The sequence below is a fragment of the Ipomoea nil genome, unplaced genomic scaffold (genome assembly GCF_001879475.1).
Source record: "Ipomoea nil cultivar Tokyo-kokei standard unplaced genomic scaffold, Asagao_1.1 scaffold2690, whole genome shotgun sequence".
Lineage (NCBI taxonomy): Eukaryota > Viridiplantae > Streptophyta > Magnoliopsida > Solanales > Convolvulaceae > Ipomoea > Ipomoea nil.
Window position 1 is genome coordinate 1 of NW_017619118.1, and position 72,089 is coordinate 72,089.

Sequence of the window (72,089 nt, forward strand, 5' to 3'; positions counted from 1 at the left end):
GCTTCCAGCGTTGGTCGAAGTTGACTCGCAAGCTCTTGCTCACTTAGTGTCCTCTATTGCGGCAGCTGTTCCATGGAGGATGAGAGACGCAGTTTACTATGCTCGTGCTTGCATCTCTTCGTGGAACTCTTCGATTCGGCACGTCTATAGGGAGGCTAATCAAGTTGCCGATGCTCTCGCGGCTGTTGGTCTCAATGCTCAATCATCAACAATTTATTATTCAATTAGCTCTTTACCTGTAAATGCCAAGGTGGCTCTTATGTACGATTCTCGGGGGTTTGCTACCCATCAGAGTGTTCGCCGTCAATAAAATTTCTCTTTTATTAAAAAAAAAAAAAATGAGGCTGGAAAAAAATTTCTTGTGATCAAGTATTGAAAGCTATTGAGAAAAATTACTACATTGCAAAATCTAGTCTTCTAAGCTCAAAGAAAAATCTCTTTGATTCTTTAAAAGTTCAACTAACACTCTAACAAACATCATCTTTCCAGGTTGAGGAACTTTTGAGAGATCATCCTAGCAAGGCGACTTGATATAATTGACCATTAGCTTGCTCTGATCAGGCACTGAAAGATAAGTCGATAAGGAGTTTGTGACTATCTCCAGGATGACCCTCAGAAAGTGGCTACAGGCTTCTAATTCACTTGTAACCCAAAATACATAGTGATAATCTCCTTGAGTTTAAGGGTTAGAGTGGAGTGGAAGTTTTTCTGAACCACTATAAATATTCTTTACACTTTACATTTCATTTCTATTATTTATTCTATGCAACTAATCTCATACTCTACACACACACACTTACATGTTAATCTCATCAAACTTATCTACACTTATTTTGTTGGAAAGCTCTAAGACTTCAGTTGTAAGAGAACTTGTTTTCCTTTTTGATAAAGTATTTAAAAGTCTATTCAACCCCTTGGCTCCTTAGACTTTTAGCTTGCTTGGACCAACAAGTGACATTAGAGCAGCAGTTGTTCTAAATGATCATCTCACTTGGTCATCTTGAGCAAATCTCAACAAAATCATTTTTCAAAACCTCGCATTAAGAGTATGGATCTTATTTCTAATTACTCTCAAATGTGGGACGTTGGGGAGAACAGATCAGACCAATCAAGATTGAGAAGATCAACATTGTGCATCTAGCCATATGTTTCGGACCATTAAGTACAAGATGACAAGAGGAGTTTGAGGATGAGCAAAGTCAAGAAGAAGCACCACCTCCACCAACAAGACTAGTTAAGGTTCCAAAACCCTATGATGAATGGATAAAAGAGGATCATATTCTAACAAAGCTCCACAATGATGCCAAAATAAGATCATGAAGACCCTTGAATTGATAAATTAAAGTTATCTTTGGAAAAGTGAATGGGCACACGGCAACAACGAAGCAACTTTGGGACAAACTAATATAACTCTCCACAAGAAATGAAGAACATATTAGGGAGAATAAACTAAATATTGTTATTTCAAAAAAAAAAAAAAAAAAAAAAAAAAAACTAAATATTGTTGTGCAAAAATTTGATTCATTTGAAATGTTACCAGGCGAATCCAGCCATTGACCAAATGGAAACCAGTTATACTAATACTTTTGAGTGAATTGTCTGTGTTACAAAAGCATTATACACCACGAGAGATCAACTCCGATCCAAAAGCTTGAGAGCACTACCCAATATAATGAATACTATCCAAAGTCACAATCATAAAAAGTAGTAAGGAGTTTTCCACCATTAATACTAAAGTCTTATTTTGGGATCTCAAAGACCATGAATACGAGATGGTGAGACTAGACATAAGAAAGAGGCTGACAGAGTGATCTGATGCTCAAATGATGATATGAATATAGTACTCGCATGAACAGCTCAACTGGTCATAGAGGTAAAACTTTGGAAGAATGACCAGGGATCGAGTCTCACTAGTCCACAGTGTGGGAGCCGAATGACCAGGGATCGAGTCTCACTAGTCCACAGTGTGGGAGCAACCTCTAAAACTAAGGGGGGTTCCTTGTGCGCATGTGACGCTTTGGAAGAATGACCAGGGATCGAGTCTCACTAGTGACAGTGTGGGAGCAACCTTTCAAAGTAAGGCGGGTTCCTTGTGCGCATGTGACACTTTGGAAGAATGACCACTAGTGACAGTGTGGGAGCAACCTTTCAAAGTAAGGGGGGTTCCTTGTGCGCATGTGACACTTTGGAAGAATGACCAGGGATCGAGTCTCACTAGTGACAGTGTGGGAGCAACCTTTCAAAGTAAGGGGGGTTCCTTGTCCGCGGTGAGCAAAGGTCTAATCTCTGTGGTTCCTATTTCATTTCCTGTAGGTAGTTCTTTTATGGCTAAATTAAATTTCATAAATCACTTGAAAAACTAATAAAGATTGACTCAACATATCAATACATTAATAAATTTTAATGCACAATAGTACCTGAGTGTTAATTATACATGCATCTTATCAATAATGTTCAAATCGTAATATACAAATGTATGTTCATATAAACTATGTTACTTAAAATGATATTTGTTCCAAGAACAATGAATTAATGTTCTAATGGTTAAAATGACATTAATTACTATATCAACCTCTGAACAAAGGTAGAGGCCGCATTGTCAACATCGTGGGAAGGCGGCCTTTGTCAACCTCCGAGATCCAAATCTGAACCTCTCAAGCGATATTCAAAGTTAAACCTTGAGATCCATAGCTGTCTTCGTGACAACTAGAGCTATCATTAAAAAACAGTCAACGCCTATCCAACATCGATTGCAGTTGGTGACTATCCAATTATTGGTTGTTTTTTATTGTTTATTTTTTTTAAATTAGGGACTTAATTAATTGCTCTATATATTATCTCGACTTAGGGGTTTATTTGACAAAATTTCCTACAAAATATGTTACTTAAAATGATATTTGTTTCCATAATAATAAACTAATATTCAAATAGTTAAAATAATATGAATTACTATGGGACCTCAGTAGAGGCATAATAGCTTGTATATGTGGATATCCCCTTCTCTTGTAATAAAAAAAAAATGACATGAATTACTGTATTTATATATGAAACATCAAAATATCTTTATCTGGATATAATTGATATGATGCACATAGCTACATCCTACATGAGTCATGACCTAATTAAGGTGTGATTATCTTCAGTTTTATGGGATTTATAACCTTCAACGAAACTTGAATTTCCTTAAGATCGAGTGAGATCTCAGCTCTCAAGCTCAATAGCTTGCAAAATTTTCCAATATATTTACAAAGAATTATCACTACTACAGAAAACGGTTTTAACGTCGGTTAAAATACTCCATTTAACGTCGGTTATCTTTCGACGTCGTCTTAAGAGACGTCGTAAGTAAATGATACGACGTCGGTTGAACAACCGATGTCGTATGTAATATACGGCTTCGGCTTTTACCTAAAAGCCGAAGCCGTATATATATATATATATATATATATATATATATATATATATATATATATATATATATTTTAAATAATTTACATACGACGTCGGTTTTTAGGTAAACGCCGAAGCCGTATATATTTATTATTTTTAAAAAATAAAAAATAATTAGCCTACGGCGTCGGTTTTTAGGTAAAAACCGACGCCATATATATATATATTTAAAAAAAATAATAAATATATACGGCTTCGCCTTTTACCTAAAACCCGAAGCCGTATATATTTATTATTTTTAAAAAAAATAATAATTAACCTACGGCGTCGGTTTTTAGGTAAAAACCGACGCCGTATGTTCTTTTTTTTTTTTTTTATTTATATGCGTTTTATGTTTTCTACCCCACCTGTATCAATTTTCAAACCCTGCGCAGCTAGCAATTTAACATTCAGCATTCAACATCAACTAATTTATTAAACTAATTCAAGCTACTAAACATAAAACTAATATAAGTACCACAATTCAACAAAACTACTAAACATTAAGCCAATAAACATAAACTAATTTTAAACGTAAAGTATCAAACTATTAAACATGAAACTAATATAAAGAACACAATTCATTAAGCTAATTCAAGCTACTAAACATAAAACTAATATAAGTACCACAATTCAACAAAACTACTAAACATTAAGCCAATAAACATAAACTAATTTTAAACGTAAAGTATCAACTAAGAAGCGTTTTATTAACCCATTCATCAATAAGAAGCTTAGACCATTTGTCTCTAACTTCATCAATCTCTTTTTTGTTGTAGGGCAATCTTCCTTGTCTTTCCAAAGCCTACAAAGTTTAAAAGAAATAAAATTAATAAATAAGCAAGTATTTTTAAACATTTGAAGCCAAAAGATATATTAAGAAATTACTTGCCTTATCCATTCCTTTGCTTAGATTGTTGGAAACAATTTCCAACATGAACTTCATCACATAATAACCACATTCGGTGGTTCCCTTTTGTATAGCACACTACATTGAATTACAATAAAAATAAAATAAATTAATAAAAAAAAAAACAATAAGTTTGCATGTTTTACAAAGTGAATGAAGTACTTACCGAACATATAGTCCATTTTGGTGAACGATTTTGTTTCTTTCCACTCATCATGTTTGTTGCAGTCATACACCTATTAATATAAGACATAGAATATATATAAATACTTGGCATCACTAGTTTAATGATAACTATTAATTAATTATATAAATTTACATACGTTTCCATTATATGTTTAATGTCTTCACGCGGCCCATGACCAAGTGAATCAAACCAAAAAATTTCATTTAGTCGAGGACAAATCGCCATCAACATCCAATGCTCACTACAAATAAATAATTTATTAGTTTTAAGTGAATATAATATATAATAAAAATATATTATATATAAGTACTTTTATTTAAAACGTAATTAATACTTACTTGAGAACATATGGGGCTAAGTATACCAATTTCTTCCCCGACTGCATGGTGGCATTTATATATGATTTCCTGTCTTCCATATTATTCATTTGTGGTTGAATCCAATATGGATCTAGGAAGCCATACGTGTCTTTTGATGCCAACTCAAAACTAATGTAAATACCCCTATTCACAAACACAACCAATTATATATAGATTACCAACTATATAAATATAAAACTATTATGAATAAATAATACTAAAGAACTTATTACCTCATAAAGAACTGAATTACAGAAACATCGATGGTCTCCATATTTAAGAAACGCATTATCTCATCACTTAGAAGGTGCAAGTCATAGTCAATGTTGCCCATAATACCACGAGCCACATGGACCACAAGAGGGTGTTCAAAACTGCGAGCTATTGAAAAGGCCTTTTTGCATCCATCAGTCAAAGAATCATCATCAGGTATAATGAATTGTTGATGAACGGATTGCACACCCGAATGAAAAGTCAATTTGGTCTTTTCTTTTGACTGTGAATTATAATACAAGTAAGAATTATTATTTTAAAAAGTAAATTACTTTTTTAAAATAGAAATATTTTCAGTATACATACCACATCAACTTTAGTACATAACTCTACCAGCTTCTTTGGCCAAGCAATAAAGTGTTGAATTGCATCACCTACAAGCTGAACCTCACTGGTGGGGATTGGTACATGTGCACTTGGATCACTAACTTCATTTACGCTCACCTTCACATGATTTATATCCAGTACAACCCCATGAACCTGTCCACCACTGTAAGCTGTCCCATATGCTACTGGACGTCTAATTGGATCTTCTAAGAACAGTTGACATCGTGCCCCTAACTACAATAATTTTTAATTAAAAATCATATAAAATTTTATTGATAAATAATAATAAGATAACTTTAAACGAATACTTACAGCCGGTAAATTACTAAAAGGGTCTGGGGAACTAGCTTTGTCACTTGGAGGTAGTGACACAACATCCACACATACGTCATCCACCTGCTTTGCTTGTAAAGGAGTCTGCATAGCACTAAATTTCAACATCATACTAGCTATTTTTGCCTCAAATTGCTCAGTTAATCGTTGACCAAATTCCTCCCGTTCAGAAATATTTTGCTGCTTTTGTTTCTCTAGCGCTACTGCAACGGCATCATCAACCATTTGTTGAACATCTTCAGGAGGCTTTTCGCGACGTTTTGCATGGCCAAATACACTTTTGAAGCCATGTCCTCTTCCCATGGCTCTAACACGTCCAGAATGCTCATCAGTACCCAATGCAACAGTCAATGAATCTTGTCTTCCTTTCTCAACAAATTCTCCTTGAGAAATTTGGATCTCAAGAGCATCCTAACATATATAAAAATTATTCAATAATAATTACTATTACTTTAGTAAATGACAACATATTTACTTACAATTTTTTCCGCCACCAATCTTGTTGATTCAGTGCGATAATTTCCTGACTTGTCAATTCTTGCTTTCTTCCACTTTTCGGCTCTACGTGGAGGACTTGGAGGACTCATTGTATACGTCGGATCTGCATCAGCCAACGCTTGTTTTTCTTTCAACTTCTCATCCATCATCATCTTCTCCAACCTTTTATAACCTCCTCGAGCTAAAAGATGTGGATGAATATTCTTAGCTTGTATGTCTTGATATTTTTTTCTTTTTGCCTATATAAATACAAAATATTAATCAAACTCTTTACATGTCCCTCATAATAATGATAGAGTTTATGTTGGAAATATTGATAGAATAATAACGATACCTCATATACTGAACCTGTATGCGACTTTACAAACTCATCCCATGTCTCTTGTTCAATGAAGTTGTATTTTATACATGGGCTCATACCTGCAAAACTACCGTATATATGCTTGCTCACCAATTTCGCTTTAAAATCTTTCCACCGATCACCCACATATCTTAACCATACTCTCCTCATATCAGTTGTGTCGGGAATATCATAAGTATTCTGCAAAACAAAATTATTTATTAGTTAGAAATGTAATTATAGAAACTTTATGAATAAATCAAAATCTTACAAAATTAAAAGTTACCAGGATTTGTTTCCAAATAGTACTCTTAATATTTTCTGGGACATTCGGCCATTCATCTATGGTGATAGGAGTATGTATTCGTCCCACTAATGCAACATAACTTTTAAATGCACTGCCTTCTGGCCCGTAGACAGGCTCCAATCCATCAAGCTCAATGTGGTGCTTCCCTTCAGTAGAACGCTGCAGAATGAGTTTTTGCATACGAGTGGCGCCCCTCGTCTTAGAAGTAGTATTACTACTTTGAGTAGTATGAGTATCTTGTGCAGTACCATCCTCTGTAGTACCATCACCATTTGCTGAATCCATACGCCTGTTTAGAAACAAAAATTATTAGAATATATAAAAGTACTACAATAAGAAAACTAAAAAACAAAATAAATAGCAGGCATTACATGTAATAATCAATTCTCCCATATCCCTTCATGATGATCATCTCGTGATGCATGTACTTCATCTATCTCATTATCAATAATAGTGGGCAATAAACTTGAAGAAAATGGTGGTATTTCCTCAATATCAAAACTAACATCTTCATTCTCATCTCTAGTAATTTGTCTCTTTCCATGAAGAACAATTGACCATTTTTTGTCACAAGGATCACTAATATAAAAGACTTGTTTTGCTTGGGATGCCATTATGAACTGCTCATTTTTGTGCCCTTCACGATTAAAATCAGCAAGTGTAAATCCCAACTCATCAACTTTTACACCATGTTTATTATCTACCCATCTACATCGAAACACCGGCACCCTAAACAAAACATAATCAACTTCCCATATTTCTTCAATCACACCATAATATGACAACTTTGCGAACACAGGATTTGTATCTTTCGAACTACTGAAATGCATGGAATTTGCAACCAAAGTAACTCCACTGTTTTGCATAGTGCTCTTTTCATCTTGAGCTTTTGTATAAAAAGAAAACCCATTAATGTCATATCCATTATAGCATAGGACATCCAAACCAGGACCATGTGCTAACCATGAAACAGTTTCAGACATATTATTCTCTTCAATAACTTTATTTTTGAACCAACGAATAAAAGTTAGATTATGTTCGCCCACAATCCACATGTCTGTCCTTCTTGGATTTTGCTCTCTAATCAATGCCTTGTGTTCATCTAAATACGGCTCGACTTCACTTGTATTATGCAAGATGTACAAGTGTGCCTCCTCAACATCTTCACGAGGCATAGTCTTCACTTTGACTCCTCGAGTACCCTTCCCAGCAATTCTTCCTTCATGTCGATTAGTAGAAACACCAATAGCCTCTACCCCTGCCAAATATTCTGTACAAAACTCAGTAACCTCCTCTGCAACATAGCTTTCAACTATAGATGCTTCCGGCCTATATCGGTTCCTAACATAACCTTTTAATACTTTCATGTACCGTTCAAATGGGTACATCCACCTCAAATAAGCTGGACCACAATGTTTGATCTCTCTCACCAAATGCACAAGCAAATGAACCATGATATCAAAAAATGAAGGTGGAAAGTGCATCTCTAGCTGACACAGTGTAACAATAATGTCATTTTGCAATTCATCTAATTTGTCTGGATCAACAACTTTCCCACATATTGCATTGAAAAAGAAACAAAGTCTTATGATGGTATATCTCAACTTTTTAGGTAATATGCCTCTAACAGCCACTGGCAATAGTTGTTGCATTAAGACATGACAATCATGAGACTTCAACCCCACCAACTTTAAATCTTGCATATTAACAAGTTTACTGATATTTGATGAATACCATTGTGGTACCTTTACTCCACGTAAACACTCACAAAAACTTATTTTCTCCTTTCTTGATAAAGTATGAGCAGCTGGAGGCAAATATGTTCTCTTATCCCCGCAACGTGGAGCTAATGTAGGTCGTATACACATTTCAACCAAATCCAATCTAGCATTGAGTCCATCTTTAGTCTTACCTTTAATGTCTAAAAGAGTTCCAACAAGACTATCACATACATTTTTCTCCACATGCATCACATCAATACTATGTCTCACATCTAGTGTCTTCCAATATGGAAGATCAAAAAATATAGATTTCTTTTTCCACGGACTCTTCTCATTTGTAGGTATCTCTTTTGACCTCTTACCTCTTTGAGATTGAAGCTTTTGAGTCTTACCAAAAGTAACATTGATGCATTCAACTCGTTCATAAACTTGATTCCCTGTTAATGGTTGTGGAACATCTGTATAGTCTTGAACGCCATTGAATGCCTTTTTTAATTTTCTATAAGGGTGAAATTTATCAAGAAATCTCCGATGCCCCATGTATACAGTCTTTCTACCATGAACCAGTTGATGATAACAGGTATTATTTTCACATATGGGGCATGCCTTATGACCTTTGACACTATATCCAGACAAGTTACCATAAGCTGGAAAGTCATTGATTGTGCAAAAAAACATTGCATGCAACTTAAAAGTCTCCTTCCGGTATGCGTCAAACACTAACACACCTTCATCCCATAATTGCTTCAAGTCATCAATCAAAGGCGCCAAAAAAACATCTATATCATTGCCTGGTTGTTTTGGCCCAGAAATCATCAAGCTTAATAATATGTATTTGCGTTTCATACACAACCATGGGGGTAGATTATAAATTATCAACATAACTGGCCACGAGCTATGCTTGCTACTTAGGTTCCCGTGAGGGTTAATACCATCAGTACAAAGTCCAAGTCTAAGATTTCTCGACTCGTGGCCAAATTCAGGAAATGCATTATCAAATGTTATCCATTGAGAAGAATCAGCCGGGTGTCGAAGCTTGCCATCGGAAATTCTTTCATCTGCATGCCATGATAAGTTCTTCGCATAGCTTGGATTTGCAAACATGCGCTTAAATCTTGGAAGATTTGGGAGATACCACAAAACTTTAGCTGGTGGACTTTTCAAACGTACTTTACCACTCTCTCTTGTTTTATAACGAGATGCCCCGCATATTGGACATGCATGCAAGTCTTTGTAATCATTCCTAAACAATATGCAATCGTTAGGGCAAGCATGTATTTTTTTGTATCCCATACCCATGGGACACAACATCTTTTTGGCATCATATGTACTCTTGGGAAGTTCATTACCATCTGGAAGCATATCATTGACTATTTTAAGTAAAGCAGTAAAGCTCTTGTCGCTCCACCCATTCCCAGCTTTCAAGTTGAATAATTTTAATACAGCAGATAATCTGGTATATTTACTACACCCTGGCCATAAAGGTTGTTTTGAATCATTCAATAATTCATCCAACTCATTTGACCGATTGGTAAACTCTTCTCCAACATCGCGAAACATTTCATCCAACCGATATTCAGACTCATCATCTTCATTGTCAACATACATGTTAGATGTTGTAGCCACATCGCTTTCACCGTGCCAAATCCATTGTGTATAATATGGATTAATCCCATTAACAATTAGATCATCATATATGTCTTCTTCACCTAACCTTTTCTGATTACAACATTTCGTACAAGGACAGAAGAACCTCTTATTACTATTCGGAAGGTTATTATTTGCAAACTGTAAAAAATTTCTAACTCCATCTTCATATTCCTGACTAAGTCGATTAGCTTTCATCCAACTTTTATCCATCACAAGCCAATCTAAAATAATAATAACCTAGTTAAACATTTCTTAACAACATTTTAACAAATTTATATAATTATAACTACTACAACAACTACACTATATTCATTTCGGCCAATTAGTATTACATTTTTCTCACAACATTTTAAGTTAAATTATTTGGTAAGTTATATACTTGAAAAAGGCAAATTATGGACCAAGATTCACCTAGCATGGTGGGCCTTGGTCCAAAACAACATCATTTTATATTAAGTATCAACTAGTGCAATATATTCAATATATAACATCATCATGTATTATACACTTAGCTTGTTCACTTAAATTATTTGGTAAGTTATATACTTGAAAAGGCAAATTATGGACCAAGATTCACCTAGCATGGTGGGCCTTGGTCCAAAACAACATCATTTTATATTAAGTATCAACTAGTGCAATATATTCAATATATAACATCATCATGTATTATACACTTAGCTTGTTCACTTAAATTATTTGGTAAGTTATATACTTGAAAAGGCAAATTATGGACCAAGATTCACCTAGCATGGTGGGCCTTGGTCCAAAACAACATCATTTTATATTAAGTATCAACTAGTGCAATATATTCAATATATAACATCATCATGTATTATACACTTAGCTTGTTCACTTAAATTATTTGGTAAGTTATATACTTGAAAAGGCAAATTATGGACCAGGATTCACCTAGCATGGTGGGTCTTGGTCCAAAACAACATCATTTTATATTAAGTATCAACTAGTGCAATATATTCAATATATAACATCATCATGTATTATACACTTAGCTTGTTCACTTAAATTATTTGATAAGTTATATACTTGAAAAGGCAAATTATGGACCAAGATTCACCTAGAATGGTGGGCCTTGGTCCAAAACAACATCATTTTATATACACAATAATAATATTTCAAGATATACACAATAATATATAAACAAAATTTCATAAAATTCCACATATACACACAACAATTCATAATTGACCCACTAACTTATAAAATTAAATATATACACAATTATTCCTAAAATTTCGAAAATATACACAATAATAATATATAAAATTCAAAATTCAAAAAATATATATACATAACCATTTTTAATTTATAAAATATATATATATATATATATATATATATATATATATATATATATATATATATATATATATATATATATATATACGTACGTACCTTGCGACGATGTTGTTGGCGACCGGCGACGACGTTGGGCGATGGCGAGGACGGCGGCTTAGGGCGACGGCGAGGACGACGGCGAGCGAGGCCGAGGCCGAAGACGACGGCACTGTTGCAAGCGAGGCCGAGGACGACGTCGATGTGCGGAGAGCGAGGCCGACGGCAGTGGACGACGGCTTAGGCGGCGGTGGAGAGCATCGTTGGCGTAGGGCGTTCGGCGGCGGTGGCGTACGGCGGATGGAGCAATGAGCTGAGGAGTGAGCCGTGAGCTAGGGCGTTTGGAGCAGTACGTGAGCTGGAGCTAGCTTCATAAATTTTTTTTGGAGTAAGTATGTACCTAGCTCGCTTCATAAATTTTTTTTTTTAATTTATGTATACGGCGTTGGCGTTATACGACGCCGACGCCGTATACCATTTAAATATTTTTTTTTTTAATTATAGTAAATACGGCGTCGGAGATTAATTCTCCGACGCCGTATCTACTATTTATTTTTTATTTTTTTTAAAAAATTCGAGTATACGGCGTCGGCGATATACGTCGCCGACGCCGTATACCATTTTATTTTTTTTTTTAATTATACGATACGGCGTCGGAGATTTAACTCCGACGCCGTATCTCCTATTTATTATTATTATTTTTTTTTTAATTTGAGTATACGGCGTCGGCGTTATACGTCGCCGACGCCGTATACCATTTTTATTTTTATTTTTTAATTATTAGAGATACGGCGTCGGAGATTAATTCTCCGACGCCGTATCTACTATTTATTTTTTTTTTTTTAAATTCAAGTATACGGCGTCGGCGATATACGTCGCCGACGCCGTATACTATATATATATATATATATATATATATATATATATATATATATATATATATATATATATATATATATATATATATATATATATATATATATATATATATATATATATATATATATTTTATTTGAGATACGGCGTCGGCAACGTATAACGCCGACGTCGTATCTCGTATTTATTTTTTATTTATTTTTTATTTAATATACGGCATCGGCCATACCAAATAACCGACGTCATATGTATTTTTTAAAAAAATAAAAAATAATTTTAAATATTTAACGTCGGATTTTCAAAAAACCGACGTTATAATGTAGACGTTAAATCCGTTTTCTGTAGTAGTGTATATATAGTTTATTCGAAAGCTACCGCCTGTTACGTACTGAAATTTAGTACGCAACTAAAGAAATCTTTCGAGCAGGCTTCTGGTTCCTAACCGCATTCGAGTCATGGCAAACTCCAATGGACCTATAGAAGAATAGTTAAAATAGAAGAATCACAATATATTTCTCTGAGTGGTTCCCAATATTCATATACAATGGACCTATTTATACTAAATTACTAATACCTATAATAATTAAGTTACTACAATTATTCTAACTATACAAGGAAATAATATATTCTAATATACATAAGTTCCTTATACTAATATTTAGTCAATATCCTCTAATTACATATAGACCCTTCACTAATTAAACTACCAATTATTTCTTTACTTTGATGCGTATCACAGCACCAGTAGACATTACAACATCATGAACTCCCTTTTTTATATCCACGTACAACAGGTCCAGTTTGTCGGCCATGTTTAAGTTGTGCAATCAGAAATGTTTGATCACAGATTTGAAGTTTATGAATTCAAGATTTGGGTATGGAGGGTGATAGACATTGACCTCAAAAGTAACATTCAACCGAGCCAGCTGGCCTCACAACATTTTTCCATACAGGCAGCAGGCTTCATATATGTAACTTGTGCCTTTACACATCAAATATGAGAAAAGTAAAGTTTTGATGGATGGTGGTGATAAATGCAAGTTATCCTGGTGGGACTTAAACTCGTGATCTGGCTCTTATACCGCTTATTAATTAGATAATCAAGCATTTATCATTATGGCAAAAGCTATAGGTAATAGAGTAATAACGAAGGCGCAACATAACTTTATTTCCTTATACCGTACTGCCACACATTTTCAAGATGTGAGTGTTGGGATTTGACCCTTTAAGCTCTTTATCCCAGAGATAAGCATTCAAACATACATCTGCTCCTTCAAAACATGTGAGCAGCATGTGGGAAGTTTCCCTTGCCCATTACAAAGAATCAAAGATTTGGTTTCATGAAGATGAGATTGTAGTAGGTTACATGAGAAAGCACTATATATGCCACCAAAAAGGTTGCACTTATAACAATACACATGCAACTTATCAGCATAAAGATTAAAGGCTGACTCAACATATCATTATTATATCTCCAGTCTCCTCCTACTTATTTAGACTAAAATTTTGACTCAGGGAACAATATAATATGATTTAAAAATTTACAACTAAAATGCTATCATCTTATCATACCTTTAATTTCTAAAAGGATTTAGAATGTCATCTTGTAATCTTTTTGGCTCATGATGACCTAAATCTGACTCACCCCCCATACTCAAACTTAAAATCCACCAACTACCTAACTTCCCTATAAATATACATGGATATTTGCATAACAATCAGTTGAAATACAAGCAAGCAAGCAGCTCATTCCAATCTACTCACCCTTACTTTACCAAAGATAATTTCTTGCTGATAGAAAGAAGAAAAAAGTGAAGAGATGAAATCAAGAATCGGAGAGGAATTGGTTGCTATATACTACTGGGCAATTTTATTGAATCAGAGATCAAGAAAATGGGCTCTTCCTCATTCTGCCACCCAATGCCATAATCTCTCTCCTTCTTCAAAACTAAGAAATGGTAAAGGAAATTCTGCAGTTATTAGCAAGATGAACAAAAGTGGAGAAAGGGTGGACTCTTTTGCAAAAGGCATCAGAGAACATGGTTAGTATATATATATATATATATATATTCAATCAAACTAACTTAACACTCTAGCTGCAAGAAACTATATATTATAAATTATTAATAATTAGTTCATTTCTATTATCCAGTGAGACTAAGGCCTAAGATAACAGACACTGTGAAGGACAAGTTGATCCTTGGGGCAAAACTTCTCAAAGCAGGTGGCGTCGAAAAGGTGTTCAAGAAGAACTTCAGTCCTGTTAGAGACGGTGAAAAGCTTTTGAAGGCATCTCAATGTTATTTATCAACAACATCTGGTCCAATGCCTGGCCTACTCTTTGTTTCTACTCACAAACTTGCCTTCCTTAGTGAGAGATCAATCAAAATCCCTTCTTCAACCGGAAAGTCCAAGAGAATGCATTATAAGGTATCAATCCCAATTGCAAAAATTAAGAGAGCAAATGAAAGTGAGAATTTGAAGAATCCATTAGAAAAGTACATACAAGTAGTCACAGAAGACCATTTTGAGTTCTGGTTTATGGGGTTCCTATATCATCAAAGAACCTTGATACATCTCCAGGATGCAATTTCTCAAGCTCAGTAGCCTTAGAATATTTATTATTATCAGGAGAAAGTTATTATTCTTTCATTATAGAATGTAAACAAAGTTGTAGATCCCAAAAATCTGTATATATGATTGAGTAATTGCTTAAACTGTTCAGGAAATTTGTTGAACATCCTCATTAAAACGTACTGACCAATTCTGTGACCTGAAAACAAAAGTACCATATGATATGAGAGAATATAATAATACTGCCTAGTCAAAGCTTAACTATAACTGCTGCAGTTTTGTAAGCATAGGCAAATGGGACCAATTTCAAGCTAAGATCTTTTCATTTGTGCTCCTGCACAAAGCACTTTGTCAAAACATCTAATAAGAAATAAATCAACATCTTTTCATGCAGGACCAAACACTTACCTTGGGATGGATTAACGGTTAGTGCTTGCAAATAAAAATGAAATACTCGTCTACATTGAACTCTAAGCTTAATGTCTCTTTAGACGAGAGTTACGTTGAGCTTTCTTTCATTTGTTATTTACTCAATTGGCTTATGTCCCATCCCTTGTGATGTCCTATATACCATGTCACTTAGTATCAATTTAGTAAATGGATCTGCCAAACTAAACCGGGACCTTACAAAGTAAAGTGCTACAGCACCATATTTGATAAGTAGTCCCCGCACATTACCGTGTCTTACACCAATATGCCTTGACTTACAATTATAGACTTGGCTATAAATAAGTCTTAGCCATAGTAGTAGCACTATCACTATGTACTAATATAAGAGTCATCGTTTTAGGCCAAACCGGGATTTCAAATAACAAATCCCTTAACCACCCAGCTTCTTTACATGCTGATGCAAGTGCAATAAATTCCGAAGCTATTGATGAACCTGTGGTACAAGTTTGCTTCTTAGAAGCCCAGGAGATTGCACCACCTCCTAACAAAAACACCCAACCACTTGTTGAAGAATAATTGTTAGTGTTTATGATTGTAAACCCTATTTATATAATTGGCTATATTGTGGCAAGACAGATAGGTGTAGGTTAGTGCTACTGATGGAGTCTCTGACGGACTAGTTCCTACACCAGTACGTGAAGATTTGGAAACTTGTTGAACATCTTCACCGACTTACCTTCAGAACCGGTAGAGAAGATTTCCTTATTCATGCTTTTGGAAACCAAAGTTTAAGAAGTTAGAATTTTTCCTAGGAAGAAGTATGGAAAGTGATCTTCGTCTATGTAGAAAACTAAAATGGAAGAAGTTGTGGATACTAACCTCGTTTCCCTGTTTCTCTGTTTATTGTGTGTGTTCTTTGACTGCTTACAACTCAGATATATATACTATAACAATGGACAGTTTCACAGACTTTTCACCTCCTAGCCTATTTATTGTTATGCCTTTCATCTTCTATAACTGCTTATTTCTAACACTCCCCCTCAAGCTGGAGCATAGATATTAAGCATGCCCAGCTTGTTACAAATATATTCAACCCTGTCCCTACTGAGCCCTTTAGTGAACAAATCAGCTAGTTGATCGCCACTACGAACATAAGCCATAGAAATTAAGCCTTGTTGAATCTTTTCACGCACAAAATGACAATCTACCTCAATATGCTTGGTACGCTCATGGAACACTGGATTATTTGAAATGTGTATAGCCGCTTGATTATCACACCACAAACGTATAGGCTTTACCACTTCCACACCAACTTCCTTCAACATATTGTGCACCCAAGTTATCTCACATGTCACATGAGCCATTGCCCTATACTCAGATTCCGCACTGGACCGAGCCACAACAGTTTGTTTCTTGCTTTTCCAAGAAACCAAATTACCTCCCACGAACACACAATATCCTGTTGTAGACTTCCTGTCGCTCAACGAACCTGCCCAATCAGCATCTGAAAAAGCCTCAATTCTCATATGTCCATGATCAGCATATAGAATGCCTTTACCGGGCGCATTCTTGAGATACTTTACAATTCGAACTGCTGCTTCCCAATGAGCTCGTGTAGGTGCTTGCATGAATTGACTTACCACGCTGACTGGAAAAGCAATGTCTGGACGCGTAATGGTGAGATAGTTCAACTTTCCCACCAACTTCCTATATCTTTCTGGAGAGTCAAAAGCCTCCCCCTCACCAGCCACAAGTCTAACGCCCTGCTCCATAGGGGTCTCGCATGGTTTTGATCCCAACAGCCCAGTATCATCAAGCAAATCTAACACATATTTCCTTTGGGAAAGAAATATTCCTCTCCGAGAGCGAGCAACTTCAATCCCTAGAAAATACTTCAATACTCCCAAATCTTTCGTGTGAAACTTTTCTTTGAGAAAAGATTTAAGAGCTTCAATTCCCACTGCATCACTACCTGTGATTACTATATCATCAACATAAACAATCAAGAGAATGCACCCAACATTAGTGTGCTTGAAAAAGACAGTATGATCACACATACTCCTTTGCATACTAAACTCAATAATCACGCTACTAAACCTCCCAAACCAAGCTCGTGGTGATTGCTTCAAGCCATATAGAGACTTCTTCAATTTACACACTCTCCCAGACTCCCCCTGAGCAACAAACCCAGGAGGTTGCTCCATGTAGACTTCCTCATCCAACTTACCATGCAAAAAGGCATTTTTGACATCTAGCTGATACAGAGGCCAATGTTTAGACGCAGCTAAGGAAATAAAAATACGTACTGAAGCGATCTTAGCGACAGGGGAGAATGTTTCTGTATAATCAACACCATAAGTCTGTGTATATCCCTTTGCCACTAAACGAGCTTTAAGTCTAGCCACAGACCCATCAGGATTCATTTTCACAACATAAACCCATTTGCAACCAACTGCCGTCTTACCAGCCGGGAGGGGTACCAAATCCCAAGTATGATTGTCTTCAAGAGCAACCATCTCTTCCTCCATTGCGTGTCTCCACCCATCATGAGCTATTGCTTGACTCAAAGTGTTTGGAACTGACACAGAATCTAAACGTGATACGAAGGTGCGAGATGATAGTGGCAAATGATCATAAGACACAAGAGAGGAAATAGGGTTTTGACAACGACGTTTACCTTTACGAAGGGCAATGGGAAGATCCAGGTCATTTGACGAAGATTCTGGTAAGGGGGAAGTATCCACTTGCGGTTCAGGCGGTGCCACTGCATCTCTCGGCCGTCGAGTATAAACCTGTGTAATGGGGGGCCTAGAAACAGACTCGACTGGTATGGTAATAGTATACGTAAGGAAATCATTATCTGGAGTAGACCCATACCCAGACGATCCCACATCCCCAGAGAACACCATGTTTTCAAAGAAGGTAACATCAGCTGACACTAAATACCGCCCCAAGTGAGGTGAATAACACCTATAACCCTTTTGAGTACGCGAGTACCCCAGGAATATACACTTAAGTGATTTAGGATCAAGTTTCCTGCGTTGAGGACGAACATCCTGGACAAAACAAGTGCATCCAAATATTTTTGGTGGGAGATGAAAGAGAGGTTCTGTTAGATACACCAAAGAATAAGGAATTTGTCCTTTAAGGACAGATGAAGGCATCCTGTTGATCAAAAAACACGCAGTATGAACAGCATCAGACCAAAAAACCTTAGGCACCTTCATCTGAAACAAAAGTGCCCGAGCGACTTCTAACACATGACGGTTCTTTCTTTCTGCCACTCCATTTTGCTGAGGGGTATACGCACACGAGGACTGATGAACCATCCCATTTTGGCTCATATAAGTGGAAAAAGGTTTAGAGAAATACTCTTGTGCATTGTCACTTCGCACACACTTAATACTTTTATTAAACTGGGTTTTGATCTCAGCACAAAAATTACAAAAAATTGTAAACAACTCATCTCTAGATTTCATAAGATATAACCACGTACACCTAGAGAAGTCGTCTACAAATGTTACGAAATATCTAAACCCGTTCGTCCCTGTGACATGACAAGGACCCCAGACATCAGAATGAACAAGATCAAATATAGATTGCACTCTGTTATTGACACGAGGAGGATAGGAACCCCGACAATGCTTAGCAAACTCACACGACTCACACTGCAAAGTAGACAATGACTCTAAACCAGGAAACAACTTCTTTAGGATCGACAGTGATGGATGACCATACCGACAGTGTAGTTGAAGAGGAGAGGTATCACTCAACATGGCCTTGGACGGAGATACAGACTGTTCCAAAACATATAGTCCTCCGATTTCCTTCCCCTTACCAATAATCTTCTTCGTCAAAAGATCCTGAAATAAACAATAACCCGGAAAAAAGGAGACAAAACAATTCAAAGTCCGTGTGATTTGGCTAATGGAAAGCAAATTAAAGGGAAACTTTGGAAGATATAATATAGATGACAAAGGTAATGAGGAGGTTGCAACAGCACTGCCTCGACCTAAAACTGGAACAGATGACCCATCTGCCAGAGTAACCATGGCCCCAGGGTTTGATGAAGAATATGAGGAAAAAATTTTAGAATTACCTGTCATATGGTCACTAGCTCCGGAGTCAATGACCCATTGTGTAGATGAAGAAGACACACATGCAACAGGATTACCTGTTTGGACAAAGGTGGCAGAAGAAGTCGATTGATTGGATGGAAACTGGGGTGGAGACTGCACAAGAGAAGACCCCTTCAGTTGATTGAATACTGCTAACTCCTCATTTGTCATAACCACCATATGTCCTTCAGGCCCAGAGGTTGTGTTAGCAAATCTTTGCTGTCTTGGTGGTTTAGGACATTGATTCTTGAAATGTCCTGGTTCTCCACAATTGAAACATACCCTTGGTCCTCCACGACCTCCTCCGCGGCCCCTTCCTCCACGTCCTCGATGACGACCACCTCCACCGTGACTATTGTACCCTTCATTAGTATACCTCCCTTGCGACACAAACGTACTTCCTTCGTTATTGCTGCCTTGTGATATAAAAACGTTCTTCTCGGGGGGTTCATCAGTACTTACTGATGCATTCTGTATCTGGGAGAATACTTGATCCAATGATCCTAACTCTTTGTTTCCCAGCAATTGTGACCTAAGAACCTCATACTCTTTGTCAAGTCCAGAAATCCAGCTAAAGGCAATTAATTGATCACGTTGAGCTTTCATTGTTTTTACATCAGTTGTAATAGGCATCGCAGTACATAAAGCTTCACTTAAACTTTTGAAATCATAATAGTAATCTCGTAGATCTCGACCCTTTTGATTAGGACGATAAACATCCTGGGACAACTGATACAGTTTCCTCAAATTACTTGACCCACTAAACCATTCAGACACTAGATCCCACACTGCTTTAACCGTGGTACAATGTTGCATTGATAAGATCACTTTCCTATCAATACAATTAATTACCCGCGATAACAAAGCTTTATCATCTGCCTCCCACTCCTTATTATCTGGAGGGCAATCTGTATCTAAATGGTCACCTTTACCCATTCCATCCAAATTAATTTTGACCAAAAATTTCCATTCAGCAAAATTAGACCCATCAGCAGCCAGAACTACATCAATTAATTTAGACGGAGTAGACACAACAGTAATATTTTTGTTTTCTGCCATATTATATACGTGCCCAGTAAAAAAAAACACAGCAATACTCCAAATTAAAGCTGGATATGAAATTACCGCAGTACTGAACCACAATACTGAACTTCCATTATCCAATATTCAACAACACTCCAGAAGGCACAAAGAAAGGCACACACTACTCCAAAAGGCAAAAACAAACAATATTACCGCACAGCAGGTTTGTCTTCTCTCTCGCGAACGATATGAAGTTGCTCGAAACCTCTTTCTCTCCACTCATACGGACTCTACACTTTACGGCGAGCCCACCGGTGTATTCGCCGTCGAAGATGGTCGCCGGAAAACTCCTTCACGCGCCGGCGCGTGAGTCGGCGAGCAGTCTGTGACGGTGGCGCGTGGCTGCTCCGGTGACGTCGCGACTCGAGCTCCGGCGTCGTCCTCCCGTTCCGAGCAAAGCCCACTACTTCACTCTCACCGGCTCTGATACCATGTAGAAAACTAAAATGGAAGAAGTTGTGGATACTAACCTCGTTTCCCTGTTTCTCTGTTTATTGTGTGTGTTCTTTGACTGCTTACAACTCAGATATATATACTATAACAATGGACAGTTTCACAGACTTTTCACCTCCTAGCCTATTTATTGTTATGCCTTTCATCTTCTATAACTGCTTATTTCTAACAGTCTACATGGTAACCCTAAGAGATTACTTGTCATCAAAGATTCGAATACCTCTTATATATTTGAAGAAGTTTGCAGCCTTGAGACATTACACACGAGAGAATATCTTATACTTGAGAGGCTTCTTCTTCCCGTGCGAATTACAGTTCATTCTTCGAATCACCACCTTCTCAATATCATCATGGTCAGAGCTAAATCGTTCTATTGAGAAGACAATCTCCATTGTGTTGATTTGTAGACCGTACTCTATACAACTGTGGTGTAGTACGTGGTGAGTGTTGATACAGAAATAAGTCAGTCTTTCAAACAGAATATATTATTGAAATTAAAATCTTAATACGAATACAGAAATTTCAAATATTCAATACTCAATAAAACCAAAATATTATTTGAATAATTGGTACTCTGAAATATTAAATTAACTACTTAACAATATCCAATAGACAAATTTTTCAAGAACTTAAAAAATCATTCGATCACATATACAGGCTTTGGTCACATTTTACAAGTATATTATTATACAGAAATATTTCTAAGAATACTGAGCCTGAGAAATTGCATTTTGGAGATATTTCAAGGTTCTTTGATGATGTAACAACCACATAAACCAGAACTCAAAATGATCTTCCGTGACTACTTGAATGTACTTCTCTGATGGATTCTTCAAATTCTCACTTTCATTTGCTCTCTTAATTTTTGCAATTGGGATTGATACCTTATAGGCTTAAAGTGCATTCTCATTGACTTTCCAGTTGAAGAAGGGATTTTGATTGATCTCTCACTAAGGAAGGCAAGTTTACGAGTAGAACAAAGAGTAAGCCAGGCATTGGACCAGATGTTGTTGATAAATAACATTGAGATGCCTTCAACAGCTTTTCGCCGTCTCTAACAGTAATGAAGTTCTTGTTGAACACCTTTTGGACGCCACCTGCTTGGAGAAGTTTTGCCCCAAGAATCAGCTTGCCCTTCACAGTGTCTGTTATCTTTGGCCTTAATCTCACTCCACCATTTCTTAGTTTTGAACTGGAAGACAGATGGCATTGGGTGGCGGCAGAATGAGGAAGTGCCTGTTTTGTTGAGCTCTGATTCAATAAAACTGCCCAGTAGTTTTTGTTTTTTGGTATTTGGAAGGACCGAAGGATAACAAGAAATTATTTTTGCTAAAGCCTAAAGGGCAATCGTTATACCCTACACCATGGCACGCATAGCACTGTGCGCCGCGCGCCTCCCAAAACGACGTAGTTTTGGGGTCGTTTTGGGAGGCGCGGTAGGAAGTTGCTGTGATTATGTATATTTGTTCACACAATTATGTATATTTGTTCATACAGTTATGTACATTTTTTTTACAATTATGTACATTCTTTTTATACAATTATGTACATCCGAATCAGAAAATTTGTGTGTATTATGTTAAGAGTTGATGTGTATTATGTTAAAAGTTTATGTTTATTATGTATTATGCTAGATTATGTGTATTATCTTTTAAAAAGAGTATGTATATTTTGTTATATAATTATGTACATTCATGTATACAATTATGTGTATTATAGTATAACATTATGTACATTTTTGAACATGGAATTTAAAAAAAAAAAAAAAAAAAATTAACTGCCATACACTGGGGCGTGAAATTTCAAAAAAAAAAAATTAAATTAAATTAAAACGACGTCGTTTTGCATCTGGGTGCACAGTGCAACGCGTGTCATGGTGTAGGATATAAATTGCCCCTAAAGGGTGAGTAGACTCGAATGAACTGATTCTTCCATAAATAATGTGTATATATATAGGTTAAGTAGTGGGCAGTTGGACGAGTCACATATTGATCATTATGACCCAAAACGGTTACAAGATGAGATGAGATTTATATGTTTAAAAGATTATTGTGAATTAAAAAAAGTATGTGATGATATGATGACTCATCTTTGATTCATGTAATGGGCAATCTAGCCAGGGAAACTTCCCACATGCTACTCACAATGCAAGAACCTGGTATTTGAATGCCCATATGCAATTCTTACTTTTATCATGTTTGATGTGTAAAGGCACAAAATTTGACCACCTTTCCAAATCACATCAACCTTAGTTTGTCTATAAAAAGACTTGAGGCCGCCAGCCGACTCAGTTGTTTGATTTGGACCTTAAATTTTGTGGATATAGGATCGAGCACTTCTTAATCTACTCAAGCTTTTGGAGCTCATTTTGACATTTGACCTTACACCTCTCACCTCTGCATATGAGAATGCCTTCATCCATGTTACAAATTCAAATTGTATATATTGTTGAGAATAATTGTTGTATAGATTTTGATGATGTTATTAGATGTATTTTAGGAACTTAGATTCCAGAAATATTTTTCTTTGTAACCGCCAATGTTGAAATTATTGTATTGTTCTCAAGTAGGCCGGAGTCAATATTTCGGCAGACCTTAGTCGTAGGTGGGTACACCGGAAGATGTACAAGGCAGCAAAAGGATGGTTGACTGCACGCGCTCACTATTGGCAGGCCTTATTCGTCAAACGCCTCAATCATTTTGGTTAGGTAATGGCAGACCCCAAGATTTATGTGTATGTCTTCCCGTAGATGTCGCTATGTTGGGCAAACCTAGTTAAAAGGTTAGCTGAAAGTTGAAACTTTAGCTGAAAAGATATAACCTAGAAGCTGAAAACTAAAGTGTTAAAAACTAAAACTATTAGCAAAATCATGATATAACATCTCATAATGAAGTAGCAATATTGTTGTGAATCTCCTTAATTTCAATAGAGATTTCAATTAAATTTTCGTTGATGGAGATATATTATTATTTGAATCTTGAAGTTCATCGGGCAGTATGTAATCTGGATGCTGCTCAAGCACATTAAACATTATGTCATCTTGCGAATTCTTCCGAATATAATTATGTAGTGCAAATGTAGTCATAATAACATCAATTAGGCCGGGTCTGCATACTAAACTATTGCATTTTAGAAGTATCATCCATTTCTTCTTCAATACTCCAAACTACCTCTCAATACAACTTCGAAGACAAGTCAAATGTGCATGATTGAATACTTTTTGAGCATTAGTGGTGGCTCTTGTTCAAATAGAGATTGATGATACCTTATTCATGAATACAATACCAAATATCCTTGTCTATCACGATATCCTCCATCCACCAAATAATATCTTTTTTAAAAAAATATATATAACATTGAAAATAAGGAATAAAGGAGTTTTTTTCCCAAAATGATCCCCCTACTATTGCTCATTCTCAATTTTGCATTTTAACTTCCAATTGCACCAAATGTGGTCTATCGACTTTCAAAAACTCACCCAATTTAGTCTTCCGTTTGGTTTTTCATATACTCAATGTTAAAATGGAGGGTATTTTCTTCCGCTTACCTATCGCCTAATATACACTGAGAAATAGTCAAGGGACCATTTTGGGAAAAACTTTTTTTTTTATCTCATTTTTGTTTATTTTTATATTTTAGACTCTATCAGATTTGAATTTCTATCATTTTTCTTCGTATAAATATAATAGATAAAATTTCACAATCCAATCTCAACATTTGAACGTTCTCCACAATTTTTTTTCCTATGTCTAAACATGCAAAGTTTTCTTCTATCACTATCAAGTTTTACAATAAGTTTCGTAATTTTATACTTTATATATATATATATATATATATATATATATATATATATATATATATATATATATATATATATATGGAAGGGTTCAGGTGCGGGTATAGCTTCCCGTGCGGTTGTGCGGTTAAATATGAGCAGTTGATCAAATTTAGATCAACGACTCAAATCAATGGAAATTTAAAAAAAAAAAACGCTTGCCAAAGCCCAGTGTGCGAATACCAGGAAGGCGAGGAGGAGACTCATTCAACTCATCAACTCATCAACTCATCAATTCTATACTTTGAATTTGGATTTCTCCTTTTATCTTGCTTAGGAGTAGCGCAGCTTTGCTTGAGGGTTTTGCCAAAGCCCAGGGCAAGTCGGAGGCTTAGTGCACCTTAAGTGTTAGATCTTAATCACAAACTCACGCACTTTAAGTACAAAACCCACACACATTAAGCACAACCTCACGCACATTAAGTACAAAACTCACGCACTTTAAATATTAACTCACAAACTTTAAGTTTCAACAACCAAGTACAAAACTCACGCACATTAAGTACAAAACCCACGCACATTAAGCACAAACATGACGCACATTAAGCACAAAACTCACGCACTTTAAGTATTCACTCACAGACTTTAACTTTTAACAACTATTCACGTTAAGCATATCCCCACGTACATTAAGCACAAATCGCACGCACATTAAGCACAAAACAAACGCACATTAAGCACAAAACTCACGCACATTAATCACAGATCCGCTCACCTTAATTTTGACCTAGATGCAAAAATTACAAAATTGCCACCGCGTTTTTTTTTTAACTTTGATAATCCTGGACGTTGATTAAAGCGAGATGGATGGCTCAGATTAAACCGCACAACCGCACCTGAAGCCCTCACCCGCACGAGAACCTAAATCTCTCTCTCTCTCTCTCTCTCTCTCTCTCTCTATATATATATATATATATATATATATATATATATATATATATATATATATATATATATATAGGGAAGGGATCAGGTGCATTTGTTGCTTCTCGTGCGGATGTTCGGTGGATTAATGTGCGTGAGGTTTATACTTAATGTGCGTTAGATTTATACTCAATGTGCCTGAGATTTGTACTTAATGTGCGTCATGTTAATATGCGTGAGTTTTGTATTTAATGTGCCTGAGTATTCTGTTTAATGTGCGTGAGATTTGTGCTTAATGTGCGTGCGAATTTCAGAATTACAAGCTCAGAAGGAAGCAGAACAGAAACTCATGCACATTAACGCCTAAGCTTCTTGTTACTTCTTCCTTCAATTTGGCCATGGATTCTGGATTATCAGCTACCTTCAATGCAGTTGAATGTTTATATAAATGACGCACGCACTGCACAGTAAAATTTGCACAGCAGCTAAGTGTGGATTTCTGTTGTATTATTCTCATAATTTTTAACCACCATAGCTCGCCTCCGCATCATCATCATCAGGGAGGGGGCAAATGGCTACTTGGGATGGGGAAGAAGCTAACATCAATATTTTCTGCTGCATTTTACACATTATTCATGCACATTAAGTACAAATCTCAGTCACATTAAGCACAACACTCACGCACATTGAATACAAATCTCACTCATATATATATATATATATATATATATATATATATATATATATATATATATATATATATATATATATATATATATATATATATATATATATACTAAAAAGTTCAATAGACAATCAATCACTATGTATCACATTAAATATTATTTTTATCATTGAAAATAACATTATTATTTTTTCGAGTTTAGACACCCAAAGAGTGTAAAATGTAGGAAAAATGTTGGACGGGAGGTAAGTTTTTCCGGTAAACTTCTTGGCTAAGCCGAAAAGTAAACTCTTACATGTAACCGGAAGGTTAGTTTACTTCTCGGTCACACGATTGATGGCGCACTTCTTAGTTAGAGAGGTGCTTCTAGCACTTCTAAGAAGTACGCTTCACTTCTCGATTAATGACAAAATGTTGAAAATAATTTTGAAAAGTCGTCTTAACTTAGCTTGCAAGGCCAAATGCAAAAATAATTAGCACAAAACATACAATCCTAAACCTAAAGCCTCATCATTTACCAAAATTACATGTTCTTGTTGTTTTGATATTTGTTTGTATTTTATATATATATATATATATATATATATATATATATATATATATATATATATATATATATATATATATATATATATATATATATATATATATATATGAATATTAATAAACTTAAATTAGAAAGCAAAACTTTTTTATCATGGTATGTAAAAAAATAAAAATGTTATTTTCAACGATAAAAATAATATTTAATGTGATACATAATGATTGATTGTCTATTGAACATTAAAAGATAAAAATAAAAGCTATATGAGTATTTATATATGAGAGTTAAGAAACTTATTGTAAAACTTTTGTAGAGATAGATGAAAACTTTGTATGTTTAGATCGAGCAAAAAAAAAATTGTAGAGAAAGTTTAAAATTTTGTGGTTGGGTTATATGTTTAGACAGAGGAAAAAATTTGTAGAGAAAGTTTAAAATTTTGAGGTTGTTCTGTGGGATTTTATCTATTATATTTGTACAAAAAAAATCTATAGAAATTCTAATTTGATAGAGTCTAAAATATAAATGGTCCCTCAACTATTTCTCAGCGTATATTAGGCGTATAAAAGGTAAACGGACAAAAATGTCCTCCATTTTAACACTGAGTAGACGAAAAACCTAACAGAGGACTAAATTGGGTGAGTTTTTAAAAATCGAGGGATTGCATTTGGTGCAATTGAAAGTCGAAATGTAAAATTTTGAATGAGAGAAAATTTCAATTTTGGTCCACTAACTATTGGAGTAGTGTTAATTGCAACACTTGACTTTCAAAAATGTTAATTTAGTACATTGACTATACAATTTCTATCAATTTTGGTCACGCCGGTCAAATTGCCGATCAAATCTTACCGGAAAAATTTAATTGGTCAAATAATAAGGGTAGTTTAGTCCTTTTACTCAATCTTTTCTTTCAGCTTGATGATTTCTTCGTCGTTGCTTCACCCCACCGTCCATGGCGACCTGCGTCACCATCTGAAGCTTGTGCTTCGCAGCTTCCGAAGGAAAGTTCAGGATTGCTTTCCTTCCTCGTAGTCTGAACGACGCCAGATCGTAGGCTTTCACGGCCTCGATTGCAGTGTTGAACATGTCGAGCCAAACTCTACTCCCGCGCCGCTTTGGATCTCGGATCTTCGCCGTGAACTTCCCCCATGGCCGCCGTCGGACCCCTCTGTGCCTTCTCTCGTTCTTCTCGCGCACTGGACTCGAGCTTCTGAGCACAATCCATTCAAATTTCTTCTTCGCAGGTACGTCAATACTCATCGACGGCTTTCTCTCTTTACACAAACTAGCTTTAAAATTTGAATCTCGTGCTTCCAAACTAGCTTTAAAATTTGAATCTCATGCTTACGGTGAAGTAAGGTCAATAATCTGGTTGCAATTAGTTGCTTCAAATTTGAAACATTTGGTATCACTGCCAAAACACATGACCCCTCTATCTCTCAACGGAAATAATACTGGGCCGCAGGGCAGATTCAGGAAATTGAGAGAAGCTCGGAGAAGAAATCGACGCCGCCGGAAATGGAGAGAAGTTCATCAGAGAAGAAATAAAAGATGAGTGAAATGACTAAATTATCCTCCTAATTTAACTTATTAAATTTTTCTGGTGAGATTTGGCTGACGTGACCAAAATTGATAGAAATTGCATAGTCAAGGTATTAAATTAACATTTTTGAAAGTCAAATGTTGCAATTAACACAACTCCAATAGTCAGTGGACCAAAATTGAAATTTTTTCTTGTGAATGTGCAATAGTCGATGGACCATTTTGGGAAAAAAAACTCGGAATAAAATAATATGATTTTTATTTGAGTTAAAGTAATAGAAATATGATACCTTGTGACGGCTTAGGAAAGTTCATTGATGTGGTGTATTAATTGCATGAAGAAATACACATGTATCATATACTGTCCTTCCATCCAACATATATAAAAGTGAAACACATATCAAAGTCACACGATGCCATAACATTGAAAGTAGAAATTCATTTTCGCCCTCTATATCACAATTGATCAACCTCAGGGATTCACAATGTTATATGAGTATCATCAATACAATCCTATTCATTATATATATATATATATATATATATATATATATATATATATATATATATAATCAATCTTAATAATAATAATAATAATAATAATAATAATAATGAAATGGTCACATTTTACCTTGAAATATGACATGCATGTATCGTGCATTATTAATTTGTACGTATATGTATTCCAAAAGCTTTTGATTTAGGAAAATATGACTTAAATATTGCCCACATAATTATTAATTGTACTTTGATTAATATATATTTTCAGTGTAAAATACGAAAGCAAGGACCAAGAGTCCAGGACTATGTGGTTTAATGGTACCTGGGTTAAACTTTCATTTGGAAGGTTGTAAGTTTGAGCCTTAGTGGAGGCGTTATTGGTTTTTTGTGTTTCAGTTGGGTGAGAAAGTGAACAGATACTACATTGTAATAGAACCTTACAAAAGCAAGGAACAAATTAAAGTTTGTGTCCATGTGCATACTTGTGCGATTTATAGTTCATTCTTCAAATCACCATAGATCTTCTCAATGTTATCATGTTCACAACTGAATCGTTCTATTGAGAAGACAATCTTTATTGTGTTGATTTGTGAACCGTACTCTATATAATTGTGGTTCAGTGGGTTGGACAGTGACAGCGTGACAGCATGGATCTCCAAACAAGGGACTCTTTGATTTCTCTACTAATTAGATCTATGCCTCAACAATCCTCTATAAGCTTGATTCAACAATCCTCTATAAGCTTGATGATAATCCCCTAGACGTAGATATTATTGTATCCAATTGGGTAAACAATATCCCGTGTTGTCTTTCTTTCTGTTTGATTTTATTTTCACACTAAATCTTATCATTGATGCACCTCTGATTTATCAAGTCACATACTAGTTCAGATATAAGTCAATCTCTCAAACGAATATGTTGAAACTAAAATCTTAACACGAATACAGAAATTTCAAATATTCAATACTCAATAAAACCAAAATATTGTTTGAATAATTGGTACTCTGAAATATTAAATTAACTACTTAACAATATCCAATAGACATATTTTCAAGAACTTCAGAAAATCATTCAATCATATATACATGCTTTGTCCACATTTTACAAGTATATTATTATCATACAGAAATATTTCTAAGAATACTGAGCCTGAGAAATTGCATTTTGGAGATATTTTAAGGTTCTTTGATGATGTGGGAACCACATAAACCAGAACTCAAAATGATCTTCTGTGACTACTTGTATGTACTTCTCTGATGGATTCTTCAAATTCTCACTTTCATTTGCTCTCTTAATTTTTGTAATTGGGATTGACACCTTATAATGCATTCTCTTGGACTTTCCGGTTGAAGAAGGGATTTTGATTGATCTCTCACTAAGGAAGGCAAGTTTATGAGTAGAAACAAAGAGTAGACCAGGCATTGGACCAGATGTTGTTGATAAATAACATTGAGATGCCTTCAACAGCTTTTCCCCTTCTTTAGCACTGAATTCCTTGTTGAACACCTTTTGGACGCCACCTGCTTGGAGAAGTTTTGCCCCAAGAATCAGCTTGCTCTTCACAGTGTCTGTTATCTTGGGCATTAATTTCACTGCACCATTTCTTTGTTTTGAACTGGAAGACAGATGGTATTGGGTGGCGGCAGAATGAGGAAGTGCCTGTTTTGTTGAGCTCTGATTCAATAAAACTGGCCAGTAGTTGATGGGAACCTGCAGGTTCTCTCCAGTTCTTGATTTCATCTAGTTTTGCTTCATCTCTAACTTACTTTTGTTGTTTTGTATTTGGAAGGATAACAAGAAATTATCTTTGCTAATAAAGCCTAAAGGATGAGTAGACTCGAATGAACTGATGATTTGTGGTATACAACTGATTCTTCCATAAATAACGTGTATATATATAGGTTAAGTAGTGGGCAGTTGGAGGAGTCAGATATTGATCATCATGACCCAGAAAGGTTACAAGATGAGATGAGATTTATAATTAGTCCCTTTCAGCGTATCTGCTTTTCTTTTAAAAAATTATATTTCTAAAAGATTATTGTGAATTAAAAAAAAAAAAAGTATGGGGGAAGGAGGAGGTGGATGTGATGATATGATGACTCATCTTTGGTTGATGTAATGGGCAATCTAGCTAGGGAAACTTCCCACATGCTGCTCACAAGAACCTGGTATTTGAATGCCAATATGCAATTCTTACATTTATCATGTTTGATGTGTAAAGGCACAAATTTTTGACCTCACATCAACATGGCTTGTCTATAAAAAGTTGAGAGGCCGCCTGTCGGGTCAGTTGTTTTTGAGGATGTGAATGCTTATCAGCAATTCACTGTACTTTTCTCATATTTGTGGATGTGTAAAGGAACAAATTTGAGCACCCTTCCAAATCACATCAACCTTAGCTTCTCTACAAAAAGATTTGAGCCCGCCAGCTGACTCAGTTACGTTGCAATCGTTATGTTGTGCATCCGTGTGCACCACGGATACAAAAATAACCCCATTTTGATTAAAAACGCGCGTCCCACTTTTTTTAAAAAAAAATTAGTTTCGATTTCCCTCAACAGCATTATGTTGTTCATTCATTCTGGATTTTTAGTTCATTGATTCTGAATTTTTAGTTCATTGATTCTTGATTTTTAGTTCATTGATTCTGGATATTTAGACGGAAATCAAAACTGATTTTTTTTTCATTCATTATGGATATTTAGTTCATTCGTTATGGATTTTTAGTTCATTGATTCTGGATTTTTAGTTCATTTATTTTGGATTTTTAGTTCATTTATTTTGGATTTTTAGTTCATTGATTCTGGATATATAGTTCAAATTATGCACAACATAATGATGTTGTGGGGAATCGAAACTGATTTTTTTTTAAAGTGGACGCGCGTTTTTAGTCAAAACGACGTCATTTTGATGCACAGCATAATTTGCCGTTACGTTGTCTAATTTGGACCTTTAGGGGGCGTTTGGTTCACGAAATGTTAGATTATCTTATGGAATATTAGATTGCTGATAATGTTAGATTATTGTGTTTGGCTTAAAACTAAGATATGTAAATAAGACAACGGTAATAATATAAATTGATTAAAAAATACAAAGCCGTGTTATAAATATTATATATGTGGACATTATTATATATATGATAGCAGTTGTAACTGATAAGGTAGTGTACCTTTTATATGTATTCATTACCTTATATTTGTAATACCTTTGTATAAGTATTTGGTATGATGAATGAGAATCTTAACCTTCCCTCTTCTCTCTTTATCTATTCTAATATTCTTACAACACGTTATCAGCACGAATGCTTTACCCAATAATTATCGGAGATGTTTGGTGGAAAGCGGTCGGCGGCACGTTGACTCCCGGAGACTTCCGTGTTAAATAATCCTTTATGCGCTATAACTTAAATGCGGAAGCACAATTAACAATGATCGCATGTAAATCAAATCAATCAACTAAACAATGTTCATGATCATGGACTTTTAATTAAATAGGAAAGATAAGACTTACTTGGTTCCATTGAAGATGTAATCTCTAAATTGAATGAATCAAGAATATAATGCTTCACCTCTCTAATCCGTATACCTTATAATTCACCTCCTGATGATACGGAGACTAGAAAACTTAGAGATTTGAAACCGTTAAGATCCCTAGATTTTTCTTGGGTATTTATAGATGTGATGAGAAACCCTCTTTCAAGAGGAATGGGGAACCTCCTTTAGGAATAGAAATCCCTTTAGGAATGTGACCTCCTTTAGGAATAGAAATCCTTTTAGGATTGTGAAACCCATAACCTTATCCATTATACATCTTTTAACCCTTATAAACTTAAATTTTAACAGAATGAGAGGGAGGGAATTTCACCCAGTAATTCCGCCTTTACACATCACTAATCATCAACATGAGTACCTTATGGAATTACAACCTTTATTATATAAATCATTGTTAGGAAATAATTATTTCTAACAGTCTCCCACTGATTCATATGAGCATGACACCTTAATTATATGAATCAACGTTAGGAATAAATTATTTCTAACAATCTCCCACTTGATTCGTATATGCGTGACTTTACAATTTTCAATCCTTAATTTGAGCTCACTTAATATGAAAATGTAAAAGTCACCACCTTATCGAAATTTATTAACCGAATCATGGCGGTTACAGGCCTGACATAGCGTTCCGCTCCCTTCCATGTATCACAGTTAATAAGAATTCGAACCATAATAATAAGGTAAAATCCGAAATTACCTTATTTCTTATGTCTTAAACAAGACCATTGTTATCACTTCTGAATTATGCATAAATAAGTGATCAACATCAACCATAACAAAATCAAAACCTGAATAGATATCTAAGAGTATCATCAACCTGTTGTGCTATCAAACATAAATCCATACATGTATGGCAGAGTTAACCGTTATACAAGGACTTTACCAGTATGCCCATCCTCCCAACATGGCTAATGAAGGTCATGGGCGCTAATCCCTTAGTCAACGGATCCGTGATCATAAAATCGGTGCCAATATGCACTATTGATACTCGTTTGATTTTGTACCTTCTCCTTAACAGACAGAAATTTCAAATCCATGTGCTTGGCACCACTAGTATATTTGTCGTTCTTTGAGAAGAACATAGCTGCTGTATTATCATAATGAATCCTAAATGGTTTGGCTATAGTGTCGACAATGCCCAAACCATAAATGAAATTACGCAGCCATGATTATTGAATTGTAGCCTCAAAGCATGCTACAAATTCTGCCTTTATAGTGGAAGTAGCAATGGCAGGCTCCTTCACACTCATCCAAGATATTGCTCCATGAGCAAGTGGAAAAAAATATTCGAATGTGGATTTTCGGGTATCCAAACATCCGGCATAGTCTGAATCCAAATAACCTATAACCTCCAGGTTATTCGTTCCTTTTATAGGTGAGCATGTGGTCCTTAGTGCCTTGTAAGTATCACAGGACCATCTTTTGCAGTTTTCCAATTTATATATTTCTAAAACTTTGTTAATGTGAGTCTTATAGGATAAACCTAAAATCTCATGTGATCTATCACAGAATATTTCTTATTCCAATCACATATGAAGTCTCACCCATATCCTTCATTTCAAAGTTCTTAGAAAGATATTCCTTAACATCACGCAACATCCCTTTTATTGTTAGCAGCAAGAAGAATGTCGTCAACATGTAATACTAGGATTACAAACTTGCTTCCATTAAACCTTTATGTAGATACACTGATCAACAGTGATCAAAACCAAATGACAATTTCAAGTATCATTGTCTAGAACCATGTTTTAATTCATAGATCGACATCTTCAATCTACATACCAGATTTTCCTTTCCTGTGGCCATGAAGCCTTGCGGCTAATCCATGTACACTTCCTCTTTTAATTTACCATTCAGAAAGGCAATTTTAACAACCATTTGGCGGAGCTCAAAAACAGAATGAGCCACCAAAGCTAAAATAATTCTCAAGGAGAATTATTATCCTGTATGGCTTGGTTAAATGAGACTGGATAATTATGAATGCTCAAGTCACTTTCATGCTCAAGTGCATAAACAATATAGTCATCAGGAATGACTGACCTTTTCTATCTAGTAGATCTCCTTAATGCCACTTACTGCTGAGATTGCACTTGATCATCATCTTGAGTTTCAACCTCATCTTCATTTACAATAGCTTCCTCATGTGGAATTGAAGCATCTAGTTGTTGTTGTTCCAAAGTATTTCCATAAGGCTACACTGCAGCAATAGGAACAACAACAGGAAAAAGGATCACTTGATGAATCTGGATTCATCAATGACTCCTTAATCTCAACATTACGTGTAAAACTATAACAATAGGCATGGAATGATTTAACCAATACTTTAATCGGAAGCGTTAAAGTACTAACCTGATTCCATGAGAGAATGATGAAGCTTTCAACCCTTTCCTCTTCACAACTTCTTTATGCAAGTTTGTAGAGTGTTTTCAGAATACTTTTCCCTCTGGTCTTTCACGTTAGTTTTCACAGTGATAGGATAAGAAAATGCTTATGCCCTTTTATATTGCCTTCTATACATAACTTACATTCCAATATTGATTATTGGAATTATGGCAATAATGGCCATAAACCAAATATTAAGTAGGCTTAAATAGCCCTATTGAAAGCCAAAGAGAGGGGAGTAATAACCCCTTGATCCGTTATATATTTTATTCCCATTACCTATCACAACGGGATTTTAATTGTCCAGACCACTTTAATACATGGACCACAATAACATTAGAATAAAATATTCTAACATTCTCCCACTTAGTCCATGTGTATCATTGATGCATTAGGATAACTTTAATTCGCGAAATATCCCAAAACATCAATGAACCTTTACTCAAATTAAAGTTAGCTAGATCATGGCGGTCGCACATTATTTGAACAACATGTTCCCTTCCATGCATCATAGGTCAACTTTAATTTCGATACTGACAACCATAGGTGCAAACAGAGATATAACATTAATTGAATTCAACCGAGTCAATATATCATAAAACTGAAAACCAAAATTACAATGATAACAAGGCTCTATCCAAAATTCTCATACTCTCCCCATGACAGGAGAAGACTTTCAGCGCTAAACCTTTGGTCAAAGGATCAGCAACCATAAGTTCAGTTTTAATATGCCAAATTGACACTCTCTGTTTCTGTACTTCTTCTTTTACTGACAAGTATTTCAATTCCATATGCTTAACACCCTTAGAGTACTTGTCATTCTTAGAGAAGAACACTGCTGCGGAGTTGTCACAATAAATTCTCAAAGGTCTAGAAATACTGTCGACTACTTTAAGCCCCGAGATCAAATTCCGCTGCCATAGTCCATGATTTGTGGCTTCAAAGCATGCCACAAATTCTGCCTCCATAGTGGAAGTAGCGATGACTGACTGCTTCGCACTTTTCCAAGAAACTGCTCCTCCAGCTAATAGGAACAAATAACCAAATGTAGATTTTCTCGTATCTACACACCCAGCATAGTCTGAATCAGAATAGCCAATCACTTCAAGTGGATCTGACTTCCTATATGTAAGCATGTAATATTTTGTGCCTTGTAGATATCTTAAAACCTTCTTCGCAGCCTTCCAGTGTTCTATGCCGGGATTACTTTGATATCGACCCAACATACCAACAGCAAAGCTGATGTCTGGCCGAGTACAAGTCTGTAAATATCCCAAACATCCAACCACTGTTGCATAAGGTATTCCTTCCATTTGCTTTTGCTCAAGTTCATTTCTGGGACATTGAGCTAAACTTAATTTGTCTCCTTTCTGCATTGGAACCACTCCCGGAGAGCATTTATCCATCTTAAATCTTTCCAAGATCTTGTTAATGTATCCTTTCTGAGACAATCCTAATAATCCTTGTGTTCTATCTCGGAATATTTCTATTCCAATCACATAGGATGCCTCACCCATATCTTTCATTTCAAAGGTCTTGGAAAGAAATACTTTAACATCACACAACATGGCCTTATCATTTGCAGCAAGTAAAATGTCATCAACATATAAGACCAAAATAGCAAACTTACTCCCACTGACTTTCATGTAGATACACCGATCAACAGTGTTTTCCACAAAACCATAAGATGTAATAATACTGTCAAATTTAATGTACCACTGTCGAGAAGCTTGCTTAAGTCCATATATTGACTTTTCTAATTTACACACCAAGTGTTCCTTTCCTGTGGTAAAAAACCCTTCTGGTTGGTCCAAATATACTTCTTCCTCTAAATCACCATTTAAAAAGGCAGTTTTAACATCCATTTGGTGAAACTCTAAATTGTAATGAGCCACCAATGCCAAGACAATCCTTAACGAGTCCTTCTTAGAAACTGGGGAAAAGGTCTCGTTATAGTCGATGCCACTTTTCTGAGTATAACCCTTGGCAACAAGTCTAGCTTTATACCTTTCGATATTACCGTTAGAGTCGCGTTTGGTCTTAAAGACCCATTTGCACCCGACTCTTCTTGAATTTTCAGGTAATTCTACAAGGTTCCAAACTTTGTTGACTTTCATAGATTTCAACTCATCTTTCATGGCATCTAACCATCTTTCAGAACTGTCACTTTCAATGGCTTGTTTGAAAGAAACTAGATCCTTATCAATGCTCAAATCATTTCTTGTTCAGCAAAATATATCATGTAGTCATTAGAAATGGTAGGCCTCCTTTCCCTTGTAGAGCGCCTTAATGTCATTTCTTCTCGTGGTTCATTGATTTCTTGCTGAATTGTGATTGATTCATTTTCATTGGTCACAATACCCTCATGTGGGTTTAGAACATTCTCATGTTGTTCCGGTGCACTAGAGGATGGCAACGGGATAACCGGAACTACATCTTGAAAGAAATTTTCATGTGAAGAGGTTTCAACATGAATTTCTCGAATGTCCACCTTACGTAGTTCTGTGCTCCCACTATTTTGACCATTTTCAATGAATCGAGCATTCCCAGTCTCTACAATCCTCATACTATGGTTAGGACAATAAAACCTGTACCCTTTAGACCTTTCTGGATAGCCAATGAAAAAACCACTGACTGTCCTTGGGTCAAGTTTATTCTCACGTGGATTATACAACCTTACTTCTGCTTGACAACCCCATACATGGAGATGCCTTAAACTCGGTTTCCTTCCTGTCCATAGTTCATAAGGTGTCTTATGAACTGCTTTACTTGGAACCCGATTTAATAAATATGTAGCGGTCTTTAACGCATACATCCACAATGAAGAAGGTAAGGTACAATTACTTACCATACTCCTAACCATATCCATGAGGGTTCGATTCCGCCTTTCAGTCACGCCGTTCTGCTGTGGTGTTCCAGGCATTGTATACTGTGCACAAATGCCCCTGCTTTCGAGGAATTTAGCAAAAGGACCTAGACATTGTCCTTTTTCGTCAGACCTACCATAATATTCACCCCCCGGTCTGACCTCACAATTTTGACTTTTTTATCTAACTGCCTTTCAACCTCATTAATGAACACCTCTAAAGTGCCCACAGACTGAGATTTATCATGCAGTAGATATATATAGCCATATCGTGAGTAGTCATCTATAAAGGTGATGAAGTACCTTTCGCCGCCCCAAGAAGGAACATCGAAAGGTCCACAAATGTCGGTGTGAATTATTTCAAGCAGCTCACTACTTCTTGTAGCAGGTTTCTTGGTTATGTGTTTGGTTTGTTTTCTTTTAATACAATCCACACACACATCCCAATCACTAAAATCCAAGGCAGGGAGGATTTCATTTTTCTCCAACCTTACTAACCTTTCCTTGGATATGTGTCCCAAACGTTTATGCCACAAGTAAGCAGAGTTTTCCTTTAATGCACTACGCTTAACTCCTATACTACTCTCAACATGAAATAAGGATTCAGCAAAATTTACATCAAGATTAAAACGATAAAGAGAATCAATTAAAGTACCAAAACCATAATATTTATTGTCCTTACATAAATGAAAAGTACGATTCTCAAATTTGATGTAAAATCCCAACATATCCAACTTACTAATTGAAACAAGATTTCTAGCACAGTCAGGGACATAGAGACAATTTGCTAGATCCAAATGATATCCAGTATCTAGGATCAATCTATACGTCCCTATTCCCTCTATCCGTGCCGTCATCCTGTTTCCCATAAACAAGAATTCATCAGTTTTTCTTGTGGGTTGGATCGAACTGAATCCCTGCAAAATATGAGAGACATGAGTAGTAGTGCCGGAATCTAACCACCAGGTATTGTTTGGTACTTCTATAAGGTTTGATTCAAAAAACATAGAGATAGAATCATTACCCTTCTTTTCAAACCAAGCTTTTCTTTTCGGACAATCTTTCTTCAAATGCCCCATTTTGTTACAAAAGAAGCACTTGACTCTTTTCTGGGCTTGACCCGACTGAGTGTTATGTTGGGTCTTGCCCTTTTTACCTGGTTTTCTTTTATTGTTGCTTGAATTTCCTTGAGATGTGAAGTGGATGGAGTGATTTCTTAACTTCTTTAATCTTGTTTCCTCTTGAGCCAGCAAATGTTTGGTTTCTTTAAAACTCCATTTTTCTTTAAGAGTATTGTAGTTCACATGGAACTGTCCAAACTCTGCTGGTGGAAGTGAGTTAATGACTAGATGAACTAGCCATGATTCAGACAACTCCATCCCCATCCCCTTTAATTTTGCTGCAATATTGGTCATTTGATCGCAGTGATCATGGATTGGCATAGACCAATCAAACTTCTTAGAAGTCAGTTCCGTCATCAGGTTCCCTGCAATTGACTTATCTGCAATTTCAGACATAGATAGCTCTTTCACTGTTTCTAGAAATTCAGATGCAATGTCCACTTTTGGCATCATCGGCTTCATATTTTCTGCCATGGCAATCTTCATGAGGTTTAAACATATTTTATTGGACCTCATCCATTCTTCATGATATTCCTTCTCTTCTTGCGAGCTTTTGTTTGTGAGGGCTGCAGGTTCCTTTGTGTTTAAGGAAAGATCTAGTCTGGTTAAGCCCAAGTAGAATTGGACGTGTTCAGACCAGTCTTGATAATTGAGGCCATTGAACCTCACAACAGCATTCATTGAAGCCGAGAATTGAGCAAAAGCTGAAATTTCATATTTACACTTTAATGCTTTTATGCTAAGCGTATAACCAATTCAGACTTTACATAACTTTTAATAGATACCAACAATACATAAAACAATAATAATAATGATAATCAAGTACTAGTCAAATAACCAAGTCATCTTTGGATAAACAAAGCTATTTGACAAAGCACTAAAATCATATTCTTTAAGTATTATAAATTATTTGTAGTGATTCACCTTTGGGCAATCTCATAGCAATATAATTTATAATTATTGTAATTGTCATCTAAGGCATCTCAATGATTTGGGCAACATAAATTCTATTTTTAATCATCATCTATCTCCATCTAGCTAGATCACTTTGGTGATTAACAATTAGCTAAAAAAAAAAAAAAATAGACGTCCTTAATGAGTGAAATAGAATTTTATTGCCATACACAACATTTATTTAGTCCAAATATTATATAACATGGTCACTTTGGTGACTCTCAGAATCCTTAATAGACTAAAAACAATTTAAGTAGGAAAAATTTAATTTATTTTAATCTAATTGTTCCTTAGCCAGGCCACTTTGGTGACTAACAAGCTAGCTCCTCACAACAATAGACAAAATAACAACAATGATAATTTGAGAACCATAAAAATCCACGAATCACCAAACCAATAATTTATTTTAATCTAATTGTTCCTTAGCAAGCCCACTTTGGTGACTAACAAGCTCCTCACAACAATAGACAAAATAACAACAATAATAATAATAACAATAATAATTTGAGAGCCATACAAATCCACGAATCACCAAACCATAATAATTCATGAATCCAACAAATCTTTTCTTCTCAAACTATCATCCATAATAATATAATCCCTCCGCCCCGAATTGGTTGTCTCAATTGTTTTTTGCACGCTTTTTAAGGAATTAAAGTAAATGTTATGTATTTTCCAATTCTGCCCTTCACTTTTTCACTTTTGGGAATAAAAGCAAAAGTCATAAGGGTAATTTGGGAAAAAGTAGAATGATGGTGATGTTCAATTTTGGAAAAAGGACAACATTTTGGGACAAACTAAAAAGGAAAGTAAGACATGCAAAATGGGACAGAGGGAGTATTATTATTATTATTATAAAAAATATAAAAAAAAATTAATGGGCTTAGGGCTCTAGCTAAATTGGCTAGAGCCCTTCACGGCCCCATCAAAAACCTCCAGCCTTGTGCTGGAGAAGCAGCAGCTTTGCTGCTTTCCTTCTCCAGCCGCAAGGCTGGAGAAAAGGTGGCTACCGACGGCACCGACCGTCTAGCCGACGACGGAATAATTCAGACACTGTTAATCTTTAATTGTCAAAATCATCTTTAATCCGTCGAATCAATTCAAAACTTATATATATATATATATATATATACACGACCATAATATGTATATATATAATAACAATACAAAATTAACGCATATATACATATACACAAATTGAAATTAACGTATATATACACAAATTTCAAAACAAAATTGCTAAATCATTATACCTAACCTTGCTCTTGATACCATACATGTAAAACTATAACAATAGGCATGGAATGATTTAACCAATACTTTAATCGGAAGCGTTAAAGTACTAACCTGATTCCATGAGAGAATGATGAAGCTTTCAACCCTTTCTTCTTCACAACTTCTTTATGCAAGTTTGTAGAGTGTTTTCAGAATACTTTTCCCTCTGGTCTTTCACGTTAGTTTTCACAGTGATAGGATAAGAAAATGCTTATGCCCTTTTATATTGCCTTCTATACATAACTTACATTCCAATATTGATTATTGGAATTATGGCAATAATGGCCATAAACCAAATATTAAGTAGGCTTAAATAGCCCTATTGAAAGCCAAAGAGAGGGGAGTAATAACCCCTTGATCCGTTACATATTTTATTCCCATTACCTATCACAACGGAATTTTAATTGTCCAGACCACTTTAATACATGGACCACAATAACATTAGAATAAAATATTCTAACATTACGAGCTCCCACACTCCCACGGACTTCGCCATTTTAAATGAAGCGAGCATCACCAGACTCAACAATCGTCGTACTTATGATTAGGACAATAAACATGTACCCTTTAGACCTTTCTGGATATCCAATGAAATAACCACTAATGGTTATGGATTCCAATTTATTTTCATGTGGATTATATATCATCATTCCAGCTTGACAGCCCCAAATGTGAATATGCCTCAAACTAGGTTTCCTTCTTGTCCACAGTTCATAAGCTGTTTTAAAAAACAACCTTACTATGAACCCTATTGAGTAAGTATGTTGTTGTGTTTAATGCATATATCCACAATGAAACAAGCAATGTACAATTGTTGACCTTACTCCTAATCATATCACTTAGAGTACGATTTCACCTTTCTTCCACTCCATTTTGATGTGGTGTGCCTAGCATTGTGTATTATGCACAAATGCCCTTAGATTCGAGGAATTTCTTTAAATGGGTCGGGAATTTGCCTAACTTTTGATGTTTTCCCATAATACTCATCACCTTTATATGATCTAATTGTCTTTACCTTTCTATTTAGCTGATTCTCAACTTCAAATATGAATGTCTCTAGGACATCCACAGACTGAGATCTTTCACGCAGTAAATAGATGTAACAGTACCCATAATGATCATTAATAAAGGTAATAAAGTATTTATCACCGCCCTAAGACGGAACATAAAAAAATAAAAAAAAAAAGACCACAGATATCTGTATGTATTAAATCAAGTAATCTTGAGCTTCTTGTGGCTGAGTGTACTGATACATGTCTGACTTGCTTTACCTTTATGAAATTGACACATGCACCATTCCAGTCAGTAAAATCCAATTGAGACAAAATTCCAACTTTAATAAGTCTCAATATCCTTTCTTTGGATATATGACTAAGCCTTTAATGCCACAAGTCAGCTGAAGATTCTTTTGGCGCACTCCTTTTAACACAAACATCACATTAAACAAGGAATTAACAAAGTCATCATTAAGATTGAAACAGTATAGTGTATCCAACAAAACACCAGAACCATAAAGGTTTTTGTTGATACAAACATTTGTTTCCAATCTTAAAGTAAAAACTCAATGTTTCCAACCTAGCTGTTGAAACAAGATTTCTAGAACAATTTGGAACATACAGACAATTCTCATGATCAAGGCAAAAACCTGTATCCAACTTAATTATGTAAGTTCCAATACCTTCAATTCTAGCTTTCATCATGTTTCCCATGAAAAAAACACTTTTTATTTTCCCTGTGAGGTTAAAACATCAAAAATCCTGCTTAATGTTATAAACATGTGTTGTAGCACCAGTGCCTAACCACCAAGTATTAGAAGGAACCTTAACAAGATTGGATTCAAAGCACATACTGAAACTGAATGTATACTTTTATTTCCATCCAAGCTTTCCTCTTCAGGCATTCAGCCTTCTTGTGCCAAGGTTTGTTATAGAATAGCATTTCTGCACTTTCTGAACATCACCTTGCACCTTCATAGGATGCTTGACCTTCTTTTTTAAACTTGCTGCTATTACTACTAACATCAGAACTGTCACCATTATAGCGTGATACAATAGTGTTCACTGCAAACATTTATCTCACATATCAATTGCTTTGAGTAACAAAGCTTTATTCAGACTATAATTTATAGACCTTAAGTTTGCATTTAAATCCGCCCTTGGATCAAATTTAAATACAATGTCAATTTACCGATATGCATCATTCACACATACTTGAATGAGACTATTCATCAAATTGCAATTTAATATGTAGGCCATCTTTGGACATGCACTACATATTAACAAAACAAGAATCATAATCTCCTAAATTGTCAATAATCACATGTCTGATCTACCTTTGGGCAACCGCTAGAACCATGTGTTAATGATCACAAATGTTTATCAATCCTTTAGTGTCATTCAATGATGCAAAATACCTGTGTAGGTAAACATTTGTAAACATAAATAATTAATTAGCTATTTTCTTGAGTGGACCACTTTGGTGACTAATGCACTCGCCTTATACTAATAATTTATTTATGTGAATAAACCTTAATTTATGTTGTAACATATAAACATAAATGATTATTTAGCTATTACCATGAGTGGGCCGCTTTGGCGACTAACACACTCGCCTTATGCTAATAACTTATTTATGTAAGTAAACCTTAATTTATATATATGCTGTAAACATAAACATAAATGATTATTAGCTATTACCTTGAGTGGGCCGCTTTGGCGACTAACACACTCGTTTTATGCTAATAATTCATTTATAAACATATATATAAACTAATAGTGGATATAACCTCCAACCATAATTGATCCCAAATGAGCCCATAATTTAAAGCATGTCCTTAATGCCTTAATTAAACCAAACAGCTCAAATATAAACCCAAATTAAATGAGCCTAGAATTTAAAGCAAATCCATAATACTTTAAATAACCCAAATAGACTCAAATATAAACACAAATTAAATGAGCCTAAAATTTAAACTGAGTCCATAATACTTTAAATAAATCCAAATATGCTCAATTTAATTTGCCCAACAAAATAATCCATCAACAAGGTTAACCTCAGCCGTGATGCACCTACTGTCCGCCACTTCTTTGCCCCGTCGCCGGCATCACTCCACCACCGGGAAGCCAGCTCCACCGTGATGCGCCGGCGAATGGATTCCAGTGAATCCAAGCAGTAGGTTTGATTCCATAATTGTATATATGTAATAACATATTTGATTCCATGACACAGTATTCACGTAAACAGATATACGCATACCATGAGTACAAAATCACCAACTTATTACCAATATTTTGGTTCCAAGTTGATATGAACAGTACATACATATACAGCCAATTATGTTGATGATAAATGAAAGCAAACACAACCATATATATTCGTTGATGTTGAATAACGAAACAAAGCCAAGATATTAATTAAGCCATGGCATATTGTCCAAAAAAAAAAAGGCAAACCCGTAATTAAGTTGATTCCACAAAACATGACAATATGTATTATATATACCAACACAGTACGATGAGGATACGATATATCTGAATGAATAATAATGAGTCTGTACAGGAGTATATATAGTAGTGAATAGTAAACCTATTACAAGACGAATACTAATAATAATAGGTAACGAATACTAATTACTAATAATAATAGGTAACGAATACTAATGATGATAGAGTCCTAATACTCCCCCTCAAGCACAAGGTGGACTAGCAACAACATTGAGCTTGCCACATAGAGTAGAGAAATGCGGACCAGGGAGAGCTTTAGTGAACACATCAGCGAGCTGATCCTTTGTGGAAATGAAGCTAACCTGCAACTCCTTCTTCGCCACTTTGTCACGAACAAAGTGGTAATCAATTTCCACATGCTTCGTACGAGCATGGAACACCGGGTTGGAACAGAGATAAGTCGCACCCAAATTATCACACCAGAGAGTGGGAGGAGCAGCCAATGACACTCCAAGCTCGTGCAACAGAGAAACCAACCAGGTGACCTCCGCAGACACATCAGCCAGAGCCTTGTATTCAGCCTCTGTAGACGAACGAGCAACCGTGCGTTGCTTCCGACAAGACCAGGAAATCAGATTGCCACCAAGAAAAACCGCAAAACCACTAGTAGACTTCCTGTCAGCTGGATCACCAGCCCAGTCCGAATCCGAAAAGGCATGAACCGCAACAGAGGAGGAAGGATGAATAAAAAGACCAAAGTGCAGAGTTCCTTTTACATACCGCAGAACACGCTTGAGCATAGCCCAATGCTCAGTGGTTGGAGAGTGCATATGCTGACAGACCCGATTCACGGCAAAAGAGAGATCCGGACGAGTAGCAGTAAGATACTGTAGAGCCCCAGCAAGACTGCGATACTGCGTGGGATCCGCATAGGGGACCACAGAATCAGAAGAAGGTCGGGACACAGGAACCGGAGTAGCCAACAGTTTACAGTCCACCATACCTGCACGGCTCAAAATATCTCGCATGTATCGCTGCTGAGAAAGAAACAAACCACCATCCTTGGAGACCGTCTCAATGCCAAGAAAAAAAGACGGAGCACCCATGTCACGAATCTTAAACTCCGAGGCTAAGTCAGTAAGAAGCCGAGTAACACACGAAGCATCAGACCCCATAACAAGGATATCATCAACATAGACAAGCAAATATAAACAAATAGAGGCACGAGTATAGATGAATAAAGAAACATCAGTCTTGGAGGGTGAAAAACCAACCGACACCAAGAAAGCATGCAACCTATTGAACCACGCTTGAGGAGCCTGCTTAAGACCATAGAGTGACCTCTGTAACAAACACACATCATCCGGCCGTGACTGGTCTTCATAACCGGGCGGCTGTCTCATGTAAACTGTCTCTGCAAGATTACCATTGAGGAAGGCGTTGTGAACATCCAACTGCCAAATGACCCAACCGCGAGAAACGGCTAAAGAGAGAAGAAGCCGCACGGTGGTGGGTTTGACAACAGGACTGAAAGTCTCAAAAAAGTCTTGCCCAGCGACTTGATTGAAACCCTTTGCGACCAATCGAGCCTTGTGCCGCTCAATCGTGCCATCGGCCTTGCGCTTCGTTCTGAACACCCATTTGCACCCCACAACATTCATGCCAGGTGTACGACTAACCAGACGCCAAGTGTGATTCTGGAGCAAGGCATTAAACTCAAGATCCATGGCCTCACGCCACTCCGGATACCGAACTGCCTGAGAATAACAAGTCGGTTCAGGAACAGTCATAAGAGCCACATGCTGCGTCGGTCCTTGAGAACGGGTTGCCATGACATGAGACCGAGGCTGAACAGGCTTCGCCGTACGGCGGCCTCGCTTGGGCGCAGTAGGAGCACCCGAGACCGCCCCTTCCGGAACCGTAGCAGTCACGGTGCGAGAATCTGAACCAGCTGCGGCAGCCCCGGAATCCGCGTCCAACTCTGGATGAGGATCAGGTCCAGTGGGACAAACATTGGAGCCAACACCAACCCGAACGGCACCAACACCCCACGGCTCAACCGGGCGAGAGCTAGAGACCTGAGAAAGCATAGAAGAAGCAAACGGATATACGGTCTCATCAAACCATACATGACGACAAATGAATACCTTGTTAGTAGTAGGATCTAAACAACGATAGCCACAAAACGAAGACGGATAACCAAGAAACACACACGGGGATGACCGATACTGCAACTTGTTACGATTGTACGGGCGCAACAGAGGATAACAGAGACAGCCAAACACACGCAAGAAGGAATAAGAAGGATTAGAATGATGCAAACGATAATGAGGACTGACATTGTCTAGAACTCGAGTAGGCATTTTATTGATGAGATAGACCGCAGTCTCAAAGGCATAATCCCAATATCGCTGTGGAATCGAAGCCTGAGCCAAGAGAGCCAGACCCGTTTCCACAACGTGACGATGCCAACGCTCAACTCTACCATTCTGCTCATGGGTATAGGCACAAGATTGCCTATGATTGATACCCAAAGAGACAAAAGTACGGTGCAACCGTTTATACTCTCCCCCTAAATCAGATTGTATAAAGACAATCTTACGACCATATGAACGCTCAACTAGTGACCGAAACTGCTCGAAGATAGCATACACATCAGTTTTTAATCGCATAGGATAAAACCATACATAGCGTGTGTAGTCATCAACAAACAAAACAAAATAACGAAAACCATTGACAGAAAGAAAAGGCGTTGGGCCCCAAATATCAGTATAAATAAGCTCTAAAACATGCGACGTAGTAGTATTGACACGAGGCAAGGGAAACCGAGATGATTTCCCAAGCATACAAGCACGACACGACACCGAACTATTACTAAAACTAGAATCAATGGAACACGAATTCAAAATCTACCGCAAGACACGAGGATGAGGGTGACCCAACCAACCATGCCAAACGTTAGAGGAGACACGCGAAGCCACTAACGCAGCGGGACTCGAACGAGAAACAGGCCAAGAATAGAGACCCCTCGAAGCCTGCCCTCTATACAGAACTTCCCTGGTTGAATGATCCTTCACAAAGAAACAATCTGGGTGAAATTCAAAGAATACATTATTATCACGGGCAAACCGTTGCACAGATAATAAAGACGCAGAAAGCCCTGGAACAAAAAGAACATCAGACAACCGAAACAGTGTTTTAGAAGAGGCTACCGAAGACGAACCAGTACCAACAATAGGTAAACACTTACCGTCACCAACACGAAGATGATCCGGACCGTTATAAGAGACCGTCGAGGACATCAAAGATGGATCTGGGGTGGCATGGTTCGATGCACCAGTGTCGGGAAACCATTGTTGAGTGCTAACCGAAGTCGCATCATCCACAGGATACGCAACATGCGCTCTCGGCCCCGGAGCTCCATCGTACCGGCGAAAGCACGAAGCGGCCGAATGGCCCTCGCCGGAGCAGATCTGGCACTGGACAACCCCAGCACCGCCACGACCACGGCCGCGGTTGCCGCCTCCACGCTGCTGCCCGCCCGAACGGCCTCCACCTCGCTGAGCCGCCATGGCGACCGGAGCAGCAGCAACATCACCAGCATCATCGGCACATATAAAAGCCTGCGAAACAAGAAATTCGGATAGCTCGGGCAGAGACACCGGAGCACCCCTTGTGAGCGACGCCACCAAAGGACGATATTCGGACCGCAAGCCTCGGAATATATACATATTCTGATCCTCTAGCATCACCGGACGGTCGGCAAGCGCTAAATCCTCGATAAGCACCTGCGCACGGCCAAGATAGTCCGGGATCGAAGCATCCCCCTGCCATAATCCTTGCAACTCGCCCACCAACCGGAGGGCACGAGCCCGTGTAGTCGAACCAAGAACCTGTTCGATTGCTAACCACAAATGCCGAGAAGTGGACTTACCGATTGCGAGGTGCATCATCTCGTCGGACAAGGATGAGATTAATATGGAGAGCACGGCCTTATCTTGACGGAGCCATGCACTCCAAGCAGCGGAAGACGAAGCCGACGAAGGCACGGCAGGAACAGCTCCCTCGGCAGGCGGCACGGCAAGTGCGGTGATCGGCGGACATACCGAAGTACCATCGACAAAACCCAACAACCCTTGGCCATCCAAGAACGGAAGAAGCTGAGTACGCCAAAACAAAAAATTGCGGGATGTCAACTTGATGGAGACGAAGTGATGCGCCAAAGAGAAATACACCCCCGACTGCAGCGGTGCAACAAGCGCGGCCTCGGAAACGGTCCGTTCAGAACTACCAACAGAGCCGTCATCAGATCCGAGGTGCGCTATTAGAGAGAGGAGAGAGAAACCTGCTAATACCAGATGAGGATACGATATATCTGAATGAAGAATAATGAGTCTGTACAGGAGTATATATAGTAGTGAATAGTAAACCTATTACAAGACGAATACTAATAATAATAGGTAACGAATACTAATTACTAATAATAATAGGTAACGAATACTAATGATGATAGAGTCCTAATAGTACGCACATTCATTTATTCCAAGAAAAACATGCAGATCAATTTATATAATCCAGTAAACCAAATTAATTGTAGTTTAACATCCAAATTGATCCGTGTTGTGGGCATATATGAAATCAATTAATTTCGACACAATGCGAACTCCCATCATCAACATTGATAATTCATAATGATGAATAAAACCTTATAATTAAAAATCCCCAAATATCATGAACCCTAATTTTAGTGATTAATTAATTTACAAGCAGGCTCTGATACCAAATGTTAAATAATCCTTTATGCGCTATAACTTAAATGCGGAAGCACAATTAACAATGATCGCAGGTAAATCAAATTAATCAACTAAACAATGTTCATGATCATGGACTTTTAATTAAATAGGAAAGATAGGACTTACTTGGTTCCATTGAAGATGTAATCTCTAAATTGAATGAATCAAGAATATAATGCTTCACCTCTCTAATCCGTATATCTTATTCACCTCCTGATGATACGGAGACTAGAAAACTTAGAGATTTGAAACCGTTAAGATCCCTAGAGTTTTCCTGGGTATTTATAGATGTGATGAGAAACCCTTTTTCAAGAGGATGTGACCTCCTTTAGGAATAGAAATCCCTTTAGGATTGTGAAACCCATAACCTTATCCATTATACATCTTTTAACCCTTATAAACTTAAATTTTAACAAATGAGAGGGAGGGAATTTCACCCAGTAATTCCACCTTTACACATCACTAATCATCAACATGAGTACCTTATGGAAATAATTATTTCTAACATCCCGTTCGTGGAAGGCCAATCGCCAGCTGCGAAGACTAATCAGGTCTTGTCTGGATCGCCGAGAAGAGAAGGCTGATCTGGTCTCAGACTGCAACGTCTACTTCGATTCCGATTTCGAATCTCGCAAGTGACTTACGGGGATATTGAATATGAGATCCCCTGGCGAAGAATTGGAGATGGATGCAGATCATATGATCTCTACTCTAAGATACATATGTAGAAACAAAGAATTCCAGATCGAGAGAGGAGACCCCAACCATTTCATAAGTTCCATGATCAGACGTCCGGATCGCTGCCACAACCATCATCGACGAAGCTCTAGATCACGAGAACGTTCAGGTGACTGCCGATCATCTCCCTACTGACGGCGATCAACCTGAGACCCCAGACGGAGGCTTGCGCGGGCCTTGGATGAGGACGGAGACGATCACCGAACCTGATTGCCAGAATTCCGTCCGTCGACGACGGGAAATATAGCCGAAAGTTTTTTTTGTTTTCGAAAAATTGCCAATTTTCCCTCAAGGATCTTGTTCGTGTTCCGACTCCTCCATCTTCCCAAAACCATTGTGGCAGCCAGTATAATTTTTCCCTGATACATTGCACTAGTCATCACTACCATTCTCGCAAACGCATTGAGGCAGTCGACATATTTTTGCACCTTCCCAACTTCGCGGCGGTGTTTCCTTCGCAGCAGCAGACGTGTTTCAGTCCATGTTTTCTGGCCGACTGGGCTGATGAATGATGTCGCGACTACTAGCATTGTAGTCACCTTGCCTGAGGCTCAATCTACACATAGCCAACACCAGCATTCATAAAAATGTCACAAGGCAGTGGTTTAAGCCTTGTCAGGTTATGATGAGTGTTGACGCCACAAACATTCAGAGGGATGCACAGATTCACCAGAATTCCAAAGCAGAAGATTTTGAGGACTAATATCGTTGGTGAACGGTATTTTTAATCCTTATTATTTACGTGATGTTTGTGCGAAGAATTTTTCGATGATGATATCAGTGGTTGATCTATGTGTTAAAATTTATTTGCATGAATTACTGGTACAATCATTGCAATAAGTTCTAGGCCTATTTTTGCAACTAATGCAGTGTCTTGGCCTTAAGTATTGGTCATTCCAATGCTAGCATTGTTGCTAATAATGGTGTTTGTGTTAATGGTCGAAATACTCCCATTTTTACTGCTTATTATGCAGATATTCAGGCTTTTGATAGTGGTAACAATGCTCATAATGTTGGTGTTAATCATGCTCTTCATAATTTGGTTAGTGATATATGCTCATGTTGTTCATGATGCTACTGGCCGTACTATTGGCTCCTTGAATGGGCAAAGTCTTTTGGTTAATTCTAATGATAGAGTGGCTAATTTGAATCATGGTCAAGTTAGCCATGAATTTGCCAAGTACTTGTCATTTTATTACTAAAAACGTTGGTGTTGATGCCCAGAATTCTATTGCTAGTAATGTGACTTTAGCTACCCAACGTGCCTACTTTTCCTTTATAAAAGGATTTATAGACCCTAAGTCAATCCTTGAAGGATATTTGGTGTATGTGGGTCTCATTGTCATCTATAATGATCATATTGTATTCTAGTAATCACTGCTTGAAAATTTTGACCGGTGCAGCTTGAAAACTAAATTCGTAAAAAATACTTGTTGAACTCCTGTTGGTATGAAATTTTTTCTGGATAACCTGGACTTGTGATATTTGATTTCTATAAAAATATTTTGTTCAAAATATGCTTTGGTTGTTCCAGAAAAATTCTGTAAAGCTTTGGCAGTGTGCTGCCAGTTATTTTTCTGTCTGGCGCAGTGTTGGAAAAATTTTTGGGAAAAATACTTCTAGACCTTGGATTGGCATGAAAATTTTTATGTACGTTCTAGACTTGCTGAACTAAATATCTGGTAAATTTTGTGTCAAAATGGGTTATCGATTTTCCTCAGAAAATTCTGCAATCCAGGTCAAAATTCTGAAAATTTTCTGCCGGTTTCAGCTTGTATATCTTGCTATTTTGTGATGTTTTCGTACTTGTATGAAACTATGAGATAAAATGAGAGCTTGTTTGGAAAAGTGCTGTTTTTGACTCCCCGAAATAAGAATGAATGGGCACAGCAGCGAACAGGTGCGCGTTATCCTTTGGCGAACGGTACTTCTCTCATTTTATTTTCTAATTTATGAATTAATAGAATCTCTCTTGTCATGTCATGCATTGTGTGTACAACACATGATACTCTTTGTTTAAAGTGGATGTGCATGAATTAATTGAGATTTTGATGTCCTAGACATAAGGGACATTTATATCAAATATTGAATATGCTTCTCTTTAATTGACAACATTTAGCATATAATCTCTTGATTAGGCTCATAGAAGAGAATTTGTTATTTCTCTTGTTGGCAATTAATTATTTACTATAGCCCATAGCTATTGTGATTTATCCCGCAATGTATAAGTGAGACAATAACATGAATTCTCAATATGGTTTTCATTGTTAGGTTGCACCTGTCGTTGCTAAACCTTAATTTGCTCTTGTGATATCAATTAGATGATATGAGTCTAAACATTGTGATATATAGCATAAATATTGAATATAGCTTTGCCCAGAAGGCGAATTTATTGCACTAATTATATGATAATAGCACTAGGACAAATTCCCCAAATATAAAATTGACTTGGTATTGATTTAAAAGTCAATTGTTATTTGTCCAAAATTCAATTTTATTGGTTGCGCTAATTTATTATAGCATTGTTTCACACGAGTCTTTGACATTGAAATAAATCTCAAAATTGAGTATTTAAACAAAAGGATAGTACCTAATTTTTAATATAGTTTTGCCCAGAAGGTAAACTAAGAACGTTAATTTATCTGTCACTCGTTATCTTGCATGTCATTTATGATAGTCACATTGTACTCCAGTAGTAGTTCTTTGAGTGACCAATGACTCATGACTCGTGAATGAAGTCTGCAACTTCTATTTTTAATGCTATGCTACTATGCAAAAATGCTATGTACTTAACCGCCAAAAGTGAGTCACATCATGTTGGTTTGCTTGAAGCAAACAAATTATTAATGTTTGATAATTTTTCAACATCTATACTTCTTTTGGCGTTTAACCTCCCTAAGATTGTCGAATGTTTCACTCATTTTGTTCAATGTGTATGCTTGCCCTATATGATTTTATATGCAACTTGTGGTAAATTTCATATACATTTGAGAACTTATTGTGTTGCGATAATCTTTACATTTTAGAGACCCAATTTTTAATTATGGCATGACCAATTGGGTGACTGAGGGCAAACATAATTAGTTAGATATTACAATTTTTTTTATCCACATGAGTATTTTATAGAGCATGTGTGAAGGAGAAATTATTGAATTATCTATTTTGGGGATATACTTTTGTTTGAAATCCAAATCTAACTCACTGCATATCACAAACCAATCCTTCAAAGGATTGTTATATCTAGTACATGGTTTCAAAATAAACATTTCCCTATCTGCGTTATTATTTATAGTGCGCAGTCTATTTCAATATATCACCACCACAGCGTACCTCTAAAAAGGCTACCAAAGAATCCTTAGTCTCTTGATTAATTAATGCCAAGGGCACATGATATGAGACTAATATACATATCCTTAGGTACGCTGACTGCATACTTAATTAATGAAGATTGTTTCTCGGCATTAGGGGGAGATAAGAGTTCAAATTTAATAGAATGCCAAAAAATTCCATAGAATAAAAATATCTTCATTATTTAATCCATGTACTAGTTAGACTGAACTGAAAGTTCAGAAGATGATATATTTGCGATATTAGCAAATAATATGCCAAATACATCTATTGATCATACTGATCATAAAAGAGTGACTAGGTCCATATACCATCCATAATTTGGACCAAATATATCTATTGATACTCCTTGATGCCAGAAGTGTAGGAGATCTATCATATCGGTGTAAGAGATAAGAATCATTATACTAGATCTAGTAAATAAGCATTGTCACTCTTGTTATACCTTGAATAATTATGTCTTGGAGATGTTCGTCCAGATGACGAAAAACCCTAGTCAATCTATAGGTGCACCAAACAAACACAATACTAGGGATGCGGAACGACCATATCAAAATACCTTTGGGAAATGTCTAGAATCTGGTTGTTTTAGAAATTTCCATTACTTTTACAAATATGGGATACATTTATAAAAAGGTTATAGTTGTCGACAACACAATTGCCATTACAAATTGCTCCGTTATATGATAATCTGGATCCAGAGTTAGGCACCGGAAGTGCCATGACTATTTAACGTATAAAGGAGCAATTAAGGCATAGCTCGACTCGCTAATTATTAATAATTCTCTTTATAACAATATACCATTGAGAGTTAACCCCGAAGGTTACAAGTGGGTGTGTGCACGAAAGAGAAATAAGAATAATGAGGTGATATGATATAAAACGAGTTTGTAGTCTTATGGGTTCACGCAAATACCCTTGATTGATTTTAATCAAACATATTTTCCCACGATAAATGACATTAAGTTCCGCTACATCATTGGCAGAATAATAAATTAGATATGCAACTAATATTAAATTCAAAAGTCTCTGAAGGAATTTAAGTTCTCAAAATGAGAAAAAGTGAAAATCGCACATTAAAATATTAAGGTCTTTATAGGACCTAAAATAGTTAATATTTATTTTGAGAAATCCCTGATGGGTTATAATTCCCGAAATGAGAATTTAAGTGTCATTACATTTACTCTTTAAAGGGTTGCGAATGGAGTTAATATCCTCATTGAAGGAATAATATGTACCATTGTGTGCTCGATAAAGGGTTGATAATGAACTTATTTATTATTTATTATCTAAGTCAATATTGATGGTGGAAAACATCAATGAAATATATAAAGGGTTTGATGATGTCAGCCCATATCTAAAGACGGAGTTTTTGAAACAAAAGCTTTGGGAAAGCTAAGTATTATCTCAACTCCAGAAGATAGAGTTTTCCCTTGAAGAAATTTTTATACACCAGTTAGTCAATATATGATTTTGATTGGATACTTAGACAAACAAATATATAATGGCTACTTGGGTACTGGTTATTACTTTTGTAACTCCATAATGCCAAGTTCCAAAACTGGTTGTACTATTTTTACCCATTGCCCCATAGAGGGTCAATAAAAGGATATATGGATATATAATGAAATCCTTTTGACTAGATACTATGATATTAATATTATACCACGTGAACTCCAGAAGAGTCACGAGATTATTATAGAGTATATTTATTCAAATGACAATTGTATATATTTATTTACAAAATCCCTCTATACAGTTTGGAAATTTAATGTATGGGAATTAAAGATTGTTATCTTGAGGGGGAGTATCATTTTACATGAATCAATCCTGAAGATTAGGTCTTAGATGACTAATAGCTGTACTCTTTTCCTTAGTTAAGTTTTTTCCCATGGGATTTTTCCTTAAATCTAAGGTTTTTAATGAGGCAGCTAATCTAAAAAGAATACACATACATCATGCACTCTTTTGCTCAACTAGTTTTTATCCCACTGAGTTTTCTAGTGAGGTTTTTAATGAGACATGAGTATGATATAGTAATGTAAATGGGAAAAAGTTGTAAAATAATTGCTTAAGTAGACAAACCCCAAAATCCTGAAGATTATGTCGATTGTGCCCTGAAGGTTTTGGTTGTACTCTTTTTCCCTTAACTAAGTTTTTCCCACAGGGTTTTCTTAAGTTAAGGTTTTTATGAGGCAATCAGTACAATATATGTTCTTACAAATATCATGTACTCTTTTCTTCAACTAGGTTTTTCCCACAAGGTTTTCCTAGTGAAGTTTTTAACGAGGCATGAATATATACATATATACTCCTTTGTCTAGGTTTTTCCCATAGAGTTTTCCTAGCAAGTTTTGAAGATGCAGGATCATGTCAAATAATGTCCAAGCGGGAGTGTTATAAATATTATATATGTGGACATTATTATATATATGGTAGCAGTTGTAACTGATAAGGTTACTACCTTTTATATGTATTCATTACCTTATATTTGTAATACCTTTGTATAAGTATTTGGTATGATGAATGAGAATCTTAACCTTCCCTCTTCTCTCTTTGTCTATTCTAATATTCTTACAACAACCCCAATATTAGTAATAAGACAGGGAATGTGAGATTACCTAAGAAATTGGAGGGTATCTCACATTTCATTCCAATAGGTAAAAACTTAATGCGGAGGTTATCTGACATTCCCTAGAAAAGTTATATAATCTGACCCAAACATGAGAATCTTATATTACCAAGCAAATATAATTATCTTATATAACATGAACCAAATGCCCCCTTAAGGCTTTAATTGTGTTGATTAAACAAAATTCTATGATAGGAGGGATCGTGCACTTCTTAAGAATCTCCTCAAGCTTTGGGAGCTCATTTTGACGTTTGACTTACACCTCTGCATATGAGAATGCCTTATGTTACAAATTCAAATTGTATATATTGTTAGGCCGGAATAATTATTGTATAGATTTTGATGATGTTATTAGATATATTTTAGGAACTTAGATCCCGCAAATATTTTTCTTTACAATGGCCAATGTTAAAATTACTGTATTGTTCTCATGTAGGAGTCAATCTTCCCGCAGACCTTAGTCGTAAGAGGGTATAGTACACCGGCAAATGGAAAAAGGCAGTTCACTATCGGCAGACCTTATCTGTCAGACCCATCAATCATTTTGGTTAGGTCAATGACCGACCCCAAGATGCATGTGTATAATTCCTGTAGATCTTATATCATCTGACCTTAACTAACTCTCACAAGTATTGAGTCAAATGTCGAAGACCTTTGGTAGGCACTAGTATAGGACTGCACATCCCCGACACTTGTACAAGGGCATCCACCATGACATTTTAACAATATATATATATATATATATATATATATATATATATATATATATATATATATATATATATATATATATATATATATATATATATATATATATATATATATGCTTTGAATCCGGTGCAACCCCTATCATACATGAGATCATGAGATCTCATGATATCCTGATTCATTTTCCATGGAAGGTTGAGATTAAAAGATTCTTTTAAACTAATTAAGGACATTTTTAAAACATAAGGATTAAAAAGTAATTCTAGTATTGAGTTTATTTTTGGTTAGTATTAAATTGTAATCTTGAGCATAATATTAGGTAGAATATTAAAGGTAATAATTTGTATTGAGAGCTGATATTTTTATTTGATTATGTACGACGGTGTGTGCGTGTATGTAGTATGGCTAGTGCAAATCGTATGAATGAGTTTTTTTTTTTTTTTTTTTTTTTTTTTTTTGTAATTTTACGGAAATAGTTTATATGTGTGTGCGTGAATTTATGTATATGGGTTGGTTTTAAAGAAGAAGATTGTAAGAGTAATATGTGTAATTTTTTAATTTTTTTGGACACCGGTGATGAACTTACGGAGGTGTGCGAATATGTAATCCGGCGTGTGCAAAGCTTAGGGATGGGAGCATTGTTTTTTTTTTTTTTTTAAAACATTAATAATAGGCGTGTGCGTGAATGATCCACATTTTTTGTTATGTTAAAACTTAATTTATGAATGCAGAAGCAATGTAAAGATTTATTTTAAGATAGTGTGTGCGTGCATGTGATCTGGCGTGTGCAAATTTATGGGATGGGGGATTTGAAATTTTTTATTTTTGGCATTTCTACCAAAATCGATATTATGTGTGTCCGTGAAGTCAGATATATGATTTATTTTTAAAGAAGAAGATTGAAATAGTACTACGTGTTTTTATTTTTTATTTTGACATCGGAAATGTACTTACAGTAGTGTGTGGGAATATGTGCTTTGGCGTGCGCAACGTTTAGGGATGGGGGCATTGCTACGTATTTTTTCCTAATCAATCATTAATATTATGTGGGTACTTGAATTTTGTTAATGTTTTTCTTTAAATAATAATTTGTAAGTTTCTATTCGTTGTTTTTTTTATGCACCTGAGTGGTAATGTACGGTGGTGTGTGCGTATATGTGCAACAGTGTAATGCGATCTTGGCATGAAACTGTTATATATACGGTGTGGTCGTGTATTTGTGTTTGATTTGTGGTTGTTTTTTTTTAATACTGACTAAAGGGTAGTATAGGTGTGTGCATCGTGGTGTTACGGCATGTGCGAACAACTCGGCGTGAAATTTTTCTCAATTTACTTACGCAAGTACTAAGGATGTATTGTGGAGGTTGGTGTGTGCAAACTACTAGTTAGTGTATGCAGTGTGTGTAATTAGGTGTGCGAATCACTGGTCTCTAGGGCTGTGCATAAACCGACCCACCCGAAAAACCCGACCGACCCGAACCCGAATATATGCACTTGGGTGGAATCCGAGCCCGAATTAGCATACCCGAACTGTTCACACGCCACGTAGCCGGTTAGAACGAGGCGGGTTGGGGGTTATAAAATTCCCCCGAACCCGTCCGACAACCCGAATTAGGGTAAGACTGCGTATACCCTAAGGTATACGACGTCGTGTAAGCGGTGTATATATGTTGCCTTTGGAGGAAACCCTACTCATTTCCGCAGCTTCCTCGTCTTTCTTCTGACTTCTGAGAACTCTCTAGAGTCGTTCTCTGAACTTCTCTCGTGAGTCTCGTCTTTCTTCTCTGAAATCTGAAACCCTAGTTAGTTCTTACTTCTTTCTTCTCCAGATCTCTGACTCTGTGAGACTCTGAGTCTCTGAGTTCTCTCGTTCTCTCTGAGTTTGAGTCTCCGGTGGAAGCTAGCTAATATTGTTCGGTAGAAGCCCTATTCTAGAGTCTGGACGACCGGTGGCCGGTGCGGTGGATTGTAGATTGCTGTCACGGTCTCACGGATTTGAAGCCCTTTGTTCTCGGGGGTTTGATTTGGAGAAACGAAGTAATCTCTAAACCCTAATCTTAGACATACTTAGATTATACTCTTATATATTGTGATACGTTGTTGTTATTTGTGATTCTATGATTCTGATGACTGTGACAAAGTGAATCTGTTGAGAAGTTCCGGATTGCATGTCACTTGTCCCTTATTTGTGAATTTTTTATCCTTTGATTAGGGCTTCTATGATTCTGATGACTGTGACAATGTGAATCTGTTGAGAAGTTCCGGATTGCATGTCACTTGTCCCTTATTTGTGAATTTTTGATCCTTTGAATAGGGTTTCTATGATTATATGGACTGTGACATTTTAGAATCACTTAGTTGTGATTGTTTGTGGAAGCCCCTAAGTCCCTTACACTTGTTGATTATACTTTGTCTGTATTGTTTGTGGAAGCCCCTAAGTCCCTAACCCCTGTTGGCTGTTGGATGTTGCCTGTGTTGGTGAAAATGGTGGAAGCCCCAATTGTAACTACGAATTGTGAAATCCAGTAAAATGATGAATGTAAACTTCAGGCTTTCACCATCCTGATTTCTGGATTTCTTTGTCACTTTGTGTGATTAATGTGATACTGTGATTGTATCCATGTATGCCTGTATGTTACTATGTTTATAACTTATAAGTTATAAGTTTATGGATGTATGACCCTTAATAGTTAATTCCTTAAAGTCCTAATTATGAAATTTAGAAAAATGATGAAGTTAGGAACTGCATGTCTTCTGATTCTGGATTTCTCTAATTCTGACATTCTTTGAAATGGTTCCCACTGTACTGATAGTATTCCATTTCTTTAGATGGAAAATATCATAGAGTCTGGTAGTCAACCTTCCAACTCTTCACTTCATGGATCTACAGTGGTGGAAGCTCAGACTGTTGAGATAAATAATGATCAACAGAATGTGCAACCTACTGCTGCGGTTCTTCCGAAGAAAAGGAAGGTAGTTGAATCCAGATCTCCTGTGTGGGATCATTTTGAAAAGATTGTTGATGAGAATAATGTTACTGTTGAGGGAAAGTGTATATATTGTGCCGAAATATATAAATGTGAGACCAAAAAACATGGTACTTCATCATTGAGAACCCACATGTTTAACTGTCTTAAAAACCCTCACTCAAAAGACACAAGGCAATCACTTCTGACCTTTCAAGCTGTTACCAATTCTGATGCATCTCCTGCTACTGTTGGTGAGTTAGGAACTTGGGTCTTTAATCAAGAAGCTATTAGGAAGGCCTTAGTTGAAATGATTATAATAGATGAACTCCCTTTTAGATTTGTTGAAGGTCCTGGATTTAGGAAGTTCATTCTGGTATGTTGTCATAGGTTTAAGATTCCATCAAGATGGACAATTAGTAGGGACATCAATTTGATTTATGAAGAGGAAAGGCTCAAGTTGAAGTGCATGTTTAGGGGAAACACTCAAAGAGTCAGTATTACTACTGACACTTGGACTTCTATTCAGAGAATTAACTACATGGTAGTTACTGCTCACTTTATAGATGAAGAGTGGAGGCTAAATAAAAAAATTATTTCATTTGTCCCTGTCACATCACACAAAGGTGAGTCTGTTGCAAAATCCCTTGAAAACTGTTTGCTGGATTGGGGTATTAGAAATGTCTACACTATTACAGTGGACAATGCATCATCAAATGACACTGCCCTAGGTTTTTTAAAAAAGAAATTGATGTCTTGGGGAACATCTACTGTGAAGGGCAAGTACATTCACATGAGATGCATTGCCTATATTTTGAATTTAGTTGTGCAAGATGGGCTAAAACAGTGTGATGATTCTGTGAAGAAGGTTAGGGATGTTGTAAGGTATGTGAAAAGTTCACCTGCTAGACTTAAGAAATTTAAGGACTTGTCTGAATGGCTTGGGATTGAAAAGAAATCATCTCTGTGTCTAGATGTTCCAACCAGATGGAACTCTACATATCTTATGTTACAATCTGCAGTATTTTATGAGAAAGTGTTTTATTCACTTGAAGAAAGTGATTCTTCCTTCAAATCAGATTTGGGTGATTCTATTCCAAACTTTCTTGATTGGGAGTCTGTGAAGAGTTTGGTGAATCTGTTGAAGTGTTTTTATGATATGACAATAAGAATTTCAGGTTCTTTATATGTCACATCTAACACTTTTTTTTTTCTGAAATTTCTGATTTATATTGCCTATTGAATGGAATGGTGGAAGCTGGTGGTTCTGTGAAATTGATGGGGGAAACTATGAAGGTTAAATTTGAAAAGTATTAGGGGGATATAGATAAGATGAACTTGATGATATTCTTTGCAAACATTCTTGACCCCAGGGACAAATTAGAGTACATGCCAGCACAGATCTTACACATGTATGGTGAGTTAAAAGGTAAAACCTACTATGAGAAAGTGGTTGCAGCTTTTACAGAGTTGTTTGATGATTATGCTGCCTCTGTTGTCCCTATTGCTCCTGTGATTCCTTCTACTGTTGTCCCTACTGTTTCTGTCATCTCTTCTACTGATTCTTCACAGTCTAATGTTGGGAAGCCCCAGGGTTTGTTAAAGTCCCAGATTAAGAAACAAAGAATGGAGAGTGGGGGAAAGAAAAAAACTGAGTTGGAAATTTACCTTGTTGAGGCATTAGTTGAAGAAGAATCTTCTTTTGACATACTTAGATGGTGGAAGCTGAATGCTGAAAGATTTCCTATCCTTTCAAAAGTAGCTAGGGATGTCTTAGCTATACCAATATCCACTGTTGCCTCAGAATCTGCCTTCAGTACATCAGGGAGGGTTTTAGATCCTTTTAGGAGTTCTTTAACTCCTAAAATTGTGGAAGCTCTGGTTTGTACTCATGATTGGCTTAGACTACCTAATACCCCCATATCAATTGAGGAAAATCTGGAGGAATTGGAGAGATTTGAACAAGGTAACATACTAACACTTAACTTTCCTGCATTTTCTATTTACTTTTATTTTAAACTTGTCCTTGTATTTGCAGAATTGGGTGCTGATGGTGGGAGTGGAGCTGGGAGGATTGGTGGTTCTACACTTCCTACGATTCCTGTAATGTTATGCTTTATACTTTATACTACTTTATATTCTTGCATTAATGTAATCTGTATACTGTATTACTCGTGACTCATGAGGCTTGGTAACTAATTAGTAATTAGTTGCTGCCTAGTTGTCCAGTTGTCCTAATGAGGCTTGGTAACTTACTAACTTGTTGGTTGCTGCCCTTGGACCTTGGTGCACTGGACAGTGCCACAGTGGTATAACTGTTAGTTGGTAAGTTTGTTGTTAGACTCAAGGGTGCTGTACTGCTGGTAATGTATCATTGTATTATGTATTTAAGACTTTAAATAATTTAACTATTTGTTATGGCGATGATGAAAGCTTCCACCAATGATCTGAAATAAGGGATTAAGCTGGTATGTTGCTCTATCCTCATGGGGATGTTGTAGCAATTTGCCTTTAATCCTAACTTTGATATGGACAAAAAGCTTACTGAGCCAATTTTTAATATCTTATTTTCTACCTTTTATAGTTTTATAACTTATTTTGTTTTTGCTAATACATCTTAAGTTTTGAGTATTGACAGGAAGAAGAAGAACAGTAGGCTAGAGCTAAAGTAGGAACTACTGAGCAATCTGAGCTAGGAACTTGGATATTTTTTGAATTACTGTAATTTTGGTAATTTGGTGCAATGGTGGTTGCTGCAGTGTTTTTTAGAAATTGGCTACTTTTACAGTTTTACATTTTGTATAAGCAAATTCATAATTGCCCTTGCCCATTTGACTTTTTGGAGTCTAACTGTCTAAGTACTAGTTGTCTAGTTTAGTAGCTTTACATGTAGTTTGTGCACAGTGCACTACATGTTTTTGTAAATTTTTTCAGTTTTACTTAATTTTTACACGTTTTAGTCAATTATTTAATTTTTTTTTTATATTTTAAATATCCGAGATGCATTCGGATATCCGACCGACCCGTCCTCAACCGAAATCCTATAAAACCGAAAAGATTTTACAAATTGATACAATGAGATTGGGTTTAAAAATAATAATCCGAAATCCGTGCGGTTTGGCCCTCCGAGTATCCGAACCGAACCGTCCGACGCACAGGCCTACTGGTCTCCTAAGTTAGTTCATGTATCATTTTTCGTAATACTGATTAAAAGGTAGCATAGGTGTGTGGGTCGGGGTATTATGGCGTGTGCAAACTAGGCAAAATAATGCACACCATGTCGTCTGTTTTCTTGTTGTGTGTGTGTGTGTTTTTGTTTTTTTTTTTTACAGTGATGTGTGCATTGGTGTGCAACAGCGTGTGCAAGTTATTGTACCCGCCGAACATGAACTCACGCAGATTATAAAACTAGGGTCAATGCAATTTTATTTTTTTTGTGTTTGATTATTACCAAAATCCTAACTAGATGTGTGTGTGCATTCACGATGTTGTTTTTATTTTTTAAAAAAATTGTAAAAGTACTTGTCGTTGATTTTTTATTACCAAAATTGTTATTTACAGTGATGTGTGCCCGGGTGTTGTATGGCATGTGCTAGTTAATGAGCCACAGACTTTAGCATGCCGTTGTTATTTTTTTTTGTTTGTTTTTTTTTTTTTTTGTTTTTAATGAACTTAAAAAATTGTTATTTAGTTTGAGCATATATTCATGCAGCTAAGCACACACCCAACAACTTCAGCGCACACATCTAGATTTTGACGATTAGGATGGGTGCGTTACTTCATCTGGGCGTGTGCAAAACACGGTAGGGCTGGGAAGTCACTAATGAATCAAGTGTAACAATTAATAGCTCTAGGCACACACTCTAAAATAGCGCACACATTGATTTTATAAGTTTTTGTATTGCAATGGAACTAAATTTTGACATTTTAATAAAAATCAAATTAAACTTCTATGACATACTCTAAAATAATATGGCATTATAATATTAACAGTATAATCTTAAGTTTCATATCACTATCAATAATAAATTTTTAAACTTTTAAATAAAAATTGGATTGATTACAAATATAATTAAATACGTATTTCAATTAATTTGTCAAACATGTAATTAAAGCTATACAAAAGTCTAAGAATTAAAAAATCAACAACCAAACCGAAATCCCACACCGCAAAATCAACCCCCCCCCCCCCCCACCCCCAAAGCACCGCCACACCCAAGTATAAATAAATATAACGAAAACAAAATATGATGAAAAGTTCCAATGCGAGTAGTCTGCACCCAACGAAAGACTGCAACGCACACACCACATGAAAACAGATGAGACCACACGTCAAGACTCCAAATATACCTACACACGTTACTGCAAACAGATGCACACCAACACCAGGAAACACATATGCATAGACAGAGCACTACAACTGCACACACCCATACAATAATGTTCCAGCTTTCCATAACCAATCACAAAAGGAATTTCTAAGTTTAAGAAATAGAGTACACAATCCAACCATACTTAGTATTGTTGTATTATGAAAACAAGAACAAAGCTCCTACACTGTCACACTAGGAAGTAAGAAATGTCAAATAATAGTTGTAAACAATAGATAAGGTGTTTATATTGTGAAAACGGGAACTCTAGCAAGTAATCAATAATTTCCTGGATTTTTTACCAGAGCATCATATCTAGATTCTTCTTACCAAGTACATGAGAATTAACTCTAACAAATTATAATTGACTACAACAACCAACAACTACTTGGATCCTAGATAAAATTATTGTAGATTTAGATGCATGTATCTACTGTTACACGTACAGCTTCTATCTCCTGCAAAATACTGCAGCAGCATAAACAATTTTCCCTTTATCATTACATACATATATATTCAAGGAAAACATCATATTATAAAGTGTTTATGTACACATACTGGAAAGAAAGCCCCCAAAATATAATGGCACTCAAGCATAACAGAAACTATGATAGAAATATGAGATTTAGAATGTATGTACACAAGTAGCAAAAAGAGCCCAGTGAATAGTTCACATTCAAGAAAAAATAGTAATTACTACAATTCTTCCAAGCTGACAATATCAAAAGGGTAAAGGTTCAGGGTTAAAAACAATGTAATTGGACTGCTTATGAGATACCATCAAGCAATCGTGAGTCGATGATCCAAAAGCTCCCTAATGACTTTCGCTCAAAACCAGCAACTGCACCAACAAACGAATATTTAAAACAATGTAATTGATAACTTCAAATTTCATAACAATGTTCATACAAGTGGTACATTATATCAGCTTGTTAGTAGAGAAAAAAGCATAAAACAGTATGTGGCAAGTATCTTAGCACACCAAATAACAAATGAAAAAGCACGTGAGTCTTGAATACAAGATTTAGATTTTAATAAATTTAATTTTATTTCAATTATAAAGCTGGACTAGATGAAAACATATTCCAGATATAATAAAGAACATGAAATAAATAGCAGTAAAAGAAAGCATGCACCAGGATATGTTCACGCAGTTCGGAGCCTCACTCCTACGTCTGCGGGGCCACTCACATCAACCCAAATCCACTATGATAAAAACGGAGTACAAGAGGAGAGTTAATTACACACTAAAGTATAACCTATAACTACTCCAGAACCAACTCTAGTGGATCCGATGTGCAGGCGATCTTCATTGCTTCATGATCCGATAGCAAGATCTTCTTCACACTCAACAGTACAGGATGTATTTGGTATAGATGCACCAAGAATTTCAGAGTATAGCTTTTTGAAAGAGTGCGTAATGAATGCTAATTAAGGTAGCATTATATATAGATTGTAAAGAATGTTTTGATCCTCAAAACATGCACTCTTCTATTCCTTGAATTCGGCTGCTCCATTAGATTTAGATCTCCCCATTGATAGGGTCTTGAATAAATACTTTGAACAAGCATCATACCTCCTGGATTACTTCCTTGCGCTGATCCAGTCAACTACTCCAGACGTGTGACTAATCCAGCAACTAATCCAGGACTACTTTGACAACTAATCTAAGCCAATAATAAAGAGGTTTAAATGTGCAATATATTTACACTTACAACAAACAACTTAAAAATTGAACTATCTTTCAATGATCAAGAAGACGGAGTAAAGAATTCCCACTAGAAAGAACATTATAAATTGTAACACCAATCTAGTCCAGTTGCAAAGACATTGCCACACATTTTCAGAACTTACAGAACTACAACCGGCACTACCCACACATTGGCCTAACTTACACACTGTCACGCGCACTACCCACAAACCAGGAACACAAGCAATTTAAGCCTCAAAATCTATTGACATAAAACAAACAACAAAAGATATTCAGACGACACCCAGAAACACCCCCACATTGCCAGAGAGTTAAAAAAACAAAAACAAAAAAATACCCCCACACCCACCATAAAAAATACAGCCCCGCAAAAAAACAACCCCCGGTGACAAAAACCACTAAACCCACATGCCATGAAATTTTAAAAGGCCAACAGCATGCTACCGTATGCCAAAAAAACACACAGATCATTGTCATACGCAAAAACTGACATACCCAAAAAAAAAATGCATTCTAAAACTAAGCACCCAAAATAAAATAAAATTACCAAACAAACCCACAATGCCAAGTAGCAACAACAAACGCCAACCCACCCCCCTCCCCCCCACCCCCACCCGAACCATCCGGAAAAAAAAACCCAAAAAAATAGAACTACCAACACAAGAAAAATACAAATACTTAAACGCAAACCCAATCTCCTTCGGAACAGTAGCAAATCCACAAAACTCGGAAACAACACCACAAAACCAAAAAAAGAAAAAAAAAAAAAAAAAAAAAAAAAAAAAAAAAAAAAAAAAAAAAGGTTGAAAAAATAGTACCCGTACTTGAAGCGGAAGAGATGCCCATAAGCCGCTTAGACTGCCTCCTACTAGACCCAGCCATGGCCACTCAACCAGAAAGTGGCTTCGTATTATCATTACAAACACCAGAGATACCCCAGCCATTAAAACCCAAAAAGTTTGTCATAACCCTAAAATTCATGTTTTGAAAGTTGAGAAAACTCCAAAAGTAGGGAAAAAATTCAACTCACGATGTGAATGTCTTGAAAGCCAGAGAGAGCAAGGGTTTAGAAGCTCACAGCCAATGCCATCGGCACCAACCATGAGAACTTTTGCAGCCTAAAAATAGTCAAACAGCGCCATCAGTTGCAATAAAATCAAGCGAGAAATTCAGAAACTGATTGGAGCAAAGAACCAATTTTGCAGACCTCATACAATGTCTTAGAAACACATACCTTGATTACAGACATCTGTTCATCGAAAGCCATGAGGGGAGATAAAGAGAGATATTAACGCGCTGAAATCGGAGAGAAGATACGAACGGAAGATGAGCTTGCGGCCGAAGCGATGAGAGAGGAGTTAGAATAGCCTAGGGATCGAGTGCAATGGGAGAGAAACAAAAAAGACAATCCTAATAAATCTCTTCCCACACGCAAAATAACCGGCGGAAATAAAGCAATGACATAATAAAAGACAAAAAGAAAGTACAAAAACACCTCTTTCAATCTAAACAAACAGCGCACGTGTGATTAATAACAACACCATCTGAGCCGTTCAAAAAAGAAAATCAACGACCAAGGAGTGGGCTCACGGGCTCGGCTGACTAGGGCGTGTGCACCGGATCAGGTGAGGACCTATCCTTAGGTGAGGACGTGAGGACTAATCCAGATCATCCATTTTGAGTGATCTAAAGGCTACGACAAAATAAAAACACGCTGCCTAAGAAAGTGGGATGGATGCACAACAATCATACTATGAATGCACAACAAACTGGCACAGAATGCACAACAAACTAACACAGAATGCACAACAAACTGAGAATGAATGCACAACAAACTAACACAGAATGCACAACAAACTGAGAATGAATGCACAACAAACTGAGTACGAATGCACAACAAAATGTGTACGAAAAATTAAATTCATTGCATATAATCAAATTACAGCCGTTAGCTTAATTAATTGAAAGGATCAGATTAGTTCTCACGTCCTCACCTAAGGATTAGTCCTCACCTGATCCGGAATCTATATATATATATATATATATATATATATATATATATATATATATATATATATATATATATATAGGGACGCACTCAGGTGCGAATAAATGACCAGGAAGGAAATGCGAACGAATCAGCGCGAGACATGTGTCCTGATCTAATAACTTAAAAAAAAACGCGGTGGCATTTTCGTAAATAATTGAACATCGAAGTGCAAGTAAAATATCTTATAAGTGCACCTATTTTCACCTATAAGTGCATGTAATTTTGCCTTGTTAGCATTCACTTTCCGCAACCATTCATGCACCTGGGTGTGCTTATAACTATAGGTGCAACTACTTATAACTATAAGTGCACCTACTTTCACCTATAAGTGCATGTAATTTTGCCTTGTTAACATTCATTGATCTGAGTTCAGCGGGTAGTAATACTCCTGAAAACCACTCGCAAACATTCATACACCTAGATGCAACTACTTATACCTATGTGTGCAACTACTTAGAACTATAGGTGCAACTACTTAGAACTATAAGTGCAACTAAGTATTGATGCTCAGTGTAAATTTTTACTTGCACCTATAATACATTTTACATGCACTTGTAATACATTTTACTTGCACTTCGATGTTCAATTATTTACGAAAATGCCACCGCATTTTTTTTAAAAATCAGTGTTTCTCATCCATTAGATCTGGACACGTGGACGAACATAATCCATTCTTATTTCGCGCCTGGGCGAGCCGTTCGCACCCGAGTGCAAGTCTATATATATATATATATATATATATATATATATATATATATATATATATATATATATATATATATATATATATATATATACTAGTAATTCACCCGCGCGATACACGGGAAAAAATTATGTTATTATAAATAAATAATAGAAAAACTAAAATATTTTAAATTGTTTAATATAATAATATTTTTGAGCTTCCATTGGTCAAGTATTTATTATTTTTATAGAATACAAAATTACAATTAAAAGTAAAATTAAAATTTTGTATGGTTAATATAATCTCTAATTATGTGCATATTCAAATAAACTTATAGAGAAAATTTACATAAATAAGGTGTATATATAGGTTAAGTAGTTGGCAGTTGGACAAGTCACATATTATTGATCATCATGACCCAGAAAAGTTACAAGATGGGAAGATGAGATTTATAAGTAGTCCATTTCAGCGTATCTGCTTTTCTTTTAAAAAAAATATATTTCTAAAAGATTATTGTGAATTAAAATTAAATATGGGCCCTGTATGAAGCAGGAGGAGGAGGATGTGATGCAATCGTTATGCCATGGAACCGTGTTCACCATCCATGGTGAATACGGTCCCAACGGTGTTAGTGCACCGTTATCTTTTCTTTTTTTTTCCTTAATTAATCGCGTGACTTTTCTTCTTCATTTTCACATTTCGCGGTTTCACTTTAATTTGAGGTGAGCAATGATTTCGGACATTCATAAATTACGAATCCATGCCTGCACATTCACTTTAGAACCATGCCTACACATTCCCGTTCGAAACCATGGTTGTTCCTCTGTAGCGCAAGCTTCTTCAACATTCATAAATTATGAATTTTCTGTTATGAGATTATGAATTTTCTGTAATGAGATTATGAATTTTCTATTACGAGATTATGAATTTACAGTAAATTCATAATCTCATAACAGAAAATTCATAATTTAATAAATGTTTTTCTTTTATGCGATTATGAATTTTTTGTTATGAGATTATGAATTTACAGTACATTCATAATCTCACAACAGAAAATTCATAATCTGACTAAACGCGCGCCGTTAACACCACATTAGCGAAAAAAATTTCTTTTACGTAAAAACGGCGCCGTTTAGACCCGTGTTCAACATTCATGGTGAACACGTTTCCAGGGCATAATTTGCCGATGTGATGATGACAAATTATATCATGTACCATAGTGCATGATCAATCATGCACCGCGCGTCTTCTTTTTTTATAATTTAAATGAAAATAAACAGTATTTGTTTTCCGTCGTTTCGCACCCTTTTGCAAAAAGTAACCCTGTTCTTCAGTATCATTTTGTATACACTGCAGTGTCAGTTCAACACAACTACAGTTTCATTTCGATAAAACTATAGTTTCATTCGATATTTATAGATTCAAATATGTGAAAATGTTATTTAATTTTATTTTATATACACTATAGTTTCATTAAAACACAACTACATGATCATTTTGATATAATTACAGCTTCATTGTACAATATACACTCAAATATGTGAAATGTTGTTCAGTTTCATTTTATATACACTGCAGTTTCATTTCACTATAACTACAGTATCATTTTGATATAACTGCAGTGTCGGTTTAGATATACTGTAGTGTCAGTTGGTGTTTAATACACCAAACAAGCGGACTCCGTTAACTATAACGGCGGGCCGTTTCTTTACTTAAAGAAACGGCGCCGTTTTGAACGTGGTGCACATGCACCGCGGTCTATGATATAACGACTGTGTGATGATATGATGACTCATCTTTGATTCATGTAATGTGCAATCTAGTTAGGGAAACTTCCCACGTGCTACATACTCACAAGAACCTGGTATTTGAATGCCCATATGCATCTCTTACTTTAATTTTATCATGTTTGATGTGTAAAGGCAGAAATTTATGACCTCACATCAACATTATGGCTTGTATAGAAAAAGTTGGGAAGCCGGCAGTCGGCTCAGTTGTTTTTGACAGATGAATATTGTAACTCTTTTAAGCTCATAAGATTTTCACGAATAATATAAATATTATACGGGTCTTAATTATGTGATACAAGTTAACTGCACTTGTTACTAATTTAATTAGATTAAATAATTAGAAGTTGTTATTCTATTGGGCATTGTGCCTAATATAAGTCTTGTATTGATGTGATATATAGGATATTAAATATAATACATTAAGTTATAGTATTCATACTGCGTGCTTAGAATTGTACCAATACACTATCTAGGGTTCGGAGTCATATATCTAGTATTCTAGTGTTATCATTGGTACTTCGAGAAGTACACCCTAGAGGTTACCTAAAACGGTACTCGAAAGGTTACTACGAGAAGTGGAAGCCACTTCTCGGTATCACCCGAAAAGTAAATAAACTTTCCGGTGACTTCGAGAAATAAACTTACTTCTCGGCTAGGCCAAAAGTAAACTCTCGTCTGTGACCAGAAGGAACATTTACTTCTCAGTCATATGGCCGAGAGGTGCTTCTAACACTTCTCGCTTATGTCCGAGAAGTGCGCTTCAATTCTCGATCAATTCGAATCATTTACACTATTACTCAAAAAAATATGTGATTTATGATTTATTTCCATTGTCCAAACGTTTATCATTTAGACATGATTTATCATTTTGTCTAAATTTACGTTTTATACTAAGTACAATTTAGTATTTTTTTTCAATCAAGTTAATTTAAATAATTAACAAGATTGAACAAACTTATATAATCATATTGAGAATATTATTGAAAATATTCAATATACCTGAGTTATAACGTACACTCACGATTATATAATTTTTTCAATTTTGACAAATTGATTATTCTTGAAATCTTTAACGTTCAAACATGAACCAGAACCGAAGCCTTTTTTTCTAGATTTCAACATGCAACATGTTTGTTACATTTTGTTACGATCGTTAAGTCATGTTAGCATTTTACACATAATGCTATGTAATGCATAAGGCATCAACATTGAATCTATACATTTAAAAATTATCCATAGAATAATTTGCATAAAACAAGATTCAATAATACAATGGAACATTTCGTTTTACTTAATAATAATAAAACACATTACAGGAATAATATAACTTTATTTAACTAATTAAATAAAAAGAAATACATAGGAAATACATTTAGAACTAATTTTCTTATTCCTATCTTTTAGTAGTCCTTTCAACCCGAGTGTCGTGTTCCATGGTTTTGATCGTCCACTCCTCAAACGGTGGTACCTTTACGCACATTAGATGCGCACACCTGTCAAAGAAACCAAGTTAGTACCTCACTCATCCAACCATCCCTTTTTTTAACAGTCATG

General features: G+C 36.1%; 3 protein-coding genes across 3 annotated transcripts; 2 read left to right on the plus strand and 1 right to left on the minus strand.

Annotated features, from left to right (window-relative positions):
- The first annotated feature begins 14,214 nt into the window (after positions 1-14,214).
- On the plus strand, positions 14,215-15,292 carry LOC109155087 (GEM-like protein 4). The gene is made up of 2 exons (XM_019302814.1): positions 14,215-14,605; positions 14,716-15,292. The coding sequence occupies exons 1-2, from the start codon at positions 14,383-14,385 to the stop codon at positions 15,168-15,170; spliced, it is 678 nt and encodes a 225-aa protein (XP_019158359.1). The 5' UTR covers positions 14,215-14,382; the 3' UTR covers positions 15,171-15,292.
- Positions 15,293-21,820: 6,528 nt separating this feature from the next.
- LOC109155037 (GEM-like protein 4) lies at positions 21,821-30,889 on the minus strand. The gene is made up of 2 exons (XM_019302766.1): positions 30,467-30,889; positions 21,821-22,065 (listed from the first exon to the last, which is right to left on the minus strand). Exons 1-2 carry the CDS (start codon positions 30,887-30,889, stop codon positions 21,883-21,885), a joined length of 606 nt encoding a protein of 201 aa, XP_019158311.1. The 3' UTR covers positions 21,821-21,882.
- A 20,042-nt stretch (positions 30,890-50,931) lies between these two features.
- On the plus strand, positions 50,932-61,766 carry LOC109155043 (zinc finger BED domain-containing protein RICESLEEPER 2-like). The gene is made up of 6 exons (XM_019302772.1): positions 50,932-50,993; positions 51,146-51,270; positions 51,323-51,435; positions 59,793-61,107; positions 61,257-61,687; positions 61,734-61,766. Exons 1-6 carry the CDS (start codon positions 50,932-50,934, stop codon positions 61,764-61,766), a joined length of 2,079 nt encoding a protein of 692 aa, XP_019158317.1.
- Positions 61,767-72,089: the final 10,323 nt, after the last annotated feature.

Coding starts and splice junctions, on each gene's coding strand:
- LOC109155087 (XM_019302814.1), top strand. CDS start 14,383: ATGAAATCAAGAATCGGAGAGGAATTGGTTGCTATATACTACTGGGCA. Junction 14,606..14,715: donor AAAAGGCATCAGAGAACATG/GTTAGTATATAT, acceptor TCTATTATCCAG/TGAGACTAAGGCCTAAGATA.
- LOC109155037 (XM_019302766.1), bottom strand. CDS start 30,889: ATGAAATCAAGAACTGGAGAGAACCTGCAGGTTCCCATCAACTACTGG. Junction 22,066..30,466: donor CCAAGAGAATGCATTATAAG/GTGTCAATCCCA, acceptor TAAGCCTATAAG/GTATCAATCCCAATTGCAAA.
- LOC109155043 (XM_019302772.1), top strand. CDS start 50,932: ATGCACAGATTCACCAGAATTCCAAAGCAGAAGATTTTGAGGACTAAT. Junction 50,994..51,145: donor ACTAATATCGTTGGTGAACG/GTATTTTTAATC, acceptor CAACTAATGCAG/TGTCTTGGCCTTAAGTATTG. Junction 51,271..51,322: donor TATTCAGGCTTTTGATAGTG/GTAACAATGCTC, acceptor TAATTTGGTTAG/TGATATATGCTCATGTTGTT.